Source organism: Dermacentor andersoni, chromosome 3 (genome assembly GCF_023375885.2).
Source record: "Dermacentor andersoni chromosome 3, qqDerAnde1_hic_scaffold, whole genome shotgun sequence".
Lineage (NCBI taxonomy): Eukaryota > Metazoa > Arthropoda > Arachnida > Ixodida > Ixodidae > Dermacentor > Dermacentor andersoni.
The window spans coordinates 122,280,526-122,352,614 of record NC_092816.1 but is presented as its reverse complement, the minus strand read 5'-3'; the positions used below and the strand labels follow the sequence as shown (position 1 = coordinate 122,352,614).

The 72,089-nt window shown below is 47.4% G+C and overlaps 1 pseudogene; it reads right to left on the bottom strand.

Moving 5' to 3' along the window:
• Nucleotides 1-38,347: 38,347 nt before the first annotated feature.
• On the bottom strand, nt 38,348-39,053 carry LOC126537576 (uncharacterized; annotated as a pseudogene).
• Between the last annotated feature and the right edge of the window lie 33,036 nt (nt 39,054-72,089).

Sequence of the window (72,089 nt, the reverse complement as noted above, 5' to 3'; positions counted from 1 at the left end):
CGATTTTAATCTCCTCATGCGCTTGACGCTTGCCCAAGACCTGAAGCACTCTGACCTTCACGTCATGCCATTCTGTGCCACTTAGATTTGGTTTTTGTGAAGCGATCGAAAGGGAATGGGTGATACCTGTGCGGTTGCCTGCCTGTCTTTTAGGAGACGTGGATTTAAGTGCCATGGTCTCTTTCCTTGCGATACTATGCTAGAATCGGCGAACTGAAGAATTAGGAAGCTGTGGTCGCTAAGAGCAGAAGGAATCAACCAAGAAGAATGCATACTGGACGCCAGTGACGACGAGATGTAAAAACGATTGATGCGGCTCTGCATGCCCCTCCCTGTCCAAGTCATTCTTTACTGTCCAGGGTTAAGCACGCGCCAAGCATAGACCAGTCCCAGCCCGTCGACGAGCTCTCGCAGTACAGCATTTCCACGCTTATCTTAAAATTCTGGAGTCCCTCTACGTGAGATGCGATCAACCTGTTCTAACACAGTTGAAGTCGCCTACAAGAATTAGTCGAGAGGGGCCTACCAAGTAGGGTTCTAATGTAGCGAAAAACACTGATCTCTAGACCTGGTTGGAACATAGGCATTAACAATTCGAATGCGACAATCAAGATCCACCGACGAGATACGGCCCTCGGCATCCCTGGCATGACGAATAACAAGGCCGTCGGAATTCGGCATCAAAAGGATAGCCGTACCCCGGCTGCCCGACCCGCCATAACTCCAGAAAGACCTGGTACGAAAAATCCTGTCGAAGTGGCTGATCAGGCCTAGCCAATGGATATGTTTCTTGGCGTTCGAGAATATCTACCGTTTTGGATTTAGCCAAGTTGACAACCTCGAGACAAACCTTGACAATTGAAAGTAGCTATAGTAAGAGAGGGAACCATATTAAGGGAGAGAAAATTTAGCAGAAATTAGTTAAATCAATAGAAACAAGAAAAAGCTAAAGCGCAGGTTAGTATTAGTTTATCACTGCCCGCAGAAGACATATAAGCTAGAACTACTTATGAGAGAGTCTCCGAACTTGGAGACCCCTCACTAGTAGAATCATAGGATCTGTGATAGTTGGGAGCAGTCGCACCGAACCCCTTCGCAGTGCCGACAAGGAGTGGAATCCTCCGTGTCCAAAGGGACCTCAGTATCAGAATCTGAAGGTTCCATGGCAGTGCGCTTAGATTGAGGAGCGCCAGGCTCCGAGCCCTGGGACCCACCGTCATCCGAGCTCGACGCACGCTCCGCGGCCGTCTCCCTGGAAGCAGAGCCACCGCGGTGACCGCGCTGTTTTTCACGCTCATTGCTTGACCGACGAACAGCGCCGGTCGTGGCAGTCAGCGGCTCCGACCCGCCAGACGCCGCTAAAACAGCCGCGGAGGCGGCAACGGCGTTCGCGTCAACCCCCCTCGCACGTTGCCGTCACAGACAGGAGAGCGACGTCGGAGGTCGCCGCGTTCGGTGGCGCCGACCACGCTCAATGAAGCCCGACTGTCCTCGTCCTCCGAGGCAGCTACCGGCGAAGCAACTGCGTCATCAACTGCAGGTTCCTGCTGGTCTGGCCTCGCGGTTATTGACGAGTAGGTGCGGACACTACACGCAGAGACCGCGTGGTCTCCGTCACATCGTAGACACGCCGCGTCGCAAGCGTAGTGGCCGAACTGCTCGCGGCGCGCGCACTTCGGCTTGTCGCACACGGTCGCGTGGTGACCTGCCAGGTTACACATACGGCAAAACCTAACGACTCCCTCGTACTCGCACTGGACGACACGCTCACCTACACGAAGAAGGTTAGGAACGGGCCGCGCCATCTCTATCCGAATGCGCCGGTTGCCTGTGCCAATGGCAGGGAACCCGGGCACGCACTCTTCGGAGTTCCCGTGGGCCTTTCCAAAGACCTCTAGCTCAAAACAAGAGCCTGGTCTGGAAGATCCGCAGGGTAGCCAAAAATCCTGACCAGCTTCACACGAACTCCTCGATATTCAAACCGAACCTCGACATCTCGATCCTTGAAGGCGGGATCAGCTGAGAAGCGATCAACCGCAGCCTTACTCTTAAACGTGACTTTGAAATGACCCGCGCCGAAATCCTGCACTGACTTTACATCGTTTAACTTGAAGCGCTGCACAAACACCTTACAAACGTCGACATTGGTGGCGCCTTTCGGAACACGACCAAAGAAGGTGAGCGGACAAAGCCGCGAAGGTGCCACCATCGTGGTGATAAACACGTGGCGCCTGCGCCTAGCCGAAGTTAAGCTAACACTACAGCAATGTAGGAATCTAAATACCTCAGCTAAACACTGGAAAAAAAGACAGGAAAAGAAAAAGCCACCAGGGCATCTCACCAAATTGAACAACGGGTTGGAGTCTTCAAGAATCCGCACCGTATCCTATCCAAACATTCCGGGAGGGGATCACGTAGAAGGGATCAGCAGTACTCGAACTCGCAAACGTCACATCACGCTGTTCAAGGCATCGAACAACATATCCATTCTTTCTAGAAAGCTGAACATTAAAAGCAATGAAAGCCTCAGTTACCAAATACGCATGTTGCTTAACACCATCGATGGAAACATTACTTTCATGTTACCGAGTTTTAGGTAATGGGCGGACTCATAGTGTGCTGACCCTCGAAGTTACACCTGCGGCACAAACGAACGAGTCCCTCGTACTCAAAATAAACAACCCGCTCACCTACGCCGCGTCATCTGCATACGAATGCACCGGTTCCCTGTACCAATGCCAGAATACCCCGGCACGCACTCTTCGGTGATCCTTTTGGATCCTGCCAAAGAACTTCAGCTCGCTGAGGAGAGCCTGGTCTGGAAGATCTGCGGGGTAGCCAAAAACTCTAGCCATCTTCGAGCGAACACCTTGGTATTCGAACATAACTTCATCATCACGAACTTTCTAAGCGGGTAAAACGCAATTGAAAAAAATTGTGTAAAAAATTAAAAATGGTACACTACGACATACACACAACGGTCACACAAGATAGCTCTCGGATTCTAACTTGACCATACGAGAAGACAATTCTGTACACCACGTGATCCGGCGAGGGCCAACGAGACCTGGTGAATGAACACCTATGGAATACTGCAAGCCTGCAGAAATCGCACAGATCAAGCAGGAGCGCCTCGCGGCATCTTTATATATGCCGGCTAGTACCTATCCAGGCGCAGTGAATACCTCTGATCTCCCGTCATATCTGGTTTCTAGCCAAACCAGGAACAGGATTGCGGGGAGGGGATTCTCATACGAAATCGCAGCAGGCACCTACATATGTTTTCGTATTTGAAAAGTAAACGTTATTTTAAATATGCAGTACAGAGAATCAGGTGACGCGGCAATGACTCCGGAATATTTTGACTACCAATGATTGTGTATGGTGCACCTAAATCTGAGTACACAGGCGCACTTTGCATTTTGCCTCCACTGAAATGCAGCCGCCTCCACCGGGATTGAACCCGCGAGGTCGAGCTCAGTAGTGCAACACCATAACCACTGCGTTAGCGCAGTGTTTCCACAAATTTTAAGCTGCAAAGCAACTTAGATGCTTTTGCACACTGAAACATTACACACCATCCAATGTACTTCCTGAGATCTATTTACACTGTACAGACATACCTACCAGGAGCCCATATGACAAGCTTGGATGCACCTCTTGAACTCTAAAACACATGCTATTGAAAGTCGCAAACGACCGCCAAACATTGTTGCAACCGTGGTTAGGGGCCCGGTAATGCAAGAGAGAGAGGGAGCCTGCGAACAGACGAGGGGGCCCCACTGCACCAAGTCCCAGCCGGCGCCTCCACCCAAGCTGATCCGTTCCACGGGATTTTCGGCGAACCACCTACTGAGTGCGAGACGCCGGTGCCCCCGACAGGGACGAAGGCGTCGGTGCGGCCAGCAGAGAACGTGGACATTGTGTTTCTTCTCTCTTTCCTTTCTCCGATCTGTCTTTTGTAGATAATCCAGTTTCGAAACGGATCCCAGTGAGTGAAGTCCTTTCGTTCGAGGCTCCTCCGTGCACGGCCGACACCGTCGACCTTTGTTAACGCGCAGCAAAAGTTAGCGGAGTCCTCCAAGAGCGAATTCAATTAGTCAGCCGAGCGGCGCGAGCATTCATTCACACATGCCATTCAGCAGAGCAGAGATGAACTCTAGGGGTGTGCCTATTTTCACAGAACACATACGAGGAGCTTGTACTGCAGGCATGGAGGGAACTGTCGTTCTCTAAGACACAAACAGGCCAGCTGTGACGTATAGCTGCTCACCACAGGCAAGAACGGACGGTTTAATCATGTGACACCGCATGTCATGACTTGTTAGTACCTGCATCAATTAGACACGACAGTACAACACTACTGCACCACGTCTCTCCTCCTAGCTGCACTACACATCAGGCTTGCATAAAGAGAAACACCACATTAGCTAAGAGTGACAAAGTATTTTATCAAAAAAAATGTGTTGTTAATCTAGCAGTAATAGATTTACGCAATACCACGTTTCCAACGAGCCCAACAAGCCACTCTTATAATAGGTCGGATATCACAAAGAAAATGAAGGTCACCTAATGTTTTTTTTTTTTTTGTTTCTTAATGTCGCGACGAAAACCGAACGCCGATGCTGTTACGTCACGGCTTCCACAGCATTCGTATTTGGGTGGCGCTCGATCACAAAAATTTCACAAAACTTGCTACATTTAGTGTAGCGGCCCGTTGGAAACACACTGTGGTCAACCTTTAACGACAAAGCAGTAACGAGGGGTCCTAGCAGACGCCCTCAACATCCGTGACGTCACGGCAACTGAAAGGTTGCTTTGCCACCCGTATTTCATGTGCAAACACCGACAATTATATACCAAGAAACGATGACTGCTATGACCTATGTTTTCTGTGTGATCGTTTCAGCTGGTGTAACGTTTTTCGTGCTCTTATGTTCGTATTTTCAGAAAGCGCGGGAAATAAAACGCATATATGCACAAGCCAATGGACTTACCTGCGACCCGACACATAGCAACGCAGAAATGACAATACGTCATAAAAAAGCCTCAGCCTTGTCTTCGTTGCGGCGGCGCCACTCTCTTTTCCACCTTGTTCAGTTCCTTGTGGAACTTATCTCTCAAGTACTGCCATTTTTCCTTGCATTCGGCACCTTCAAGGAGAGAAATGAGATGGGAAATGATCAAGGGATAGGAGCATACCACAGCCTTCAACCTGTGTTTCCGGTCATGTAGAAATGACGTAACTGTCGTGCAATGTCTGTCCGAGAGGAAATACGCCAAAAATAAACGTGCCGCTGCACGGTCATATGGAAAGTGCAGTTTACTCGATCACTGCGTCACATGGCAATAATCACGCGTGTACACGATTGCATGAACGTTCTGCGTGTCAACGACGGTTCTACTTGGCTACATGGCTACAGCATGCAATGTTGCGACATTTCACTCGTGCTGCCCATTAATACAGAAGCGCCACTGTCAAACGAATAATGTATGGAACTGTGCCACTACATGGCCGCCTTAGTTGGACAGCTCGTAGGCGCACTTTCAGACGGGCTTTTACCCTTCTACACAGTTTCGCTGATGGGCCCCGGTTATTCTGTTCTTATATGTGCAAATAAACGTCGTTATTATTTTGTACTCTAGCCTTGGCGGCAGCGCTGCGGCACGGCTACCATCGTACACAACAGCGAGTGACTGACTTAAGAAAGAGCGCGAATTTCAACGTATCAGATTTGTGCTGGGCGTGGACATGCCCGTACGTTTAAAAGCTGCCTCTTCGTTACTATTGCGTGCTGTCAGAGGAACTTATTACGACAACTGAGTGATCCATTCCACACCCAATTACGTCGCCCAATGCTAAAACAAATTCTGCGCGACGTACCACTTTTCAAGCACGCGCATTGAAAGGGCCTGTACATTAACATTCATTCATGTAAACATTCCTCCATTATATATTTATCTGAATTTCGTTTTTCATAATGTCAGGCCTAAACGTCCGGCTCTCACACACGTAAGCCTTGCGTGCATCGCTGCACGCAAGGCTCTCACGAATGCGCGCTCAAGAAAATTAAATCGCAGCAATAAATGAGCTCGACAAAAGGCATGCACATGCCTTCGTTATAACCCTGCACTTAATAAGTGGTCAGATTTCGGTGCTTACCCGTGAAGCCAAGGCTCTTTCCAATTTCGTCCCACGTGAGTGTCCGCTTCAGCTGGTCTTTATAATCAACATACACCATGTCGTACAAGTGAGGCTGCGACCGAACGAGCGAAATTGATTCCTGTACGACAAAGTTAGTCCAAGCTTGCGAGATTTGAGAAGTCTCCGGCTGTGTCGACATGTCGCTCTCTGAAAAGTACTTAAAAGCATCCATTCTCAGGCAAAGCAGGAAGGTTGCAGGAAGGTGTGCGACGCCTTCAAAGGAGTAACCATGACGTCGAGCAATCAACCTTTGCACGGCTACCCCGTCTCATGGCAGACACGCACGTCGCATGTAGAATATTTGTTTCTTTAATAATATATATTATTTATTCCTATGTGCCAATTTTTACGGATCTTTCGAAAATTTTGCAGGTTTAGCAGTGTGGCTAAAGTCAGTGTCATTCCTTTGTTTGCCTATTAGCGGCACGAACTCGGAGTGGTGCCCTCTCGCGAATGTCGTCACCGCCAGGACGCCCCTCGCTCGTGCTCCAGCTCGCGCGGCTGCCGCGCGCGCTCGTTCCCTTTGTGTACGCTTCGTGCATGGGTGGGTTGAGCCGTACTTATTGATGGATATGTCGGCTTGGATGGATGGATAGATGTTATGAGCATCCCCTTTGCAACGGGGCAGTGGGGCTTCTTTCTACTGCCATTCCTCAACCAGAATTCCTTCTTCAAAAGCGCGCTAGTCGAGAAAATTTGGGGCTTGAATATCGCAAGCTATGTAGCATTGAAGGGGTCTACTGGTTTTGCAATGCACACATGCGCCACGCCTGTCGATAAGTTTTGCGTAAAAAGAATGCCTGCCAATTCAACACGTGAAGTTGTGTATGATGGGGTTGGGATGTTGGGATGTCAACACAAAATTTAGGGTTGTGTTGACATCTGCCGAGAAGCTGGCTTACAAAACTTCATGCACTCATATGATTTGTGGTCCTTGGTGTTGCAGAAGCAGCACTTGACTGCCTTGTAGACAGCGCCTGGTTCAGCACGTGCAGGTGACTTGGCACCATGGCCAAACTGCTGAGCAAGAGCATCAACAATGATCTTTGCCAACTGGTCAAATCCTCGGCTCCTGTGCACATGTTACCCGTCGTCTACAAACATGGGGCGCCTCGGCTTCTTCGATGCACTGAGAAATCGATGCTGGAGGGAAAAAAAGCAGTGCAATTGGGACAAATGTTTATAATGTGTTATATCACTGCGATATGTACAGTCTGGAGCACAAACCTGGACATTGCAGGTGGTGCAAGTAGGTAACAAGCATTCGCATGTGAAAATGTTTGCAACACTTTGCTATATATACATTTGTGCGTTTTAAATACTGATATTTTAGTTTCTGGCCAGACTGTCAAATGTTGGCTCATAATGCAAAATAATTATTCTCATTGGATACCGATTCTTCTCCCTGTGTTTGCTTAAAGGCACATTCACCCCGAAAACGGAACGTCTAAGCGGCCAAGTGGATTTTCAACGCGGTGAGGCGGTGAGCGCATGAGCCTGTTCAGATCTGACGGCTTGTCTGGCTGCCCGCACCGCCGAGGAGGCGGAGCATCTAACGTTTTTGTGGCGCACGCCTCGCCATCTCGTGGCACTGGTCGTCTATCATCGCGGGCGCGCCAGCGACGTCACCGCGCCACCGTCGTCTGGTGTTCTGATTGGCTGTGGCAAAGCGGAAAGCTCCAGCGGGAGGGAAAAAATCGGTCCACGAAAGGTCGGACTCGCCGCCTCATTTTCCGCCTGCTTTTATCCGCCTGGCGAGGAGCTTTGCCTGCTTCGGTGTGAACGTGCCTTTAGAGTGAAGATCAACAGCTTACACTTGCACATCTTTTGCTTGATGGCTGCATTCAATTTGCTTGCTCCTCGTCTTTTAGATGTCTAGCCACCTCACATTTTAAAGCTCCACACATTTTAACGTGGCTGAACAAATAGTGCACAAATCAGAAACGCGAGTTTCTATGGCCTAGCCTTCTCACACTTGTTCGTGTCACCTGATCCATATCTCAAGAACTTTCGCCACTTGCAAGGATACCATCCAAAATTGACCTTGTCTATTTTTCGTATGGGGTGCCCAGTGATTATGAGGATGCTGACATCGAAGTATCTCAAGTGGTTCTCAAGCATTTTGGGTACTAACCACTACTAGAATTTTGGGTACTAATGCCGTTGGAAAAAGGGGGGTCCATACCTCGGGGTTCCAAATCCGCAGACACGGCATGCGCTTCATCGTAGCCGTCAATTTGCGGTTAAGCAAGTGACGCTTTTGCATTTTCTGCTCCGCATCAGCATCTTCTAGGCAGCCAGGGAGCACCTTGAAAACAAGCACGACGGGGGCCACGTCTCATTGAAGTTGAACAATCAAGGCTTAAATTTAAAAGAAAAGTATCAGCGCTTAATATTTAGAATTTTGTGATTTCAGTAGACTTACCTTGATGTCGCATATTTCTTGTGGATCCATGTTGCTTTCAAGGTCGTTCCCGCCAACACAAAGAACGGCGAAATCGACACGCTCGAAGCGCATCGTCGAGACCGCTCTCACCAGCCGCACTGCATTGTAGCCAGCAAAACTGAATGTGCAGGATTTAATTAGGCACAGGCGCGACCTATTTAAGAATTTAACCTGACTGTCGCCGACAATGACACCGTGCAAGGACGGCATGACTGAACACAATCCAGCGAGGGGTAACAAGACCACGTTAATGTCGACCTAGGGGAGCCGGGAGAAACCACAGGGATTTAGCAGCAGCACCAAGCAGTGTCTTTACCTAGGCCTACAAGTTCTTATGTGGGGGCAGGGAGTACACCACTGGCCCCACGTCATATCCGTTTTCGCTACAAACCGCGTGCAGCCGGCCTCCGGGAAGACGCTTCTCTTAAGAAATCCTCCTCCCCTTAAGAAGGCCCTCGGACGCAAAACACTCAGACGCCGGTTTATTCATCCAGAATGGCCCAAAAGCCGGTCTCCACTGCCATTTCCGTTTCCGTTTCCTGGGGCTCCTGGCCGCGTCCAAAGTTGCCTTGTGGACGCTGGTGGCGACGATATGTAGATTCGATGTTATAGTGATAAACTAAAAGGAAAAATAAGGAAGAAAATGAGAGGGGGAAAATATCAGAAAACATTTCTGGCTATGCCGGCCGCACATTCCAATAGATGCTGAATAATAAGAAACACGAAATGTCGCAGACCATGATGGCATCAGCATTGCACATTCCTCTTGGCATGTTTGTGTTCAAAATGTATGTGCGGTAAAAAAGTACTGCGCTGCAAACAATGTTTTATAAAGGCGCTGTATGCGGAACGTGGCACATGGCTCCCACCGCACAACGAAACATGAACGTGGGCCACACGTGCATTGCTTCGAACAGTGCTTCAATTCGCATTTACCTCATAAATTTGCTTTTCCCCCATAAAAAAATTACGCGCGTGCGCGCACACACGTTCGTGGGGCCACCCTGCGCACCGAACAATGCGCGCACGCTGATAGCGGCAGTGCCGATGTCGCACGTCGCGTTGACGCCTAGCTGCAGCGAATATAGATTGCAAGGCGGCTTTTCTTTATACGCTGACCTTTAAATAGTTAATACATCCTTAACAAGACAGTCAATAAAGGCACCGCACACGTGCATTCTGCACGCCATACCATGCACGCAGTTTAAACAAGAGATTTCGTTCGCCCGACATATGACGTACAGTTAGTGCAAGAAATGATATGCGAAGTATTCACTTACCTTGATGTTGTCCGCTATTTTGTCTGCCGCTTCAGGCGTTGCAACATTATTGCCGCCGACGTAGACGGCGATAAAATCCTGACCGGGTCTTAGCCGCTCTAGCACCTTGATGGAACGCGGTGCGCGAACGCCCCCAAAACTAAATGTGCACCTGGCACAACGTAGTGCCAAGTATAAACGCGACTCATTTACAAATTTGAGTTTGCTATCGCCAATGAGGCAGCCGCGGAGCAAGTCTCGATTAGCCATGGACGAAGAACACACGACGGTCATCATGCGCTCGCTGCAGTGGACGGCCACACCTCTACAGGACACCTTCTTGGATCTCGCTCTCTGTCGCGAACTGGCGGAGGCCACGTGAAACATCGTTCATGACGATGGCAATGATTGGGCAGTTCGCGTAATCAGTGAGCTGACTTTCCTGCAAACATTTTTTCAACAAGTACACTCGTTCACATACTATTCTCGTTGTAGGTGCCTAAAGCCCTGCACATTGCAGCGGCGGTACACGGACACCACAAAGGCTTTTCAAAAAAATTCTGTGGGAATGTGCCACCCTATTGTAAGATCCACATTGTGCAAAGGGAAATGGAGAAACGAAATAAAGGAAAGGCAGGGACAAGAGCTGAATGGAAAGAATAGTTTTTCTAGCATCTGGTCGAGGCTATTTGGTTGAAAAAATATCCCCCTTGCTCGCGAATGCGCAGTAACATTTTTGCAAAGTGTCCATTACTCGGGGATTGTGCTAATGCAGCTTGTGCAGCAACGGTGCCCGTTGCACCACACAGTTTGTTTAAAAGGCGCTAGAAAAGTGCACAATGTCCGACCATCTCGTACACTGCCGTGAACTGGTTCGGAGTGGTGCAGACGAATCAAACAGCCCTACACCCTAAGGTAAAAACAAAAAAATAAGCACACCGCCACTGCATGATATAAGCCACAAATTATTGGAAACCAAGAGATATATCCCTCCCACAGCGAAACATCTATCCAACGGCTCCGCTGCCACTTCCGCAGACCTTGACTTTTTTACAAAGCTTCATATCCAGTACACGCTGCAAAAATTTTCAAAAGCAAAGTGCCAAGCAAGAATGTGAAAGTTGCTCCTCGACATGGCAGAGTACAGCCAAGTGTATTCTCGAAACTAAACATTTCACTGTCGGAGCTGCAATATAAGGCATATTCTTCACTGACATTGCATTGTCATGTTGCTAAACATTGCCCTGAGCGAAATAAAAAAGTTCTTGGCATAGCAGTGCCTGGTACCAGGATTTGCATTTCGCAGCAACTGCGGTTTGTTCTTAAAAATGTCTTGTGTGGGTACCAGTTTCAGATACCCCTGGCAAACATTCGGGCTATGCAGCAATTTATCGCAGCACAAAAAAAACCAGAAGAAGAACCAGGTGGGCTGATACAACACGTGTTACGTGTGCTGCAGCATTTCTGCAGAAAAAAAAAAAAAAGGTGCGGCATGGGTTCCCCGTTCCTTTTTTTAATGTTTCGGCATGGTAAATAAATTAAACAGAGAAAGTCACCGATGTAAATAGCTTTCAGCAAAACAATGCACAGCCAGATAAGTTGAGACGGAGGTAGCTAAGGTGCAGCATGCTACATACCAGCTGCCAAGGTGTAGAGATGCCCTAAGGAGCAAGCGGCAACCACAACTGGCAGTTTCTTTGCTAGCCTTTGTCATGCAATATTCCATGCAATCGCAGGTACTCGTCACAATTATTACTTGGATAACTACCGTCGTCAAATAAAAATATGTAGCGGAGAGATCAAAAAGTGCAGGCAAGACGTCATTATCGTAGTGCAGACAATTTTAATGGTTTTCGCGAGGTGTGCAGTAGCCGCATCGCAATGGCAATGTCACAAGCAACAGAACACAAGGTCAGGGAACACGACTGTAGCAGGTTCATTCAGCTCCACAATATACGCTCGTTCTGCAGCCCAAAGTTCAGCTGGGCTACCCAAAGGAATCTAGGAAAAAAAGAAAGGCCTGTTGGTCCGCGAGGTGCAAGCACCACTGCCGTTTTTGTAAAGCGCCACAGCAGGTCCCCCATCCGTCACCTGGGGACCACGCTCTCTCGCCAGTGACTCTAGGCATGGTGCTGCCGAGAGTTCCACTGCAGTGGTCTGGTTTTACAGCCGTTTGATCGAAGGAAGTACATGCGAGTAAGACAGCACCAACACAATAGTTGTAAAGCTAATAATTGGTCAGCTGAGTAGCAACTCCAGGATTCCGTTTACTTAAGGCTCTAACATAAAGAAAGCAGAACACAAACAAGCAAGGAAAAATCAAACATACAACAAAATATTGCCAACACACATGAAACATTCGTGCAAGCTTCAGGCAATGGAGGAACTTCTTTTTTGCAGCATGAAATATTTCTGCAGCCTGACCCTGGAACAAAATATTTGCGACCGGGATGTACCAAAAGAATGGATGTACCCATGCAATGAGCCTGTGGATACACGGATGCTGGCAAAGGCAGTGGTCCGGTCAGGGGCTGCAGAACACAGACACCGTTGGGAATTCGGGGAGCGAGGAACCCAAGCTACGGGTGACAACAGCTATCGCATCCTAGTGTCGGGCTGCCACCATAGCGAGGGGAGCCTGTCGAGTTCCTGACCAGAAGACACACCGAGAGAGGCGAGCTATTTACACAGCAGTGGTGCGGCTCGGCAACTTTGTCGTGACATGACATGTTTGCGACTGGGCTGTGACAACACCAGTGCAACCACATGCAATGAGCCTGTGGATACACGGATGCTGGCAAAGGCAGTGAGCCAATGAGAGGCTGCAGAACACAGACAATAATGAGAATCGGAGGAGTAATCAGCCCGCGTAATAGCTGGTGGCAGTTATTAAATCCTAACGATTAGCTGCTACCATAACGGGGGATGACACTGAAAATCTTTAATGCCACACAGCATTGCTGAGCTAACATTTTCTCTGCTGGCTGCTGCAAGTCATTCTGGTTGTGCCGCCTCACCTAAATGTTAGCTACTTCAGCTATTGTGGTATAGTGCCTCTCTCTTGGTATGTTTCAAACAGGTGACCAAAACTGAGGAGTAGCGATTCACTCCTGGAGGGCACCATCATGTCTCTCTCTGGGTCAGCTGTGTTGCACAGACTACCAACAGGACGTGGACCTTGTCAGTAGGCAGTTCCGTCTGCCGCCGTCTCCTTATGGACCCTTGTGCGGCACCGTGGCCCCCACTGTGCTGTCTTTTTCTGGCGCTCGTGAGACGCGAGCGTTGTGCGCTGACCTGTAGGCGAATTTTTTACAGATAATTACTTGAATAAGTGCTTATTCATATGGGATGAAACCATAAGTAAATTACGTATATTTGTAAAGACGGGCTTACCGTTTGAGAAATGAGAGACGTTCATTCTTCCGTCCCTCACTGGTATGCTCCAACAACGAATCACGGTCATCGCCAAGGCCATGCACAATATCATCATCCGGACTTTAGGAACGCTTTACAGAATGCTGTTCACCAACTTCCAGATCACTTTGCTGCTCAGTGCAACCCTTCGTGATGTTGAGGATGCCTGCACAGCATGGTTGCAATGGCACAAAATTTGTTTTCCAAGTCGCGAAAATTCAAACAGCACGCTTAATATGGGTAATGAGAAATGCATCATGCAACAACCGTTTACCCGCTGCAGTCTCTTTGGCATATGCGGTTGCCTCTGCAACAGTTGCGACATCGGAAGCAGCAGTCCTGCAGTCATATTGAGCCCTCCTGAAGGAAAAGGCAAATTATGTACCAAGGAAGCAAAATATATGAGACAACGTGAATGGGCCATGATAACTGGCAATCTTATTGATACATAGTGGCTCACAATTAACATTGCATGAACCGCAAAAAGTGCACTCTTGAAGGAACGCTACAAGAGAAACACCACATCAGCTAAGAGTGGCAAAGTATTTTACAAAAAAAAAATGTGTTGTTACTCTCGCAGTAATAGTTACGCAAAACCACGTTTCCGACGAGCCCAACAAGCCACTTATAATAGGTTGGATATCCCAAAGAAAATGGAGGTCACCTAATGTTCTCTTTGAATTTCGCGCTGAAAACCGAACGCCGTTGCTGTTACATCACTGCTTCCGAAGCATTCGTATTTGGGTGGCGCTGGCTCAGTAAAATTTCACGAAATTTGCCATATTTAGTGTTTGGCCCCTTAGAAACACAGTGTGGTCGATCTGTAAAGATAAAGCTCTACCGATGGGTCCTAGCAGACGCCCTCAACATCCGTGACGTCACGGCAACTGAAAGGTTGCTTTAACACCCGTATTTCATGTGCAAACAGAATTATACACGAAGAAGCGACGACTACTATGTCCTGTGTTTTCTGTGTAATCGTTTCAGTTGGCGTAAGGTTTTTCGTGCTCTTATTTTATTTTCAGAAGGCGCAGGAAATAAAATGCATATATGCACATGGCGATGGACTTACCTGCGACCCGACACATAGCCGCGCAGAAATGACAATACGTCATAAAAAGCCACAGCCTTGTCTTCGTAGCTGCGGAGCCACTCTTAGTCTTTTCCACCTTGTTCAGTTCCTTGTGGTCCTTATCTCTCAAGTACTGCCATTTTTTTTTTTTTTTTGCATTCCGCAACTTCAAGGAGAGAAATAAGATGGGAAATAGTCAGGGGATAAGAGCATATCACAGCCTATGCAACAAGTGTTTCAGGTCATGTAGAAATGACGTGTCGTGCAATGTCTGCCCGAGAGGAAATACGCCAAAAGTAAACTGCCCTTTGCATGTGACCGTGCAGCGGCACCAGTTTCCTCGATCACTGTATCACATAGCAATAATCACGCGTGTACACGAGCACATGAACGTTCTGCGTGTCGACGACGGTTCAATTTTGCTACATGGCAGCAGCATGCAGTGTTGCGACATTTCACTCGAGCTGCCCATTAATACAGAAGCGCCACTGGCAAACAAATCATGTATGGAACTGTGCCACTGCATGGCCGCCTTGGTTGAAGGGCTCGTAGGCGCACTTGCAGACGGGCTTTCACCCTTCTACACAGTTTCGCTCGTGGTCCCCGGTTATTCTATTCTTATATGTGCAGATAAATGTTATTTGTACTCTAGCCTTGGCGGCAGTGCTGCGGCACGGCCACCATCGTACACAACAGCGAGTGACTGACGGAAGAAAGAGCGCGAACTTCAACGTATCAGATTTGCGCTGGGCGCGGACATGCCCGTACGTTTAAAAGCTGCCTCTTTGTTACTATTGCATGCTGCCAGGAACTTATTGCGACAACCGAATGATACACGCCGCCCACAATTACGTCGCCCACTGCGAAAACAAATTCTGCGCGACGTACCACTTTTCAAGCAAGCGCATTCAAAGCGCCAGTACATTAACATTCATTCACGTAAACATTCCTCTATTATAGATTTATCTGAATTTCATTTTTCGTAATGTCAGGCCTAAACGTCCGGCTCTCACACACGTGAGCCTTGCGTGCATCGCTGCACGCAAGGCTCTCACGAATGCGCGCTTAAGAAAATTAAATCGGAGTAATAAATGAGCTCGACAAAAGGCATGCACATGCCTTTGTTTAACACTGCACTTAATAAGTGGTCAGATTTCGATGCTTACCCGTGAAGCCAAGGCTCTTTCCAATGGCGTCCCACGTGAGTGTCTGCTTCAGCTGGTCTTTATAATCAACACTCATCATGTCGTACAAGTGAGGCTGCGACTGAACAAGCAAAATTAATTCCTCTATGACAAAGTTATTCCAAGCTTGCGAGATTTGAGAAGTCTCCGGCTGTGTCGACATGTCGCTCTCTGAAAAGTGCCTAAAAGCATCCATCTTCGGGCAAAGCAGGAAGGTTGCAGGAAGGTGTGCGACGCCTACAAAGTAGTAACCACGACGTCGAGCAATCAATCTTCGCACGGCTACCCCCTCTTATGGCAGACACGCACGTCGCATGTAGAATATTTGTTTTTTTTAAGTCTAAATTTATTATGCAGATATGTGCCAATTTTTACGCATCTCTCGGAAATTTTGCAGGCTTAGCAGCGTGGCTAAAGTCGCAGTGTCATTCCTTTGTTTCCCTATTAGCGGCAAGAACTTGTAGTGGTGCCCTCTCGCGAGTGTCGTCACGGCCAGGACGCCCCTCGCTCGTGCTCCAGCTCGCGTGGCTGCCGCGCGCGCTCGTTCCCTTCGTGTATACTTGGGGTATCGGTGGCTTGAGCCGTACTTAGTGATGGACATGTCGGCTTCTTTCTGCTGTTCCTTCTTCAAAAGCGCGCGAGTCGAGAAAATTTGCTGCTTGAATATCGCAAGCTATGTAGCGTTGAAGTTGTGTACTCGTATTGCAATGCACACATGCACCACGCCTGTCCATAAGTTTTGCGTAAAAAGAATGTCTGCAAATTCAACACGTGAAGTTGTGTATGATGCTTTTCTAAACACTTAACATTGCCACAGTACTTGGCTATGAGAGACATTGCATTTTACATGAAAAAAAATACTGGTATTTGGTGTCAGCATGTTATACGTGTTAGGAAGACACTGCCAATTGTGGAAGTTCCACTCTGCTGCGGCTAGGGCTGAAGGCGAGCTCCGGATCTAGCCTCACGCAGTTGCTTTGTAGTACTCCCCAACCCGTAGCGCTGGAATCGCGGCTACGTCGAGTTCGAACGAATAAGGCAACCAGCGGCGTCCCCCGCAGGGGCGTCTGCGTCAGCAGGCGTTTGGTGTGTTGCGACACCACGGACCCGAGCACACGAGGGTTGGACCCTCCCGCGTGTTGCCGTGCGCGGCTTAGCCGTGTCTGGGGAAAGGGGGATCCTGGAGGTTGAGCTGATGCCGGGTGTTTGGACCTTTAAGGCCCCCCGGTGGAGGCAACACACCTCTTTGGCCTCTGCTTCACATAGACGGCACCCCCGGACTGACCCACCCGGGGGAAATCGGTAGTTGCCTTTTCCTGTCTCTCTCTCCCTCCAGCTTTTGTCTTTCTCTCACTTTCCACCTTTCCTGTCTTCTCCTGGCTTCTTCTCACTTCCAATTTTCCAGGCAGCAAGGGTTAACCTTGTGTGAATAGCCAACCTAGGTTATTTCATATTTGGTTATAGTGGTAACGTACAGCTGGCGTTTGCAGGCCCTGTTTTTCAGGCCCTGCAGCGTCCCCTTGTAGGACTCCACGGTGGGTGGCTGGCGTTACTGCCGAAATCTCACATATATTTATGGATAGCTCCTTTCCTCCACTCCCTGATCGCCCTCAGAAAAGAGGGCGCACCGATGAAGTTTTTCAGTTTTTCGGACGCCAAGTCCACAACTTCCCACGTTTCCATGTAGTTCACTCGGAAAAACCCGGTAAACCAGTGCGCACTATTTCACCTTTCCTTGTATCAAAAACTCTGACTGATGTTTTTGGAGCCGGTTATAAGGCGACCAGAATGGCAAGCGGTGATCTCCTCCTGGAGCTCCGCGATAAGAAACAATACGAGAAACTGCCTAAGCTTCTGTCATTTGGGGATAACCAACTAACAGTAACCCCGCACCGTACTATGAACACCACCCGCGGCGTTGTGTCAGACGATGACTTGCTGGAGCTCACTGAGGCTGAACTCTTGGAGGGCTTCAGTGAACAGAATGTAATCAATGTGAAAAGAATTAAGATGAGGCGAGATGGCAAAGAAATCCCAACCAAGCACTTAATAATCACCTTCGGATCAAGTGTCCTGCCCGAGTCAATCGAGGCAGGGTACATCAAGCTCCGTGTTAGGCCGTATGTGACCAATCCGCTCAGATGTTACAAATGCCAACGTTTCGGCCACAGTTCGCAGAGCTGCCGAGGCCGTCAAACCTGTGCGAAGTGCAGTGCCCACGAACATACCTCTGAAGCTTGCGAGAACACTCTCCATTGTGTAAACTGTGAAGGTGAGCACGCCGCATACTCGCGGTCGTGCCCATCCTGGAAAAAAGAAAAGGAAATTGTAACAGTTAAAGTAAAAGAAAATATAAGTTTCAAGGAGGCACGCAGGCGGGTATCGTACCTGCCCAAGAAAACCTTTGCCGATGTGGCGCGTCAGGGGGCAGCGTCACAACGGCCTCCGGCGGCTGTCCGACCCACAGGCAGTGAGTCGGCAGTTACGCCATCTGCCCCGCGGCGGTTGCAGCTAGCGCTGCTCCGTCGACCCAGAATGAGGGACCATCGACCCCGAAGGTGGCCGCCGCCGAGGCTGTCCCAACCTCCCCGGCCCCTTCCAGCGCTGGCAACAGCCGGCGCAGCCAGATCCCTCAGGGAGCCCCATCGACCTCCGGGCTGGTGGGCGCAGGGGTCTTGCCCTCCAAGGCGGGACTCTCTCGGGAAACATCTCGCTCGCAAGAGCACGTGTCCGGCGCGTCACAAGAGGCAATGGACACTACACCCATCCTCAAGGCGCACCAAGCGCCTAAGGAGCGGCGAGGCTCCCTCGAACGCTCCAGAAAGAACAAAACCCCTATTACAGGGCCTCGAAAGGGCTCTGTAATCTAAGGCATCCCATCCGTTTCCGTAAACACAGCACCAATTTTATTTCAAATATGGATACCCAAATCATTCAATGGAACATCAGAGGTCTCCTTAAAAACCTTGATGATTTACAAGAACTCATCCACCAACACAATCCAAAAGTGCTGTGTTTACAGGAAACACACTTAAAACCAAAACACACAAACTTTCTACGACCGTATGTCACGTTTCGGAAAGATCGCGGTGATGCTATCGCATCGTCGGGCGGTGTTGCCATTTCTATCCATAAGAGCATTGCATGTCAACTTTTACAGCTACAAACGTCTCTCGAAGTAGTGGCGGTTCGAGCTGTACTCCTAAACAAACTCATCACCATTAGCTCTCTTTACATACCCCCACATTACAAATTAACGAAACATGAATTCCAATCCTTTATTGATCAATTGCCAGAACCTTACGTTGTACTTTGCGATTTCAATGCGCACAGCTCCCTGTGGGGCGACTCTCGTATAGATGCGCGAGGTCGCCTTGTTGAACAGTTCCTTTTTTCTTCTGGTGCGTGCCTGTTGAATAAGAAGGAACACACGTATTACTCTCTTGCAAACCGAACCTATTCCTCAATAGATCTTAGCATAGTCTCCCCGTCTGTACTGCCTGAACTCGAATGGGAAGTTGCCGACAACCCTTACGGTAGCGACCACTTCCCTATACTGCTAAGATCACATAAAGAAAACGAATATCCACCACACGCTCCTAGGTGGAAGATTGAGACAGCTGATTGGGAGAAATTTCGATCTCTAACTAGTATCTCATGGGCTGACCTGTCTTCGTTAGAAATTGACGCCGCAGTCAAGTTTTTTACAGCATTCATAATAGATGCCGCAACTAAATGTATATCACAAGTAAATGGCTTGGCATGCAAACGGCGTGTCCCGTGGTGGAACGAGGACTGTAGGATCGCCCGTAAGAAACAGAACAAAGCGTGGGGGTTGCTACGCGCCTCTCCCACTGCGGAAAATCTGTTTAACTATAAGAAAGTGAAATCGCAAGGCAGGCGAACACGCCGACAGGCTAGAAGAGAGAGTTGGCAGAAGTTTTTATCCGGTATCAATTCATATACAGATGAGGCCAAAGTTTGGAACAGGGTTAATAGGATAAAAGGGCGACAAACATATTCCCTTCCTTTGGTAAACACACAAGGTCAAACACTGAAAGATCAGGCAGACTCGCTTGGGGAACACTTTGAGAGCGTGTCGAGTTCAAACCATTATTCGCAATCCTTTTTGAAATACAAACAAATAGAAGAATGTAAGCCAATAATACGAAAATCCAGACAGAATGAACCCTATAACCGGCCTTTCAATATTGCTGAGTTGACAGCTGCCTTGAACACATGCAACAGCACTGCACCAGGACCTGATAGAGTCATGTATGACATGATCATAAATTTACATACTGACACCAAACTTACACTACTCACACTTTTCAACGCTATTTGGGCTACGGGATACCTCCCATTCACATGGAAAGAAGCGATTGTGGTTCCTGTTCTTAAACAGGGCAAGGACCCTTCCATGGCGGCAAGTTACCGTCCGATAGCCCTTACAAACTGTATTTGTAAGCTTTTTGAAAAAATGGTTAACCGCAGACTTGTACATTTCCTTGAACTCAGCAATATGCTCGATCCCTTTCAGTGTGGCTTTAGACAAGGGCGGTCCACAACCGATCACCTTGTGCGCATTGAGGGAAACATTCGCGACGCCTTTCTACATAAACAATATTTCCTATCCGTATTCCTCGACATGGAGAAGGCGTACGACACTGCGTGGCGTTATGGAATCTTGAGAGACTTGTCGGGAATTGGCATCCGTGGCAATATGCTCGTCCTAATAGAAAGCTATTTGTCCAACCGTACATTCCGTGTGAAAGTCGGCAATGTATTGTCGCGACCTTTTATACAGGAAACTGGTGTACCCCAAGGAGGTGTACTTAGCTGCACGCTCTTCATCTTAAAAATGAACACGCTTCGTGCTTCATTACCGCCAGCCATTTTTTATTCTGTTTACGTAGACGACATACAGATAGGTTTCAAATCCTGCAACCTTACAGTATGCGAGAGGCAAGTACAACAGGGCTTGAACAAAGTGTCCAAATGGGCAGATGAAAACGGATTTAAAGTGAACCCCAACAAAAGTTCCTGTGTGCTTTTCACTAGAAAGAGAGGGCTCATTGCAGAACCCAGTATCGAAATGTATGGTCAGCGAATCCCTGTGAACAAAGAACACAAGTTCTTGGGCATCATACTTGATTCTAAATTAACTTTTATTCCACACATAAAGAATCTGAAGGTCAAATGCTTAAAAACAATTAACTTACTGAAAGTGTTATCCCACACAACATGGGGCAGCGACAGGAAATGTTTAATGAATTTATACAAGAGTCTCATTAGATCTCGGCTGGACTACGGTGCCGTGATCTACCATTCTGCAGCCCCGAGCGCGCTAAAGATGCTAGACCCAGTCCACCATCTGGGTATCCGTTTAGCCACAGGAGCTTTCAGAACGAGTCCCGTACAAAGTTTATATGCAGAATCGAATGAGTGGTCACTTCATATCCAGAGAACATACATCAGCCAAACATATTTTTTGAAAGTGCACTCTAATCCTGAACATCCCTGTTTTAACACCATTAATGACATGACATATGCTACACTGTTTCGTAATCGTCCTTCCGTAAGACAGCCTTTCTCGATGCGTGTGAGGGAGCTTAGTGATGAAATGCATGTCCCACTACTTGAGCTCCGACTAATGCATCCAGCCAAGCTGCTACCACCTTGGGACTGGCAGCTGATACAATGTGAGATATCCTTCATGCAAGTTACAAAACACGCTCCAGAGATTCAAATCCAAATGCATTTCCGGGAACTCCAGCACAAATACTCCTGCACGGAGTTCTACACAGACGCATCAAAGTCACACGACGGGGTGTCCTATGCAGCCGTCGGTCCATCCTTCTCGGTATCCGACGTACTGCATCCGGAAACTAGTATCTTTACGGCTGAGGCTTACGCACTGCTGACGGTCGCAAAGCATATAAATAAATCAAAACTCCAGAAATCAGTTATATATACGGACTCCCTTAGTGTTATGAAGGCCTTGATGTCATTCTCTAACCACAAAAATCCGGTAATTAATGAACTCTATTCCGTTCTGTGTAAAGCGTATATAGGTAACCAGCATGTTATCATATGCTGGGTGCCAGGTCACAGGGGCATCGAAGGTAATGATCTGGCGGACCAGATGGTCACGTCAGTTACATCGCATTCTGCTAATCCCACCGCTGCAGTTCCTGTTACAGACCTGAAGCCCTTCTTACGTCGGAAACTACGGAACCACTGGCAGCGCCTATGGGACGCGGAAACAAATAATAAGCTCCACGTGATAAAGCCACAGTTAGGATTCTGGCCCTCTGTAACAAAAGCCCGCCGAACAGATGTCCTATTCTGTCGTCTCAGAATAGGACACACATTCAGCACTCATAATTTTCTGCTCACCGGAAATGACCCTCCAACCTGCGGTAGATGCGAGGAGAGGCTTACCGTCCTCCACGTCCTCCTGGAGTGTCGGAAAGCCGAATCTGAAAGAAAGAAACATTTTCCCTTAGCATACCGGCAGCACATTCCCCTTCACCCATTAATGTTACTCGGCCCAGAACCGCTATTTGACACCAATGCAGTCCTAAGTTATCTGAAAGATGTTGTATTGCATGTTGTTAGCCCCACATGTTCGTAGAGTCTCCTCTCTTCAGAGGATGGCGCTGTGATAATTCTTTCGTATAGCACGTGCCTCTAGGCCCTTGTGTTTCAAGGGCTCCGGCGAGGCAACAGTGCTCCAGCTACTTTTACCATCTCATATATTTTCAATTTTGTCATTCTTTTACGATGGATTTTAATGTTCATAGTATTCGTCATTAGTCATCGCCATAATTTTATATCACGTAGATTTTATGCACTTTACAGCAACTATTTTTAGGCCACTTTACAGCCAAGTCACATCTCCATAATACATCGCCAACATCACCACTTGTCATGGCGCTCTTTGGCCACACCTGGCCCTTGCGCCATTAAACACCACATATCATCATCAACCAGCGGCGTCAACTGTAATAACGCCTATTGCTACCAGCGATAAAGAACACTCGCAGAGGGGCGTCTTCTCTATAATAGTAATAAATAGGCTTGCCTCTTTGCCTGGGTGGCTCAGGGAAACGAGGTCATTCACGGGTTACGGCAGGTGATCTCGTCCCGGCGGTGCAGGTGTCCGGCGTCCGAAAGACAGACTACCCCGGTGGCGCACTTTTATGCCTTTTTACCTTCTGCGAGGTGCAGAAAAAGATTGATGTTAAGAACATTCTCAATCTGCCTCACTTACACAATGCTTTAATCAAAACTGAATAGCCTGCATAAATAGGGTTGTGGAAACCAGCTTTAATAGGCCTTAAATACACTGTTTCCTGACAATTTTATATCCCTTGTCAAGGAGTTTACTGACAGGGTACGCGAGGCGCAAGAGGTCGAACGCGGTGCGGAGGTTTTTCACTGCAAGCAGTCAGCACCGGCCCTGAACGGAAGACGCTGGTGATGTGCCTGACTGACTGGCAATGTTTCATTGTATATAATACGCTGGACAGGCGCCTGGCTGACCGGCAGTTCTCCGTTATCTCTAACTTATAACAGCTCCTTCCAGACATTCATATGTATGTGAGGCTACTACAGCCTATAACCAATAGACCGCTGCAAACAGTGACCGAATATTTGCTACCTACAGCAAATAAAGTGACTTATTACCGCTGAAAGTTCAGCTAGTCGTTAAAATGAACATGAAGCTTCTCTTTTCACTTTGGGATTTTTTTCTTGAGTCCACATATAATGCTTTATGCTTCGTTCAATCTTCAGTGTAAACTCAAGTCACGGTAATTCCGACACGGTAATTCGGGAACGTAATGTTTCTGTAAAGTACCCGACATGGAGTTATATAATATAACCGATGGAGTTTAATTTCCCAAAACAAAACATAGGCTGTCCGTGCAGTTACCGTTCATTTATAAGATGTTCTAAAATATTACCAGGTCAGCGTTCGTCTCCAACGGTGCGCTATCTGCTTCTTTGCCTTCTGCTGCTTTGTCTAATTCACTTTCACTGGAGCTGTCGAAGTCATCATTACTGCAGCGAGTCTGAAGGGTGCGTGTGTGTCCAAATGCAGTTCACATGAATGATGAGTATCCAAAGGAGGGACGCTTTCAGTCTGTGGAGTGTCAGGAAGGAGCGATGGCGCACATGCAAAAGCATTGCTTCCACCGTTCTCACGTGCCGTTTCTACATGGGAGCACGTTCGTAGATGTTCCGCAGAGTGTGCAGAGCGGTGCCCTGCAGATCGGGCATCACCGTCGGTAGCGGCTGATGTCTTTGCACGATGTTTCGCGCGAACCAGCACTTCTACTTTCGAATTCTAAAGAAACTCCTTATAGTTCCTTTTTGGCCGTTGAATCTTGTTCGGAACGTTATAGAAGCAAAGTATGCAGGCACACCTACAGTAGAACACAAACGAACCAAGGAGAAAGACATAAAGCCGCTGTCCTACGAATGTTGTACAACAAAGACAACACCGGCGAATGCTTACTACGACATATATCCATATACATATACGTTATATATCCGTGTAAACACAACTATTTCCCCGCAGGGGCGTCTGCGTCAGCAGGCGTTTGGTGTGTTGCGACACCACGGACCCGAGCACACGAGGGTTGGACCCTCCCGCGTGTAGCCGTGCGCGGCTTAGCCGTGTCTGGGGAAAAGGGGATCCTGGGGGTTGAGTCGATGCTGGGTGTTTGGACCTTTAAGGCCCCCCGGCGGAGGCAACACACCTCTTCGGCCTCGGCTTCACACAGACGGCACCTCCAGGCTGACCCACCTGGAGGACATCGGCAGTCGCCTTTTCCTGTCTCTCTCTTCCTACATACCAAACTACTATGGGAACACCCGCATTTCCCCGCCTACTTGATCGTCACCCTCAGAAGAGGGGACGCACCGAAGACTTAAGCACTTGTTTCAACCGCACGAAAGAGACCTACCCAAAATACCACGTAGTACACAGTGAGAATCCTGAAAAACAAGCTAGATTTATTTCACCATTCACAGTAGCAAAATCTTTGACCGAAGCCTTAGGGTCAGGTTATAAGGTAACAAAAATGGCTAGCGGTGACCTTCTCCTTGAGATCCCTCAGAAACATCAGTACGAGAAGCTTGGCAGTCTTGTGACATTTGGTAATATACCAATTTCTATTTCACAACACCGAACAATGAACAGCTCACGGGGAGTCGTGTCAGAGGCAGACCTCCTAGACTTGACAGAAACTGAACTCCTGGAAGGCTGGAAAGAACAAAATGTTACTGACGTAAAACGTATTAAAATTAGACGAGACAACAAGGAAATCCCCACTAAACATCTTATCCTAACATTTTCATCCAGCGTACTGCCAGAAACCATCGAAACAGGATACATCAGGTTAAATGTTCGACCATTTATCCCCAACCCTAGACGGTGTTTCCAATGTCAGAGGTTCGGCCATGGCTCGCAGAGCTGCCGTGGTCAAACAACTTGTGCAAAGTGTGGAGTCCAGGGCCACCCCTCCGACAACTGCAGCGGCACACCTCGCTGTGTGAACTGCAGTGGTGACCATCCAGCCTACTCACGCTCCTGTCCGAACTGGAAGAAAGAGAAAGAAATAATTACCCTCAAAGTCAAAGAAAACATTTCATTTAAGGAAGCCCGTAAAAGGTGCTCTCCATTCCACAACACACCTTATGCTGATGCGGCGCGTCGGGGGGCAGCGTCGCAGCGGCAATCGCCGAGTGCCCTGCCCGCGTGCAGCGAGCAGGCACCTTTGGCTCCTGCCCCCAGGGTGGAAGTAGGTAAGCCTACTCCATCCAACCAGCAACCAGCCCCGGCTACCCTTGGGTTGCCGGTCCCACAAGATTTATGTGCGGCAGCCTGCGCTGCACGCAGCGATCCCGCAGGACTGATAGTGGCCACGAAGGTAGGCGCAGCCGAGGCTGCCTCGACCTCCCCGGCTCCTCCCAGCGCTGGCAACAGCCGGCGCAGCCAAATCCCACAGGGAGCCCCATCGACCTCAGGGCTGGTGGGCGCAGGGGTCTTGCCTTCCGAGGTGAGACTCTCACGAAAAACTTCTGGCTCGCAAGAGCGCGTGTCCGGCGCCTCACAAGAGGCAATGGACACAACACCTATACCTACGGCGCAGCAAGCGCCTAAGGAGCGGCGAGGTTCCCTCGAGCGCTCCAGAAAAAACAAAACCCCGGTTACAGGGCCTCGAAAGAGCTCTGTAACCTAAGGCATCACTTCCGTTTCCGTACACACAGCACTAATTTACATTAAATATATTTACACAAATTATTCAATGGAACATCAGAGGTCTCCTTAGAAACCTTGATGATTTGCAAGAACTTATCCACAAACACAATCCAAAAGTGCTGTGTTTACAGGAAACACATTTAAAACCAAAATACACAAACTTTCTTCGACAGTATGTTACTTTTCGCAAAGATCGCGATGATGCCGTCGCATCATCGGGCGGTGTTGCCATTGTCATTCATAGAAGTATTGCATGTCAAGCTTTACAGCTACAAACGCCTCTTGAAGCAGTGGCGGTTCGAGTTATTCTGCTAAACAAACTTATCACTGTTTGCTCACTCTATATACCCCCACATTATAAACTAAGGAAACATGAATTTCAGTCCTTTATAGATGAATTGCCAGAACCCTATGTTGTTCTTGGCGATTTCAATGCGCACAGCTCACTGTGGGGCGACTCTCGTATAGATTCGCGAGGTCGCCTTGTTGAACAGTTCCTTTTTTCTTCTGGTGCGTGCCTGTTGAATAAGAAGGAACACACGTATTACTCTCTTGCAAACCGAACCTATTCCTCAATAGATCTTAGCATAGTCTCCCCGTCTGTACTGCCTGAACTCGAATGGGAAGTTGCCGACAACCCTTACGGTAGCGACCACTTCCCTATACTGCTAAGATCACATAAAGAAAACGAATATCCACCACACGCTCCTAGGTGGAAGATTGAGACAGCTGATTGGGAGAAATTTCGATCTCTAACTAGTATCTCATGGGCTGACCTGTCTTCGTTAGAAATTGACGCCGCAGTCAAGTTTTTTACAGCATTCATAATAGATGTCGCAGCTAAATGCATATCAGAAGTAAAAGGCTTGGCCTGCAAACGGCGTGTCCCATGGTGGAACGACGATTGTAGGATGGCTCGTAAAAAACAGAACAGGGCGTGGGGGTTGCTACGTGCTTCTCCCACTGCAGAGAATCTAGTCAACTTTAAAAAAGTAAAATCCGAAGGTAGGCGTACCCGCCGACAGGCCAGGCGTGAAAGTTGGCAGAAGTTTCTATCCCGCATCAACTCGTTTACTGATGAGGCCAAAGCCTGGAACAGGGTCAATAGGATAAGAGGGCGACAAGCATATTCACTCCCCTTGGTAAACACACAAGGCGATACCCTACAAGATCAGGCGAACTCACTTGGGGAGCACTTTGAGCTCGACACTCGCTCAATCAACTATTCCCAATCCTTTTTAAAACTTAAAGAAATAGAAGAACGTAAGCCAATCTTACGAAAATCCAGGCAAAATGAACCGTATGACCAGCCTTTCAGTATTGCCGAGTTGAGAGCTGCCTTGAACACCTGCAAAAGCACTGCACCGGGACCTGACAGAGTCATGTATGACATGATCAGAAACTTACATACTGACACTCAATTTACACTACTTACACTTTTCAACACTCTGTGGGCTGCGGGATACCTCCCATCTGCATGGAAAGAGGCGATTGTGGTTCCTGTCCTGAAGCAGGGAAAAGATCCCTCCTTGGCAGCAAGTTATCGTCCGATAGCTCTTACGAATTGTCTGTGTAAGCTCTTCGAAAAAATGATTAATCACAGACTCATACATTTCCTTGAATTCAACCATATACTCGATCCCTATCAGAGTGGCTTCAGACAAGGGCGGTCAACAACAGATCATCTTGTGCGCATTGAAGGATATATTCGCGATGCCTTTGTACACAAACAGTATTTCCTCTCCATATTCCTCGATATGGAGAAGGCATATGATACAACATGGCGCTACGGGATCTTGCGAGATTTGTCGGGAATGGGCATCTGTGGAAATATGTTGAAAATAATTGATAGTTATTTGTCCAATCGTACCTTCCGTGTAAAAGTCGGCAATGCACTGTCACGTCCCTTTACCCAGGAAACTGGTGTACCCCAGGGAGGCGTGCTCAGCTGCACTCTCTTTATCGTTAAGATGAACACACTACGTGCTTCGCTACCGCCTGCCATTTTCTACTCCGTATACGTAGACGATATACAAATAGGCTTCAAATCCTGCAACCTCACAGTATGCGAAAGACAGGTACAGCAGGGCTTAAACAAAGTGTCCAAATGGGCAGACCAAAACGGATTTAAGGTCAACCCCCACAAAAGTTCTTGTGTTCTCTATACAAGAAAGAGAGGCCTGGTCCCAGATCCTTCTGTAGAACTGGGCGGACAACAAATTCCTGTCAACAAAGAACACAAATTCCTTGGTGTTATTCTTGACTCCAGGCTCACTTTCATTCCTCACATAAAACATCTTAAAGAAAAATGTCTAAAAACCATGAACTTACTTAAAGTACTATCCCACACTACATGGGGTAGCGACAGGAGGTGCCTGTTGAATCTTTACAAGAGCCTAGTTCGATCACGGTTAGATTATGGTGCCGTAGTGTATCACTCTGCCGCACCGAGTGCGCTTAAGATGTTAGACCCCGTTCACCATATGGGTATCCGTCTGGCCACTGGCGCATTTAGGACAAGCCCTGTTGAAAGCATATATGTAGAGTCAGATGAGTGGCCACTCCATCTTCAGAGAACAAACATCAGCTTAACATATTTTCTCAAGGTTCGCTCTAATAAAGAACATCCGTGTTTCACAACCGTTAACGACTTGACGTGTGAAACACTTTTTCATAACCGACCCTCTATGAGACTTCCATTCTCACTGCGTGCAAGAGAACTTAGCACGGAAATGGATGTCCCAGTTCTGGAACAACGCCTAATGCCTCCAGCAAAGCTAGTACCGCCCTGGGAGTGGCAGCTGATAGAGTGTGACACATCCTTTGTAGAGGTCACTAAACATGCCCCAGAGACACATATCCAAATGCATTTCTTGGAGCTCCAGTACAAGTACTCGTGCACAGAATTTTACACAGACGCTTCTAAGTCGCATGCCGGGGTCTCCTACGCAGCCATTGGTCCATCCTTCTCGGAATCCGGTGTACTGCACCCTGAAACAAGTATATTTACGGCTGAGGCCCATGCACTATTATCGGCTGTGAAACATATAAGAAAATCAAATATTCAAAAAACAATTTTATTTACAGACTCCCTAAGCGTCGTGAAAGCCTTGAAGTCACACTGTAAACACAGAAACCCCGTAATTACTGAGCTCTATTCTATTCTCTGTAGAGCGTATATGTCTAAACAGCATGTCATTATATGCTGGGTGCCCGGACATAGGGGCATTGAGGGTAACGTTCTAGCGGACCAGATGGCCACATCCATTTCATTGCATGCAGTTAGTCCTACTGCTTCGGTCCCTGTCACAGACCTGAAACCTTTCTTAAGAAGAAAACTGCGAAACCACTGGCAACGTCTGTGGGACGCAGAAGTAAATAACAAACTGCACGTGATAAAACCACAGTTAGGTTCTTGGCCCCCCGTAACAAAATCACGGCGAACAGATGTCCTATTCTGTCGCCTGAGAATAGGACACACATTTGGCACGCATAACTTTCTACTCACTGAAAATGATCCTCCAACCTGCGGTAGATGCGGGGAGAGGCTGACCGTCCTCCACGTCCTCCTGGAGTGTCGGGCAGCCGAATCTGAAAGAAGAAAACATTTTTCCCTAGCATACCGGCAGCACATCCCCCTACATCCCGTAATGCTACTCGGTCCAGAACCTTTATTTGACACCAACACAGTCCTAAGTTTTCTGAAAGATGTTGTCTTGCATGTTTTTAGCCCCACGTGTTCGTAGCGGGTCCTCTCTTCAGAGGATGCCGCTGCGATAGCTCTTTAGTATAGCACATGCCTCTGGGCCCTTGTGTTTCAAGGGCTCCGGTGAGGCAGCAGTGCTCCAGGTAATTTTACTATCTCATATATCTTTTATTCTGCATCATTCTTTTACGATGGATTTTAATGTTCAAAGTATTCGTCATGAGTCATCGCCATAATATTATAGCACGTAGATTTTACACACTTTACAGCGACAATTTTTAGGCCAGTTTACAGCCAAGTCACATCTCCATAATACATCGTCAACATCACCACTTGTCATGGCGCTCTTTGGCCACACCTGGCCCTTGCGCCATTAAACACCACATATCATCAACACAACTATTTAATTGTTTAAGAAATATATAGGATCGACTCTCTCTGATTATGCTTGTGTGTGGCTATCTACCATGTTAGGGAGTCTCTACAGCATCGCCGTCGTTCGTCCAACAGGGTTTGGTATCGAGGTATGAAGTATCGAAGCAGGGCTATCGGTGACACAATGCAAATACTTCTCGCAAGCTTCAGACCTGTGTTCATGGGCACTGCATTTCGCACGTGTTTGGCAGCCTCGGCAGCTCTGCGAACTGTGGCCGAAACGCTGGCATTTGAAACATCGCAGGGGATTTGGTACGTCTGGCCTAACACGGAGCTTGATGTGCCCGGCCTCGATTGACTCGGGCAGGGCACTTGAACCAAAGGTAATTATTAGGTGCTTCGTATGAATCTCTTTGCCATCCCGCCTCATCTTAATTCTTCTGACATTGATCACATTCTGTTCACTGAAACCCTCCAGGAGATTCGCTTCAGTCAGCTCAAGCGAACTGCATTTTAAAAAGGGAGAATCACATGTATGTACTCTGAGATGTAGCATGCAGTAAACAACCCCAGGTTGCAGGCATAGTGTTGGCACGGATCAGCAAAGGTCTCTTCAATTTGGCAGCGCAGAAAGCGACTTCACTTGTGAAGAAAGCGCATCCAAATCGAGGAGACAAAGTTTCACAACTCTCTCAAAAGAAATGTAAACTTCTGTGAGTCAAATTGTAGTAAAACATAAGCGTAAATGCTCATGCATTTACACAAGTAAATGCATGATTGCTGATTGCACGGAAGTTGCAAAATGGTGGTTCATTCATTGCATACCTTTTCGACAGTCACTGCTGCTGTTGCAGCAGCTCTCCTCCATGAGGGCCCCGCAGGGGCGTCTGCGCAAGCAGGCGTTTGGTGCGTTGCGACACCACGTACCCGAGCACACGAGGGTTGGACCCTCCCGCGTGTAGCCGTGCGCGGCTTAGCCGTGTCTGGGGAAAAGGGGATCCTGGAGGTTGAGCCGATGCTGGGTGTTTGGACCTTTAAGGCCCCCCAGCGGAGGCAACACACCTCTTCGGCCTCGGCTTCACATAGACGGCACCTTCAGACTGACCCACCTGGAGGAAATCGGCAGTCGCCTTTTCCTGTCCTTTTCTCCAATCTTCGTCTTTCTCTCCCACTTTTCCATCTTTCCTGTCTTCTCTTCACTTCTTATTACTTCCGTATTTCCTGGTGGCAAGGGTTAACCGTGTGTTATATGTCCTGCCTTGGGTATATATATATTAGGTTATAGCGGCGATGCATGGCTGGCGTCTGCAGGTATTCTTCCAACCTTGTAGCGTCCCCTTGTTGGGCTCGGTGGTGGGTGGCCGCCATCGCCGCCGAACTTTCCTGCTCTATATGGCAAATAACTTTCCTCCGCTACCTGATCGCTCCCTGAAGAGGGGGCGCACCGATGAAACATTCACTTTCTTCATGCAGCCAAAACAATCCTTTCCAAAGTACCACGTTGTACATAGTCAGCACGATAAGAAAACAGTCAGAATGATCTCACCATTTGTTGTAGCGAAATCTCTCACTGAAGCAATTGGCGCAGGCTATAAAGTAACGAAGATGGGAAGTGGTGATCTTCTTCTCGAACTTCGTGACCAAGCGCAATATGACAAACTCTCGAAACTTGTTGCATTTGGGGAAATTCCAGTCTCAGTCGGCCCACACAGATCCATGAACACAGTGCGCGGGGTCGTCTCAGAAGATGACCTTCTCGAACTGAGTGAAAGCGAACTACTAGAAGGATGGCAAGAACAGAACGTTGTCAAAGTGCAAAGGATTAAAATAAGACGAGATGACAAAGAAATACCAACTAGGCATATAATCATAACTTTTGGAACCAGCATTCTCCCTGAATCAATAGAAACCGGCTACTGCAAGCTTCGTGTTAGACCGTACATCCCAAATCCGCGTCGATGCTTTAAGTGTCAGCGTTTTGGGCATGGGTCGCAAACCTGCAGAGGACGTGCTACTTGTGCTAAGTGTAGTTCTTCTGAACACGCTTCTGACATCTGCACTTCACCAAACCACTGTGCCAACTGTGAAGGAGATCACCCCGCCTACTCGCGATCGTGCCCCTCGTGGAAAAAGGAGAAACAAATAGTAGAACTGAAAGTCAAACTAAACCTATCTTTTCCAGAGGCACGTAAGCGTTTTTCACTCCAAAATCAGTCCAGTCCTTCCTACACCGATGTGGCGCGCCGGGGGGCAGCGCCACATCTTCTGGCGGCCGCGCAAGTCACACGGAGTGTGACGGTGGTTACGCCATCAGCCCCCCTGGCGGGAGCAGTCACTGCTCTTCCGCCCCCTACCACGAACGGCCAGCAGACTTCCGAGCCTGCCGGTCCCAGGGCCACTGCTCGTGCAGACAGGCCCGAAAAACCCCCGCGCGTGCCCGCTGAGCGGGCGTCATCCAGCGCCTCTGACGAGGCGATGGATGTAACAAAAACTTCTCCGGCGCCTCAGACGCCGAAGGAACGGCGTGGCTCCCTGGAGCGCGCCAAGAAAAAGGAAATACCCCGCATCAAGGGGCCTGGAACGGTCCCTTGAGCCAACCTAATATATCTTGACACACACCATAAAACACTTTCAATATGGCCACACAGGTAATGCATTGGAACGTGAGAGGTCTATTACACAATCTTGATGACATTAAGGAACTCCTTCGCAAGTTTAATCCAAGGGTGCTGTGTGTGCAAGAGACACACCTCAATCGTTCACATACTAACTTTCTAAAACAATATGCCATTTACCGCAAAGATCGCAGTGACGCTCTCGCCTCGTCAGGCGGTGTTGCTGTTATTGCAGATAAGGGTATCGCCTGTAAGCATTTACATCTGCAAACGCCCCTTGAGGCAGTGGCAATCAGAGCCGTGCTATTTGATAAGCTAGTTACTGTTTGCTCTCTCTACATTCCTCCGAGCCATCAACTTTCCAGAACAGAATTCGAGAGCTTTATCGCAGAACTCCCCGAACCTTACATTGTAGTAGGCGATTTAAATGCACACAACACCCTCTGGGGAGGTTCTCGTTCTGATACGAGAGGGCGCTTATTAGAAAACTTCCTTTTATCCTCCAATGCATGCATACTAAACAAGAAAGAACCCACATTCTACAGCGTGGCAAACAAAACGTTCTCATCCATTGACTTAAGCATAACATCAAGTACACTAGTGCCATACCTGGAGTGGAACGTGATCAAAAATCCATATGGGAGTGACCATTTCCCAATTGTCTTAAACTTAACAAAAAGCGATAAGTCTTCTCCACATCTGCCCCGTTGGAAGGTCGACTGTGCTGACTGGAAACGATACAGAGAGCTGACACATTTGACCTGGGATGACATCTGTACTCTCTCAATCGATGATAGAGTGTCATATTTGACGGCGTTTATAACAGATGCTGCATCAATATGCATCCCTCAAACGAATGCTTCACCCTCTAAACGACGTATTCCTTGGTGGAATGAGCAGTGCAAGGAAGCCCGCAAAAATCAAAATAAGGCTTGGAGTCGCCTTCGCAACTGCCCAACTAACGAGAACTTGATCAGCTTCAAGAAAACAAAATCAGAAGGTAGAAGAACGCGCCGCCTTGCCAAGAGGGAAAGCTGGCAGAAATACATCTTTAGTATTAATTCATATACAGACGAAAGAAAAGCCTGGAACAGAGTAAACAAAATAAAAGGCCGCGAAACTCATCCTCTACCATTAGTAAACACGCAAACAGATACTCTTGAGGACCAGGCTGACTGTCTAGGAGCACATTTCGAGCATATTTCCAGTACATCTCATTACCAGCGACTACATTACCATTACCATCTCAATACCAGCGACTAGCAGAACAGATGAAATTGGGCCGGAACAGCTCATCCAATGAAGCATACAATCGTCCATTTGGAATGGCTGAGTTCCAAGCCTCACTGAACTGCTGCAACAAGTCCGCTCCAGGAAGTGACAGAATAATGTATGAGATGATCAGACACTTACACCCTGAAACCCAAAAAACACTACTGTCGCTATTCAATTCCATGTTCTCTGCCGGATACATTCCTTCTATCTGGAAAGAAGCAATCGTAATCCCTATTCTCAAAGAGGGCAAGGACCCATCCTCACCCAACAGTTATAGACCTATAACTCTCACTAGTTGTCTATGCAAATTATTTGAGAAGATGATTAACCGTCGCCTCATCCATTTTCTTGAAAGCAACAAAATACTTGATCCCTTTCAGTGCGGTTTTAGGGAGTGTAGATCCACAACAGATCACCTTGTCCGCATCGAGACAAATATCCGTGATGCCTTTGTTCACAAACAGTTCTTCCTGTCAGTATTTTTAGATATGGAAAAGGCATACGACACAACCTGGCGCTTTGGAATCCTCCGTGACCTGTCTGAAATGGGAGTTCGAGGCAACTTGCTGAACGTGATTCAGAGTTACCTCTCCAATCGGACGTTCCGTGTTAGAGTTGGTAACGTTCTGTCTCGTCCATTTACGCAAGAGGCTGGTGTTCCACAAGGTGGTGTGCTGAGCTGCACTCTTTTTATTGTCAAAATGAACGCGATCCAGACTGCCATACCACATACTATGTTTTATTCCGTATATGTGGATGACATCCAGATAGGTTTCAAATCATGTAATCTAAGTATCTGCGAGCGACAAGTACAGCTTTGCATAAATAAATTATCTAAGTGGGCGGACCAAAATGGTTTCAAACTAAACCCACAAAAAATTACATCTGTAATATTTTCGAACAAGAGAGGCATAATGGCGGACCCCGCAATAGATCTAAATGGAGAACGGCTATCTGTGAGCCATGAACACAAATTTCTAGGAATCCTTTTAGATAGTAAGCTGACTTTTGTACCACACTTGAAGTATCTGAAATCAAAGTGCCTCAAGTCTATGAACCTGCTGAAGCTCTTGTCACGTACATCTTGGGGAAGCGACAGGCGGTGCCTTTTAAAGCTCTACAAAAGTCTAATATTAACACGCCTTGACTACGGAGCAATAGTCTATAATTCTGCCGGACCTAGTGCTCTAAAAATGTTTGATGCTATTCACCACTTAGGTATCCGCCTTGCTACAGGCGCCTTTAGGACTAGCCCTGTGCAAAGCCTCTACGTCGAATCAAACGAATGGTCATTGCACTACCAAAGGACATATTTAACTTTATCCTACGCCCTGAAAGTTAACTCAGATGTTAAACATCCTTGTCATTCCACCATATGCGACTTGTCCACTGCTAGGCTGTTTCGTAACCGCCCAGCCACTAGGCCTCCTCTGTCCCTCCGGCTGGAAGCACTCACAGAAAAAACAGGGGTCCCTCTTTTACACAATGTCCTAATGGCTCCTACACGGCTTCCACCGCCTTGGGAGTGGCAGACTATCCAATGCGACATCTCTTTCTTAGAAATATCGAAACGAGCCCCGGAGGCACACATATATTCGCATTTTCTGGAACTCGGGGAGAAGTACTCTTGTGATGAATTTTACACAGATGCTTCGAAGTCTCCAGCTGGTGTTGCTTACGCAGCTCTGGGACCCTCACTTTCAACATCTGGACCACTAAACCCATACACCAGTATCTTTACAGCGGAAGCATACGCCATTCTTAAGGCTATTCAACACATACGGCTCACAAATATCGCTAAGGCTATTGTCTTCACAGACTCATTAAGTGTAGTGAAAGCCCTAATTAGCTTACGAAAGCATAAGAACTCGGTTTTTAATGAGCTTTATAGCTTGTTATGCTCCGCATATATGTGCAACCAAGTGATTATACTATGCTGGGTACCTGGCCATAAAGGCATAAAAGGCAACGTAGCTGCTGACGAAAACGCTACGTCAGTGAGTTTTAGCAACACAGATGTAAATATCCCCATTCCTGCCAGCGACCTAAAGCCCTTTCTGCGCCGTAAATTGAGGAATCATTGGCAAGAAGAGTGGGATACACAAACATTGAATAAGTTGCACATTATAATACCAAAATTGCGGAATTGGATAAGTGACAAAACAGCACGGTACAAAGAAGTACTTCTTTGCCGATTAGGAATAGGACACACTTACAGTACTCACTCCTACCTCTTGACTGGCGGGGATCCTCCTACTTGTAGTAGGTGCGGCGATAGCCTGACTGTCGTCCATGTTCTTATCCAGTGCCCTGCAATAGAAATAGAGAGGAAAAAGTATTTCCCTTCTGCGTATCGGGAAAATATACCTCTCCATCCTGCATTTTTTCTTTGTGACGAACCATTTTTTAAACTGCAAATAGTCTTAGATTTTTTAGCCGAAACCGACACCCTGAAAATAATTTGGCCAGGAAATTTTAACACGTGATTACCAGCCCTGGCATTCGAGGGCCGTCTTGATGATTTAGTGTAACTGTTGTCTGGTCTTCTTATGCTTTTATCAAAACACAACTGCCATCGTCCACGTTCATAACTAATCAGTGTCATTATTTTACTGGCTATATATTTACGTCATTTACAGCGAAAGTTTTTAGGCCCTTCTACAGCCATGTCACACCTACCATAATAAATTCACTGTCCACGCCATTCAGAATAAATCCTTTATATTACCATTTGTCATGGCGCTCTTTGGCCATAACTGGCCCTTGCGCCATTAAAAAACCACATATCATCATCCTCCATGAGGGATGAGTCGTTTATAGGTAAACACCCAATAAATCTCTTAATTTCGTTGAAGTACGGCCACGTCGGTGGCGAAGACTCAGTTGTTAGGTCTCGTTCATGTTTTCTAAAACAAAGATCACAGTCGATTTCAGTTGTGAAGCACCAAAAGCAAGGACATTACAATGAGCAGCGTAGAAATACATAAAAAAAACTATGCAAAGCTTATCAGAATTTTATTGCTGCCTGAAAGCAAGTTCACCTGTGTGACAAACTAAACGAATACTTTTGACCACGGCAGCTTTTTTGGTAATGAATCAAAATAAATAAGTCGGGCCAATTAAATGCTAGGCGGAAACATCCCTAGCTATTGTTTGCACAGGTAACAACGTGCCTTTTCATTGACGGCACAATTTTTCACCTCACAAGGCTTCAATCTTTTTTTTTTCGTGTAGACCAAAGCGTATTTAAGGTTATGGTTCCCAAGACATCAGACACGTGGAAATTGTAAACCTCGAGTACACCCGGCTGACCTAAAGAGAAGCACCACGAGACATGGTACGAAGCCGCTGCCTTCGCGGCGGCATTGCGGCCGTACACTTCATATGCGAACATAGCTGTTCTGACACTACTGCACGTTGTCTGTCGTCGGCACGCTTTCGCTCACAGCTGATTCAATAACACAACATGGCTCTACCATACACCACGCAGGTCACCGATCTCCAAACTTTGACTTTAGCGATAATATATCAGGTTCTCTGTCAAGCACAAACACACGCTAAACATACAAGCACAGTGCTCGCGACCACCCAAAGCGAGAACAACAATAAACCGACGTCTTACCTGTATGTCTGAGTAAAGTTATCTATTTTTACTGTGGACTTGTGCCCGCGTGCGGGGAAGGCCCATGCTGCGGAGGCTTTCGGAAATCTTGTCGTACACCCTGCCGTTGTGTTTGTGACCTCGTAAAGCGTCCAGGTGGTCCTCCCACGGCTTTATAAGCGTCCAGGTTGCCTTTTCAGGCCACTGGAGCGTGGTTTCTTCTGGGTATTTCCTGCGGGCGCAGATTGTGCAGTCTCCATCTCGCGACGTGAACACACCACATGCGCGCAGCAAACGACGACGACACTGCCGGAATTCAACATGGCGGCACTAGCGACGTTATGCGAGCGTTTCAGAGTATAGCTAGAGGAAATCTTCACTATTCGACAAATTGTATTACCGCTAACAATTAAAACATTTTCGCAAGGTAAAAAAAATACCTATCGGCACCGAAGTTGTGTGGCAGGTTTTCTTCTATTGACGAGTTGTGCACGCTGTGTGCAAGAGTAACCCCTTTTCCGCTCTAAAAGTAGTTGCGCGATCTCCTTTCCCGAAAATCTTTGCCGTAAAGGAGATACTCCTTTGTCGTGTGTCACTGCACTTGAACGCCTTTCCTGTATATGTCCCCTTACCTAAAGGACTTTACAGTGCCAGTGTGTCAGGGGTTTAATAAGAGTACATTGTAGAGGAAGATGCTAGGTGCTTAGATAAATTATGAAAGCTGTAGATCTAAAAATGCTGGGAGAACCTTGTTTCCGCATGGCCTCCATTAGAGATGGATGCGTTTCCTGTACACAAGTTCTTGCTTCTTTTTGTGTATGTTCGGTTTATTGCTTGTCAGCCAGCATTTACTCGGCATATTCCACAAATTTTAAGTTGTTAGTGCACCTTATGTTTGTGTTGGTCTCTAGCAGAAAGGTGTTCAAGTTCGTAGCCCAGCATATGCTCGCTGCCACGGGATAGTACCCTGTAGGTTCATAAAATATTCGCAGAACATGTCCCTTACACAAGCTGCAGACCACTGTGGTTGTGGCCTACAGGTAAGGGAAGCATTGCTTGATCACCACTCGCATGCTGCTGGCCACTGGTTGCCTCGTCCTTGTGGCTGCGGGATTGGTAGACCGGATCCTCCCACAGGAAATTATGGAAGACACAGCAGGCCATCATCACGTAGTCGAAATTTTCAGGTAGTAGGTTGATGGGAGGACGGAATACCCTAAATCTTGACACCATGATGCCAAATGTGTTCTCGACACACCTCCTGAAATGAAAAAAAAAACACGTTAACTTTCATTTTAAATTTGTCGCTACAGTGTAAAGCAGCTGCCTAGAACATTTACCTTGCCCTGCTGAGCCGGTAGTTAACTATCCTTTTCTCCTCAATCAGATGCCTCCCCGAATAAGGCCGGAAGAAGTCTTGCCGTAGTTGGAAGGCCTCGTCTCCCACAAAAACATGAGGAGCTAATGTGCTTGTGTTGGGCAAAGCCTGTTATAGGAGGGACGCCAAAGGTGCCGTTTTCAAGGCACTTTCCAAGTCTTGAAGCACTCAGTGTGCCTCCGTCACTCTGCCTGCCATATGCACCGACATCGACAGCAACAAACTTCAAGTCGCTGTCAGCCACGGTCATCAGCGCTATAAAGTAAGCGCCCTGTAAAGATAATGCGCCACAATGTAAACACCTCATCGTGCATAGACTCTAAGCTATTTATTTAATCACATTATTTGATGAGTTCGCTATATGTGCCCAGAGGTACTTATTTGTAGCACCGGGCCATCACTACCAATATAAACTAAATATACAACTAGAATGAGAGCGTCAATAATTTATTAACAATCACATGTGTCAGTCATTAGTAGAAAGAGAAAGGATAAAGAATACATTGTACTGGGCGTAGTGTCGCTATTTAACAGGTCTGCATCATAAGTGCACGTTATGCAGATAACCATATCGATTATAATAATAGCATGTATATATAATAATCACAAGTAAACAGCCAATAATGGCAATACCATACCTTGTAGTTGTAATACAGGCTGCCCGAGTGTGGTGGCGCCTGTATTTGCAAGTGTTTGCCATCACCTGCGCCGAGCAATTGGGGAAGTTGCATCTTTCACTGAAGCCTGCAGCAGTGCTTCTCCAATGAATGAATGAATGATGTTTAATGGCGCAAGAGCCAAGTATGACCAAAGACCGCCATGTCCGTGGTATTGAGTTTGCAGCGTAATTATGAGTTCTATGAAGTTGGTGTGACGTGGCTGTAAAGGGGCCTTACAAATACTCGCTCTAAAGTGCGTAAAATCTGTATAATAAGAATATGGCGATGACGTATGACATTAAGATGCACTTCCAGAAAATGATACGATGAGTAAAATATATCAGGTTATGAGATTGGCTACAGCACTACTGCCTCCTTAGAGCTCTTGAAACACAAGGGCCTGGAGGCATGTGCTATGCAAAGCAATTATCGCAACGGCATCCTCTGGAACGAGGATGCTCTACGAATTTAATTGGCTTATAACATGTAGGACAACATTTAAGAAGTTGAGGACTGCCTTCGTCTTAAAAAGCGGTTCCTTACCAAGAAACATAGCCGGGTGTAGAAGGATGTAATAATGGTATGCTACGGAAAATGTTTTTCTCTCAGTTTCGGCTTCCCGACACTCCATGAGCACATGGAAGACGGCCAGCCTCTCACCGCATCTACCACAGGTTGGAGGTTCACTTCCAGTAAGTAGAAAATGATGGGTCGCAAATGTATGTCCTATTCTGAGGCGACAGAATAGGACATCTGTTCGCCGAGATTTTGTTGGGGAGGACCAAAAACGTAACTGAGGCTTTATAACGTGCAGTTTGCTATTTGTTTATGCGTTGCACATGTGTTGCCAGTGTTGTCGCAGTTTCTTAAAGGCTTCAGATCTGTGACAGGGAAAGCAGCCGTAGGAAAAGTGGTTAGTGGTGTGAGTGATGTGGCCATATCGTTAGCTAGTACATTACCCTCGATGCCTTTATGGCCAGGTACCCGGCATATTATTACATGTCTACATGATAAATAAATGCTGCATAACAGTGAGTAAAGTTCAATGAAAACCGGATTTGTAAGCTTTTGTAAAGAGTTCAGCGCTTTTACAAGACTTAAGGAGTCTGAATACTAATGCTCTGTCAAGTTTTAATTTGTATGTTTTACTGCAGACAGTACTGCATAGGCTTCTGCAGTGAAGATACTCGTTAACGGGTTCAATACATCAGATTTCAAAAAAGAGGGACCAATAGCAGCATAACATACACCAGCATGTGATTTTGACGCATCTGTGTAGAATTCTGAGCACGAGAACTTCGATTGAAGTTCACGGAAATGCATAACGATTTCGAGGTCAGGTGCGTGCTTTCTGACCTCTACAAAGGACACGTCACAGTATATCACCTGCCACTCCCAAGGCGGTAATGGTTTAGCTGGAGGCATTAGGCGATGTTCGAGAACTGGGACATGCATTTCTTGGCTAAGTTCTCCTGCACTGAGTGACAAAGGAAGTCTCATGGAGGGTCAGTTACGAAAAAGTGTTTCGCAGGTGAAGTCGTTTACAGTTGTGAAACGCGGATGTTCTTTATTAGAGCGAACTTTCAGAAAATATGTGAAGCTTATGTATATTCGCTGAAAATGGAGCGACTACTCATCTGACTACATATAGACTTTCGATAGGGCTTGTTCTAAATGCGCCAGTGGCCAGACATACGCAGATGATGAACGGGGTCTAGCATCTTAAGCACGCTCGTTGCGGTAGTGATACCACGGTACCATAATCGAACCGTGATCGGACTCGGCTCCTGTAAATATTCAATAAACACTGTGTTGCTACCCCACGTTGTGTGGGATAGGATATTAAGTAAGTTCATTGTTCTAAGGCAGTTTTCGTTAAGATATTTTATGTGAGGAATGAAAGTAAGCCTGGAGTGAAGAATAACACCTAGAAATTTCTGCTCTTTGTTGAAGGGAATTTGTTGTCCACCCAGTTCTACATAGGGATCAGGGACCAGGCCTCTTTCTTGTAAAGAGAACACAAGAACTTTTTTTGGGATTGATTTTAAATGCATTCTGGTCTGCCCACTTGGACCCCTTGTTTAAGCCCTGCTGTACCTGTCTTTCGTACACGGTAAGGTTGCACGATTTGTACCCTATTTGTATATCGTCCACGTAGACGGAATAAAAAATGGCCGGTGGTAGAGAAGCACGAAGTGTACATCTTAGCGATAAAGAGTGTGCAACTGAGGACGCCTCCCTGGGGTACACTAGTTTCTTCTATAGAAGGTCGCGATAATACGTTGCCGATTTTCACGCGGAAGATACGATTCTACAAATAGCTTTCATATTAGGTTTGGCATACTACCATGAATGCCCATTCCTGACAAGTCTCGCAAGATCCCGTAACGCCATGTTGTCATATGCCTTCTCCATATCGAGTAATATCGAGAGGAAATACTGTGGCGAGAAGACATAATAGGGCTCCCTGCGGGATTTCGCTGCGCCGGCTGTTGCCAGCGCTGGAAGGGGCCGGGGAGGTTGGGGCAGCTTTGGCTGCGCCCACCTTTGGGGTCGATGGTCCCTTCTGCTGGGTTGGCGGAGCAGCGCTAGCGGCAATCGCCGCGGGGGCAGACGGCATAACTGCGACTCACTGCTTGTGGATCGGACAGCCGCCGCCTTTGTGTCGCTGCCCTCTGGCGCGTCACATCGGCAAAAGTTTTCTTGGGCAGGTATGATGAAACCCGCCTGCGTGCCTCCTTGAATGATGTATTCTGTGTTACTTTGATCTTTACAATTTCTTTTTCTTTTTTCCAGGATGGGCACGACCGTGAGTACGCGGCGTGCTCACCGTGACAATTCACACAGTGGAGATTGTTTTCGCACGATTCAGCGGAGTGCTCCTGAGCACTGCATTTTGCACAAGTTTGGCGGCCGCGGCAGTTCGATGAGCTGTGGCCAAATCGCTGGCATTTAAAATATCTCAGAGGGTTGTAGACATGTGGTCTGACCCGGATCTTCATATATTCTGTCTCAATACTCTCAGGGAGCACACTTGAACCAAAGGTAAGAATTAGATGTTTTGTTTTAGTCTCTTTTCCATCGCGCCTTAGCAGAATTCTCTTAACATTGATTACGTTTTGATTGCTCCAGCCTTCTAATAGTTCAACGTCCGTAAGCTTCATCAGATCATCATCATACATGCGCGCAGAGCTGTTTCTTGTGGATGTAGCGATTTGGGACGTTCCTCACTTACATTTTCCCGCGGTCCTTTTAAATATGTATCAACGGGGCTCTACTAATTCTTTTCCCGTGATTGTTGCGATGGCCTGACAAAGTGTGTGGTCACGTGGGAAGGGGACACTACCACATTTTGACATTCCAGCGTAGCACCATAGCGGACAACCGAGCAGCCGGTGCGAGTGCCCAAACGTCGCAGTGCCCTTTAGGTGACTGCGCTTCCCCGTCATACGCCACAACCAGTGGCGTAGCCAGAAATTTTGTTCGGGGGGGGCTCACGTTGCAGCTCGGCCTCCTCCTTAAGAGGAAACATTAGGTCGGATGCTCCTGTCTAAATACACGTAGAAGGAGAATTCGTTTTTCTCGGCAACCACTGCACCAAATTTGACGAGGTTTGTTGGATTTAAAAGAACAACTTAAATTCTAGTGAACGTTTGTTTCGAATTTTCGATTTAGGTCGTCAATATTTTATTGAAAGTGGCAAAAATCGAAAATTTTCAGAAAAGGAGACAATTAAGTTTACAACTCTGTAAATCAGCAATGAAAATTGACATCACAATTCTGTGAATCGCACATAATAGTACATCTATAGCGGACAATATTGATATGTTACACATGAGTCTAGAAAAATTAAGTATTATGGAAGTACGGCTTTTGCAGAACCCTTGTACATAACATTACTAATCCACGTAAGATACAAATTGACATATCGAATTTGTCCGCTTTGAATGGTGTAATGGATGCCGTTTACAGAACCGCGATATCTGTTCTTGATGCAGAGCGATTAATTTGTAAACTTCGTGCTTCTATTTTTTTCGAACTTTCAAATTTTTCTATACGTTTTAAACAAAGTTCAGGCCCTAAATTGAAATTCCGCTTCCAACAGACACTAGAATTTAACTTACTCTCTCAAATGCAACAAATTTCGTTAAAAGCGATTCAGGAGTTATCACAGAAAAGCGTTTCTGCGTTTTACATGTATCTGAATAGGCCGCGTCGGAGTAGGGCCCGAGCTAAAGCTTCCTCTCAAACAATCTGCCTAGGGATCAAATACATGAATAATAACTACATTGCCATTGCCAAAGATGCTGCAAACGAATTCTTGAACGCTAAGCACTGTCAATACAAGTAAAATATGTATTTTTTCCATAAAAGAATATACTCGTATGTGCCAAAAATTGTGCCCCACATAACTGATGTCAATGCTTTCATGTGTTTTGTCTATTTAATAAGGAAAGAAAATATCACACGAACTTTAGAACTACATCAGTTCGAAGCCAGCAAAGCAGTGCATTCCGCTATGAAAAATGTAAAGGCCATAAAATGAACAAGTTGAGAACAAATATATTAATGACACTTTGTCATTCAAGATTTTGTTCCAGCGTATTACGCAGCAGCAGCTGTCACCGGACGTGTATCGTAATTGCACCGAAATTATAGTCGCAACAGAGCACGTATAAAAAGCAGGAGTTCTGCAGAATATACGAGGGCGAGTCAAATGAAAGTGAGCCAATGCGAATATATGACAAACGGGGTACTATAATTAAAGGTAGCCCCCATGAGCATTTAGACATTTGTCCCATTGACTAACGAGTCGCGCAATTCCCGTCTCATAAAGCTCCTTGGGTTGCGCCTTCAAAACCTCTGCAACTGACTTTCACTTCATCGTCCAAGACGAATCTGGTTCCCTTGAGCTGTTTTTTCGTTTGCCCCAAAATGGGGAAGTTGCAAGGCAACAGGTCTTAGCTGTGTGGCAGATGTTGCAGCGTTTCCCGCTTGAACTTTGCCAGTTTTGTATTAACCCCATCAGCAACGTGGGGACGGGCATTGTCATGGAACAAGATGACCTCATTCGTCAATTTTCCACGTAGCTTGTTCTTGATTGGGGCACACTGCCGATCCCGCGTTTCGCAATATCGGAAACAATTGATAGTCTCTCAAGATTTAGCAAATTCTATGAGTAATGGCCCCTGACGATCAAAAAATAAAAGTCAACAACACCTTTCCGGCAGAAATGACGGCCTTTGCTTTCTTCGGGGGTGGCGAGTTCGATTGTTTCCATTGTAAGCTTTGCCGTCGTGTTTCAGACTCTTAGTAGTGGCATGATGGTTCGTCTCCAATCACAATTGCAGACAAGAAATCGTCACCCTTATTGTGATAGCGGATCAGATGAGTAAAAGCAACGCTGATCTTCTCCGTATTCTGGCGGTAGTTCAAAATCTTGCGCATCCACTGCGCGCACAAGAGCCGATAACCGAGATGTTCATGAATTATGGCGTGAACCAAACCGTGACTGATATTCACACGCTTAGCAGTTCATCGATGCTTATCCTCCGTTCTTGTCTCATCAGCTCATCAACCTTTGCAATTTTGTTAGGGGTGATTGCACGATGGCTTTGGCCCGGTCTGGGATCGTCCTTGCAACTTTCAGGTCCTTTTTTGAACCGTTTGTTCCAACGCTCCACAGTGGCCAATGACATGCAATGTTCCATGTACACGGCAGAGATACGGCGACTAATTTCTTTTTGAGAAACACCTTCAGCTGTCAAAACCCTCACGGCACCACGCTGCTCAACTTCTGGAATGTCCATTACGGCACGCAACCATGTACAACCCAGTGTATGAGAGCATTAAAGAACATATATCCTCACACCAGCATGTCACTTTTGTAAATGAGAGATCCCTGCGTGCTACGCGCAGGCCTTGCAGATAATCAACAGAACCATAATTGCGCGCGGTGGGTAGGCTCACTTTCATTTGACTCGCCCTCGTACATTAGAAATGCGAAGATACAATGGAATATACAAATGGGAAGAAAGAGCTTGATAAAGGGCAAAAAAGTGCCACTGGAAACAAAGTTCACTGCACGTATGCACAAAACCTCGCAACAAGATATTTAAGCATACGTATAAATAAGTCTCTAATAAATCTACGTATCTAAGAAAAAGTCACGGCATATAATGCGTCAAACAAGGCAAATAAACATGTTGCGCAATCACAGATTCACAGAATCCTAGATCCTGGCCCCATTCCATCCACTCCATCCGATGTATCGCGCGCGACGGAAGGCGGCGCGCTTGCTCCTCACTTTTCTCCCTTGCGCACACAAGACAGCCACCATCGTCGGCTCACCCATTCCCCCCCCCCCCCACGCTTTCACTTGCACATACAGCATGCGGCGCGGGGTCACGATGTTACCGCACTTGGACTTTATGCGGAACATGAGGACGACGGCGACGGCAGGAGTGCGCCTAGAGTGTCCATATAATTGCTATCGCAATAATTAGTAAGAGTATCCGGCAACTGAAGCGTCCCATGGCCCATTTCTTTCCGCAAAAGAAGTAACAAAATAGAACTTCCACGATGCGACAATTCGCTGCACCGCAACAATGCTTCTTTTTTCCTTTTGTGAGGCGGGGGCACCGTAATAAAAAAAACGCAAAGTATGTTGGTCACAATCGAATGCTTACTTTGGGCAACTAATATGGCTATTAAAGGAATGTCAAAGAAAACACGAGACGCTTGGTCCACCAAGAACCATGCGCATACTGCTCGGTATCCTACACCGGCGAGACAAGACTTTCTGGAGAGGTTGCGCTCAAGCGAACGCGGTGCAATCCGCCGAGCCCCCACAGTGATGGCGGCTAGCGACCATTGTTTCTTTTTCTCGTCTGCTAACCACATAGCATCCAAAACTCTGCCAGGCGAAAATGCACTCGGCCACAGAAAACCGAACGCGCACCGAAGTGCGCTGCTTGATGGACGGGGCAACACGAGAAAAACGCATGCGCTCTGGCTGGCTCTGGCAGCGCGCGGGTAGGGGAGCGAGAACAAAAAAATTGAAGAGGCTCAACGTGTCCTCGCGATTAAGTAAAAGTAGAAACAATAAATAAGAACGTAGTTACCTTTGCTGGCTTTAGTGTCTTCACTGGATGCTTTGGCGCAGGTGAAAAAAAAAATGTTGATATTTTTTTATGTGACATGACGGCACGAATGAACCACCACAACGCTTCGTCTCATCAGGCCTCGCTGCGGGCTTTGTCAAGTTGTCTGATAGTGTGCTAATTTGGCTTGTCTCGTTGTATGGCCCGATGTACGACTTTGGAAAAGTCAATGCACCTTTGGCGTCAAATATTTATGGGAGCATTAAACTTACAATGTTCCGCAATTGAAAATCCAAAGCGCACGTTTCGAAATGTCAATGCACCTTTCACATAAAGAGTTTATGAGAACTTTATACCCATAAAGTTTCGCAATTGATATCCACGCGCTCCGTAAATTCCATGATAGAGTGTAGATTCCGCGACCTCCGCGAGATGCCGCGGCGAGCCCGTTCGCCATCAAAACGTCCTTGAAACTTTGTGCTCGGATGGGGCTACTTGTGTTATGTGACTCCCGGTGCATGGGCGTTGCCGCGAAATTCAGCCCGAGTTCGCAATTTTCGCGGTGAAATGGCTTTTCGAGCGTGAAAAAGACGCTCTAGACAAAATCCAGAATGATTTCCGGCGCCGGGGGTTGCTTTGGTAGGCGGTGCATGGACAGCACGAAAAAAATTCGGGGGGGGCTGAAGCCCCATAAGCCCCCCCCCTGGCTACGCCCCTGGCCACAACAGAGTAGAAACGAAGCCGAAAATGACTAGCAAGTATGTACTAAATTAAAGCAAGCACTGCGAGGCTTGAGAATTTTTCTTGTGGTTTAGATGTACCGGGCCTTCATTTACAGCAAAAGCAATGATGATGATATGTAGTGTTTTGTGGCGCAAGGGCCAGGTTTGGCCAAAGAGCGCCATGACAAGTGGTAATGTTAATGTATTATGGAAGATGTGACTTGGCTGTAAAGTGGCCTAAAAATAGTCGCAGTAAAGTGCGTAAAATCTACGTGCTATAAAATTATGGCGATGACTAATGACGAATACTATGAACATTAAAATCCATCGTAGAGGAATGATGCAAAATATAAAATATATCAGATGGTAAAATTACTTTGAGCACTGCTGCCTCGCCAGAGCCCTTGAAACAAGGGTCTAGAGGCGCGTGCTATACCAAAGAGCTATCGCAGCGGCATCCTCTCAAGAGAAGACTCGCTACGAACATGTGGGGCTAAAAACATGCAGGACAACATCTTTCAGGAAACTTAGGACTGCGTTGCTGTCAAATAAAGGTTCTGGGCCGAGTAGCATTACGGGATGTAGGGGGATGTGCTGCCGGTAAGCTATGAAAAAATGTTTCCTTCTTTCAGATTCCGCTTCCCGACACTCCAGTAGGACGTGGAGGACGGTCAGCCTCTCCCCGCATCTACCACATGTTGGAGGTTCGTTTCCCGTGAGTAAAAAGTTATGTGTGCCAAAAGTATGTCCTATTCTTAGACGGCAGAATAGGACATCTGTGCGACGGGATTTTGTTACAGGAGGCCAGAAACCTAATTGTGGCTTTATTACATGCAGTTTATTATTTCTTTCTTCGTCCCACATGCGTTGCTAGTGGTTTCGTAGTTTCCTTCTTAAGAAAGGCTTCAGGTCTGTTACAGAGCAGGAAACAGTAGGATTAACTGCATGAAATGAAGTTGATGTGGCCATCTGGTCGGCTAGAACGTTTCCCTCGATGCCCCTATGTCCAGGCACCCAGCATATAATCACATGCTGCTTAGATATATATGCTTTACATAGTGCGGAGTAGAGTTCATTAAATACTGGATTTTGGTGATTACAGAAAGACATCAAGGCCTTCACAACACTGAGGGAGTCCGTATATATATCTGATTTCTGGAGTTGTGACTTATTTATATGCTTCACAGCAGACAGTAATGCGTAGGCCTCGGCCGTAAATATACTTGTTTCCGGATGTAGTACATCGGATTCTGAGAAGGATGGGCCGACGGCAGCATACGACACCCCGGCATTAGACTTTGAAGCGTCTGTGTAGAACTCTGCGCAGGAGTGCTTGTCCCCGCAGGGGCGTCTGCGTCAGCAGGCGTTTGGTGTGTTGCGACACCACGTACCCGAGCACACGAGGGTTGGACCCTCCCGCGTGTAGCCGTGCGCGGCTTAGCCGTGTCCGGGGAAAAGGGGATCCTGGGGGTTGAGCCAATGCCGGGTGTTTGGACCTTTACGGCCCCTCGGCGGCGGCAACACACCCCTTTGGCCTCGGCTTCACGTAGACGGCACCCCCGGACTGACCCACCCGGGGGAAATCTGTAGTTGCCTTTTCCTGTCTCTCTCTCCCTCCAATCTTCGTCTTTCTCTTACTTTTCATCTTTCCTGTCTTCTTCTAGCTTCCGCTTACTTCCAATTTTTCCAGGCAGCAAAGGTTAACCTTGTGTGAATAGCCAACCTAGGTTATTTTATATTTGGTTATAGTGGTAATGTACAGCTGGCGCTTGCAGGCCGTGTCTCACACGCCCTGCAGCGCCCCCTTGTAGGACTCCACGGTGGGTGGCTGGCGTTACTGCCGAAATTACAATCTCCTATGGCTACTTCCTTTCCCCTACTACCTGATCGCTCCCTGAAGAGGGGGCGCACCGATGATGTCTTAGAATTTTTCACCCGTCAAAAAGAAACTTTTCCACGCTTCCACGTAGTCCACTCCGAAACACCAAACAAACCCGTACGAACAATCTCACCATTTCTCGTGTCCAAGTCTCTCACCCAAGTTTTTGGTACAGGTTACAAAGCATCCAGAATGGCAAGCGGTGATCTCCTCTTGGAGCTCCGAAACAAGAAGCAATATGAGAACCTACCGAACCTAGTATCATTTGGCGACGCCAAAGTGACAGTAACTCCGCATCGTACTATGAATACCACCCGTGGCGTAGTCTCCGATGATGATCTCTTGGAGCTGACTGAGGCTGAGCTCTTGGAGGGCTTCAGTGAGCAGAACGTCGTCAACGTTAAGCGAATTAAAATGAGGCGTGACAACAAGGAAATACAGACCAAACATCTGATACTAACTTTTGGCACAAGTGTCCTGCCCGAGTCCATCGAGGCCGGGTATATCAAGCTCCGTGTTCGGCCATATATCCCTAATCCCCTGCGTTGCTTCAAATGTCAGCGTTTCGGTCACAGCTCTCAGAGCTGCCGAGGCCGCCAAACCTGCGCTAAATGCAGTGCTAATGAGCACACTTCTGAATCTTGTGAAAACTCTCTCCGCTGCGTAAACTGTGAAGGCGAGCACGCTGCATACTCGCGGTCGTGCCCATCTTGGAGGAAAGAGAAGGAAATAGTTACGATTAAAGTAAAAGAAAACATAAGTTTCAAAGAGGCACGCAGGCGGGTATCTTTCCTGCCAAAGAACACTTTTGCCGAAGTGGCGCGTCAGGGGGCAGCGCCACAACGGTCTCCGGCGGCTGTCCGTCCCACACCCAGTGAGCCGGGAGTGACGCCATCCGCCCCCCTGGCGGATGCAGCTAGTGCTGCTCCGTCAACCCAGAATGAGGGATCATCGACCCCGAAGGTGGGCGCAGCCGAGGCTGCCCCAGCCTCCGAGGCCCCTTCCAGCGCTGGCAACGGCCAGCGCAGCCAAATCCCTCAGGGAGCCCCATCGACCTCCGGGCTGGTGGGCGCAGGGGTCTTGCCCTCCAAGGCGGGACTCCCTCTGAAAACCTCTCGCTCGCAAGAGCGCTTGTCCGGCGCCCCACACGAGGCAATGGACACTACACCTGTCCCCAAGGCGCACCAAACGCCTAAGGAGCGTCGAGAATCGCTCGAACGCTTCAGAAAGAACAAAACACCTATTACAGGGCCTCGAAAGGACTCTGTAATATAAGGCATCCACTCCGTTTCCGTAAACACAGCACCAATTTACCTTAAACATGGATACACAAATCATTCAGTGGAACATCAGAGGTCTCCTTAGAAACCTTGATGATTTGCAAGAACTCATCCACAAACATAATCCAAAAGTGCTGTGTTTACAGGAAACACACTTAAAATCTAAACACACAAACTTTCTCCGTACGTATGTTAAGTTTCGCAAAGATCGCGATGATGCAGTCGCATCATCGGGTGGTGTTGCGATTCTTACTCATAGAAGTATTGCGTGTCAACCTTTACAGCTACAAACGCCCCTTGAAGCAGTGGCGGTCCGAGTTGTAATACTAAACAAACTCATCACCATTTGCTCCCTTTACATACCCCCGCATTACCAACTGAACAAACATGAATTTCGCTCTTTGATCGATCAATTGCCAGAACCTTATGCTGTTCTTGGCGATTTCAATGCCCACAGCTCCCTGTGGGGCGACTCTCGTATAGATGCGCGAGGTCGCCTTGTTGAACAGTTGCTTTTTTCTTCTGGAGCGTGCCTTCTCAATAAGAAAGAACCCACATATTACTCTCTTGCAAACCGATCCTTTTCGTCAATAGATCTTAGTATAGTCTCCCCGTCTCTACTGCTTGAACTTGAATGGGAAGTTGCCAACAATCCTTACGGCAGCGACCACTTCCCTATACTGCTAAGATCACCTAAAGAAAACGAATATCCACCACACGCTCCTAGGTGGAAGATTGAGACAGCTGATTGGGAGAAATTTCGATCTTACTAGTATCTCATGGGCTGACATGTCTTCGTTAGAAATTGATGCTGCAGTGGACTTTTTCACAGCCTTCATAATAGATGCCGCATATAAATGCATATCACAAGTAAATGGCTTGGCATGTAAACGGCGTGTCCCGTGGTGGAACGACGATTGTAGGATCGCTCGAAAGAAACAAAACAAAGCGTGGGGGTTGCTACGCGCCTCCCCCACTGCGGAGAATCTCATCAATTTTAAAAAAGTAAAATCACAAGGCAGGCGAACCCGCCGACAGGCCAGAAGAGACAGTTGGCAGAAGTTTTTATCGGGTATAAACACGTATACAGATGAGGCCAAAGTCTGGAACAGGGTAAATAGCATAAGAGGGCGACAAACATACTCCCTCCCTTTGGTAAACACACAAGGCGATACACTGCAAGACCAGGCTGATGCTCTCGGTGAACACTTCGAGCACGTGTCTCGCTCCAGTCACTATTCAGAGAACTTCCTTAAATATAAAGAAATAGAAGAACTCAAGCCTCTGAATCGGAAATGCACGCCAAACGATCCATATAATCGCCCTTTTACCATTGCCGAACTTAAAGCCTCCTTGTCAGTATGTCGGAGCTCTGCACCGGGCCCCGATAGAATCATGTATGATATGCTTAAACATCTGCACTCCGACGCAGAAATCACGCTACTTACACTTTTCAATGCTATCTGGGCTGCTGGTTATCTCCCATCGAAGTGGAAGGAGGCTATTGTGATCCCTATATTGAAGCATGGTAAAGACACGTCATTGCTCACTAGCTACCGTCCCATAGCGCTTACAAGCTGCCTCTGTAAGCTTTTCGAAAAAATGATCAATCGGCGTCTGATACATCTCCTAGAGTCTAGTAAAATGCTTGACCCATTTCAATGCGGTTTTAGGGAAGGGCGATCTACAACCGACCATCTCGTGCGCATCGAAGCGAGCATTCGCGATGCCTTCATACACAAACAATCTTATCTGTATTTCTGGATATGGAAAAAGCATACGACACAACCTGGCGGTACGGAATCCTGCGCGACCTTTCGGTGCTGGGCATCCGCGGCAATATGTTAACTATCATAGAGAGCTACCTAGAGAACCGTACATTTCGGGTGAAAATAGGTCCTGCACTGTCGCGTACATTCATACAGGAAACTGGGGTACCCCAGGGTGGCGTACTCAGCTGCACGCTCTTTGTCGTAAAGATGAACACGCTTCGGGCATCATTACCACCAGCAATTTTTTACTCCGTCTATGTAGACGATATACAAATAGGCTTCAAATCCTGCAACCTCACAGTCTGCGAGAGACAGGTACAGCAGGCCTTAAACAAGGTGTCCATGTGGGCAGACCAAAATGGATTTAAAATCAACCCCCAGAAAAGTTCCTGCGTTCTCTTCACAAGAAGAAGAGGCCTAGTCCCAGATCCTTTTCTAGAGCTGGGCGGACAACAAATTCCTTTTAACAAAGAGCACAAATTTCTAGGTGTTATACTTGACTCCAAACTTACCTTCATTCCACACCTAAAATATCTAAAAACAAAATGTCTAAAAACAATGAACCTACTTAAAATCCTATCCCACATAACATGGGGTAGCGACAGGAAATGCCTGTTGAATCTTTACAGGAGCCTAGTTCGATCACGAATAGACTATGGTGCCGTAGTATATCACTCTGCCGCCCCGAGTGCACTAAAGATGTTAGACCCCGTTCACCATCTGGGAATCCGCCTGGCCACTGGCGCATTTAGAACAAGCCCTGTTGAAAGTCTGTATGTCGAGTCCGATGAGTGGTCACTCCATTTTCGGAGAACATACATCAGCTTTAACTACTTCCTGAAAGTGCGCTCTAATAAGGAACATCCGTGTTTCACAACCGTTAACGAATCGTCGTGCGAAACACTTTTTCGTAATAGACCCTCTTTGAGATTACCTTTCTCAATACGTGTAAGAGAACTTGGCGAAGAAATGGACGTCCCATTTCTCGAACATCGCCTAATGCCTGCTGTTAAGCTAATACCGCCCTGGCAGTGGCAGGTGATAGAATGTGACGTATCGTTTCTAAAGGTCACAAAGCACGCTCCTGAGCTTGAAATTATGAATTTCCGGGAGCTTCCATTGAAGTACTCCTGCTCCGAGTTTTACACAGACGCATCAAAATCACATGCTGGCGTATCCTACGCTGCTGTTGGGCCCTCTTTTACTGAATCTGACGTGTTGAACCCCATAACAAGTATCTTCACTGCAGAAGTCTACGCAGTACTGTGTGCAGTAAAACATATAAAGAAACTGAAACTGGACAAAGCCATCATATTCACAGACTCGTTAAGCCTTGTAAAAGCACTCATTTCTTCTCAAAAGCATACTAATCCTGTCTTCAATGAACTCTACTCACTCTTATGTAACATCTACTTATCACATAGGCATGTAGTAATATGCTGGGTTCCTGGCCATAGAGGAATCGAGGGAAATGTGCTTGCCGACGAGATCGCCAAATCAATAGCATCGCAAGGTATTCGTTCTGCTGCTGTCCCTGCCACAGACATGAAGCCTTTTCTAAGACACAAACTCCGAAGCCACTGGCAACGCTTGTGGGATACAGAAACAAGTAATAAGCTTCACCTAGTTAAGCCGAAGCTAGGTCCCTGGCACCCAACTACGAAAATACGAAAAACAGATGTCCTATTCACTAGACTGAGAATAGGACACACATTTGGCACTCACAACTTTCTCTTGTCCGGTAATGAGCCTCCAACCTGCGGCAGATGTGGCGGTCGGCTGACCGTCCTCCATGTCTTGCTGGAGTGCCGGGAAGCCGAAAGAGACAGGAGGAAACATTTCTCGTTTGCGTACCGCCATTGTATTCCCCTGCATCCGGCTATGTTTCTTGGTGAAGAACCGCTTTTTAAGACCACAGCAGTCCTCGCTTTCTTAAGATGTTGTACTACATGTTATAAGCCCATTCATTTCGTAGCGCGTCCTCTTTCCGTAGGATATCGCTAGGATAGATTCTCTGTATAGCACATGCCTCTCGGCCCTTGCGTTTCAAGGGCTCTGGCGAGGCAGTAGTGCTTTTAGACAATTTTAGCATCTCGCATATTTTATATAATGCATCATTATTTCTTAATGCATTTTAGTGATCATAGTACACGTCATTAATCATTGCCATAATTTTATTACGTGTAATTTTTATGCAATTTGCACCAACTCTTTTAGGCCCCTTTACAGCCACGTCTCATTAAATTCACAAAACCCATCAGACCACGACATATTCAATACCACTAGCATGGCGCTCTTTGGCCACACCTGGCCCTTGCGCCATTAAACCACAAACATCATCAAACATCATCAGGAGTGCTTGTGCTGGAGTTCTAGGAAATGAGTTCGTATTTCGATCTCTGGTGCGTGTTTTGTTACTTTTAAAAAGGATATGTCACATTCTATGACCTGCCACACCCAAGGCGGTAACAACTTGGTTGGATGCATTAGGCGAAGCTCGAGGAGTGGGACACGCATTTCATCAGTAAGCTCCCTCACTCGAAGCGAGAAAGGCTTTCTTACAGAGGGGCGATTATGGAAAAGTGTAGTGCAGGTCATATCGTTAACAGTGTTGAAACATGGATGTTGATTATTAGAGTGCACTTTAAGGAAGTATGTGAAGCTGATGTAAGATCTTTGCAGATGAGTGGCCAATGATTCGATTCTACATACAAGCTTTGAATGGGGCTAGTTCTGAATGCGCCTGTGGCCAGACGGATACCCAGGTGGTGGATGGGATCCAGCATCTTTAGTGCACTCGGGGCGGCAGAGCTGTACACTATGGCGCCATAGTCTAACCGAGATTGAATAAGGCTCTTATAAATATTCATTATACATTTCCTGTCGCTACTCCATGTTGTGTGTGATAGCGTCTTTAGTAAGTTCATAGTTTTTAGGCATTTAGTTTTGAGATATTTTATGTGCGAGATGAAAGTAAGCTTAGAGTCAAGTATTACACCTACAAATTTCTGTTCTTTGTTGACAGGTATTTGTTGTCCACCCAGTTCCATGCACGGGTCTGGAACCAGGCCTCTCTTTCTTGTAAAGAGAACACATGAACTTTTGTGGGGGTTGACTTTAAATCCATTTTCGTCTGCCCACTTTGATATCTTGTTCAAACTCTGCTGTACTTGTCTTTCGCACACTGCAAGGTTACATGATTTAAAACCTATTTGTATGTCATCTACGTACACGCAATAGAATATAGCTGGTGGTAATGAGGCGCGGAGCGTGTTCATTTTAACTATAAAGAGCGTGCAGCAGAGCACACCTCCCTGGGGTACACCAGTCTCCTGTATAAATGGACGTGATAGTACATTCCCGACTTTCACGCGGAAGGTACGCTTGGACAGGTAACTTTCGATCAGTTTTAGCATATTGCCATGGATGCCCATTCTCGACAAGTCTCGCAAGATTCCGTACCGCCACGTTGTGTCGTACGCCTTCTCCATATCCAGAAATACCGATAGGAAAAACTGTTTGTGGACGAAAGCGTCGCGAATATATCCTTCAATACGTACAAGATGATCGGTTGTGGACCGCCCTTCTCTAAAGCCACACTGACAGGGATCTAGCACTTTCTTCAGTTCAAGGAAGTGAATTAGTCGTCGATTAATCATCTTTTCAAATACCTTACAAAGGCAGCTTGTGAGGGCTACGGGTCGGTAACTTGCCACTGAGGAAGGGTCTTTGCCTTGTTTCAAAACAGGGACAACAATGGCTTGTTTCCATGCGGTTGGAAGGTACCCCACAGCCCAAATAGTGTTAAAAAGTGCAAGTATTGTAACTTGCGTGTCACTGTGTACGTTTTCAATCATTTCATACATTATTCTGTCCGATCCTGGCGCAGAGCTCTTGCATGCGTTCAAGGCAGCTCTCAACTCTGCAATACTAAAAGGGCGGTTGTATGGTTCGTTCTGACGACATTTTCTCATTAGAGGCTTACATTCTTCTATTTGGTTGTGTTTGAGAAAGGATTGTGAATAATTTGTTGAACTTAACACGTTCTCAAAATGCTCCCCAAGTGAGTCTGCCTGGTCTTGTAGTGTATCGCCCTGTGTGTTTACCAGGGGGAGTGAATATGTTTGGCGCCCTCTAATCCTATTAACTCTGTTCCAGGCTTTGGCCTCATCCCTAAACGAGTTAATGCTCGATAAAAACTTGTGCCAGCTTTCTCTTCTGGCCTGTCGGCGGGTTCGCCTGCCTTCGGATTTTACTTTTTTAAAGTGGATAAGATTTTCTGCAGTGGGAGAAGCGCGTAGCAAAGCCCACGCTTTGTTCTGTTTTTTACGTGCGATCCTACAATCGTCGGTCCACCACGGGACACGCCGTTTGCACGACAGGCCATTTACTTGTGATATGCATTTAGATGCGGCATCCCCGCAGGGGCGTCTGCGTCAGCAGGCGTTTGGTGTGTTGCGACACCACGGACCCGAGCACACGAGGGTTGGACCCTCCCGCGTGTAGCCGTGCGCGGCTTAGCCGTGTCCGGGGAAAAGGGGATCCTGGGGGTTGAGCCAATGCCGGGTGTTTGGACCTTTACGGCCCCCCGGCGGAGGCAACACACCTCTTCGGCCTCGGCTTCACATAGACGGCACCTCCAGACTGACCCACCTGGAGGACATCGGCAGTCGCCTTTTCCTGTCTCTCCCTCCTCGAATCTTCGTCTTTATCTCTCACTTTTTGACCTTTCCTGTCTCCTTCTCTCTTCTTTTTACTTCCTTTCTCCTGGCGGCAAGGGTTAACCTTGTGTAGCTAGCCAGCCTTGGTTATGCTGTATTTGGTTATAGCAGCGATGTACGGCTGGCGTTGGCAGGGTTTCTATCGCAGGAGCTCCTGTCACGTCCCCCTGTTGGGCTCCATGGTGGGTGGTCGGCATCGCGGCCGAAAACCCAACTGTACTTATGGAAAATGCTTTTCCTAAACTCCCTGATCGCCCTCAGAAACGAGGGCGCACCGAAGAGGTCTTTCAGTTTTTCGGACGCCAAGTCGAAAATTTTCCTCGTTTTCATGTCATCCACGCAGAAAAACCAGCTAAACAAGTACGAACAATCTCCCCGTTCCTTGTATCAAAGTCTCTTACCGAAGTTTTTGGCCCAGGATATAAGGTGTCGAGGATGGCTAGCGGTGACCTCCTCTTGGAGCTCCGCGACCAGAAGCAATTTGAGAAGCTGCCACAGCTAGTATCATTTGGGGAGACCCAAGTAGTAGTAACCCCACACCGCACGATGAATACCTCCCGCGGCGTTGTCTCGGACGATGATATGCTGGAGCTCACTGAGGCCGAGCTCTTGGAAGGTTTCAGTGAACAAAATGTTATAAATGTCAAAAGAATTAAGATGAGGCGAGATGGTAAAGAACTTGCGACCAAACACCTAGTACTGACTTTCAATTCAAGTGTCCTGCCCGAGTCAATTGAGGCCGGGTACATCAAGCTCCGTGTAAGACCGTACGTGCCAAACCCCCTCCGATGTTTCAAGTGTTTCTTTCCACTGTGTAAATTGTGATGGCGAGCATGCCGCATACTCGCGGTCATGCCCGTCTTGGAAGAAAGAAAAAGAAATAGTAACAATCAAAGTAAAAGAGAATATCTCATTCAAGGAGGCACGCAGGCGGGTTACATACCTTCCTAAGGCCAGCTTTGCCGAAGTGGCGCGTCAGGGGGCAGCGTCACAACGGCCTCCGGCGGCTGTCCGACCCACAGTCAGTGAGTCGCCAGTCACGCCATCTGCCCCCACGGTGGTTGCAGCTAGCGCTGCTCCGCCAACAGAGAAGACGGAGCCATCGACCCCGAAGGTGGGCGCAGCCGAGGCTGCCCCAACCTCCGAGGCCCCCTCCAGCGCTGGCAACGGCCAGCGCAGCCAAATCCCTCAGGGAGGCCCATCGACCTCCGGGCTGGTGGGCGCAGGGGTCTTGCCCTCCAAGGCGGGACTCCCTCTGAAAACCTCTCGCTCGCAAGAGCGCTTGTCCGGCGTCTCACACGAGGCAATGGACACTACACCTGTCCCCAAGGCGCACCAAACGCCTAAGGAGCGTCGAGAATCGCTCGAACGCTTCAAAAAGCACAAAACACCTATTACAGGGCCTCGAAAGGGCTCTGTAATATAAGGCACCCACCCCGTTTCCGTAAACACAGCACCAATTTACCTTAAACATGGATACACAAATCATTCAATGGAACATCAGAGGTCTCCTTAGAAACCTTGATTTGCAAGAACTCATCCACAAACATAATCCAAAAGTGCTGTGTTTACAGGAAACACACTTAAAATCTAAACACACAAACTTTCTCCGTACGTATGTTACGTTTCGCAAAGATCGCGATGATGCCGTCGCATCATCGGGTGGTGTTGCGATTCTTACTCATAGAAGTATTGCGTGTCAACCTCTACAGCTACAAACGCCCCTTGAAGCAGTGGCGGTTCGAGTTGTCCTACTAAACAAACTCATCACCATTTGCTCCCTTTACATACCCCCGCATTACCAACTGAACAGACATGAATTTCACTCCTTGATCGATCAATTGCCAGAACCTTATGCTCTTCTTGGAGATTTCAATGCGCAGAGCTCCCTGTGGGGCGACTCTCGTATAGATGCGCGAGGTCGCCTTGTTGAGCAGTTCCTTTTTTCTTCTGGAGCGTGCCTTCTCAATAAGAAAGAACCCACATATTACTCTCTTGCAAACCGACCCTTTTCGTCAATAGATCTTAGTATAGTCTCCCCGTCTGTACTGCCTGAACTTGAATGGGAAGTTACCGACAACCCTTACGGTAGCGACCACTTCCCTCTACTGCTAAGATCATATAAAGAAAACGAATATCCACCATACGCTCCTAGGTGGAAGATTGAGACAGCTGATTGGGAGAAATTTCGATCTCTAACTAGTATCTCATGGGCTGACCTGTCTTCGTTAGGAATTGACGCTGCAGTCGAGTTTTTTACAGCATTCATATTAGATGTCGCATTTAAATGCATATCAGAAGTAAAAGGCTTGGCCTGCAAACGACGTGTCCCATGGTGGAACGACGATTGTAGGATCGCTCGTAAAAAACAGAACAGGGCGTGGGGGTTGCTACGCGCTTCTCCCACTGCAGAGAATCTAGTCAACTTTAAAAAAGTAAAATCCGAAGGCAGGCGAACCCGCCGACAGGCCAGACGAGAAAGTTGGCAGATGTTTCTATCGAGTATTAACTCGTTCAGGGATGAGGCGAAAGCCTGGAACAGGGTCAATAGGATAAGAGGGCGACAAGCACATGCACTCCCTTTGGTAAACACAGAAGGCGATACCCTACAAGATCAGGCGGACTCACTTGGGGAGCACTTTGAGAGCGTGTCAAGTGCCAACCATTACTCGCAATCCTTTCTCAAATATAAACAAATAGAAGAATGTAAGCCACTCATGAGAAAATGTCAACAGAATGAACCATACAACTGTCCTTTTAGCATTGCCGAGTTGAGAGCTGCCTTGAGTGCATGCAAGAGCTCTGCACCGGGATCTGACAGGATCATGTATGAAATGATCAAAAACTTACATAAAGACACCCAAGTTACACTAGTCACACTTTTCAACACCATTTGGGCTGCGGGATACCTCCCGACTGCATGGAAAGAAGCTATAGTGATCCCGGTTTTGAAACAAGGCAAAGATCCTTCCTCAGTGGCAAGTTACCGCCCGATAGCCCTGACCAGTTGCCTTTGTAAGGTATTTGAAAAAATGATCAATCGCCGTCTCGTGCATCTCCTAGAGTCCAGGAAAATGCTTGACCCATTTCAGTGTGGTTTTCGGGAAGGGCGATCTACAACCGATCATCTTGTGCGCATCGAAGCGAGCATTCGCGATGCATTCGTGCACAAGCAATCTTTCTTATCTGTATTTCTGGATATGGAAAAAGCGTACGACACAACCTGGCGGTACGGAATCCTGCGCGATCTTTCCGCGCTAGGTATCCGCGGCAATGTGTTAAATATTATAGAGAGCTACCTAGAGAACCGTACATTTCGAGTGAAAATAGGTCCTGCACTGTCGCGTACATTCATACAGGAAACTGGGGTACCCCAGGGTGGCGTACTCAGCTGCACGCTCTTTGTCGTCAAAATGAACACGCTTCGTGCATCTTTACCACCAGCTATTTTCTACTCAGTCTACGTAGACGATATACAGATAGGATTCAAATCCTGCAATCTCACTGTCTGCGAGAGACAGGTACAGCATGGTTTGAACAAGGTGTCACAGTGGGCAGAGAAAAACGGATTTAAAATCAATCCTCAAAAGAGTTCTTGTGTGCTGTTCACAAGGAAGAGAGGCCTAGTTCCGGATCCTTGCTTACAAATGTGTGGACAACAGATACCACTAAACAAAGAGCACAAATTTCTAGGTGTCATACTTGACTACAAACTCACTTTCGTCCCCCACATTAAACATCTTAAAGAAAAGTGTCTAAAAACAATGAACATAATCAAACTTCTATCCCAGACTACGTGGGGTAGTGACAGAAAGTGCTTAATGAACCTCTATAAAAGCCTCATTCGATCACGACTAGACTATGGTGCCGTGATTTATCACTCTGCCGCCCCAAGTGCGCTAAAAATGCTAGACCCTATTCACCATCTAGGTATCCGCTTAGCCACGGGCGCTTTTAGGACAAGTCCCATTGAAAGTCTGTATGTAGAATCAAATGAGTGGTCACTCCATTTTCAAAGAACATACATCAGCCAAAGTTATTTCCTAAAAGTCCACTCTAACCCTCAACATCCATGTTTCAATACCGTTAACGATATGACATATGCTACACTCTTTCATAATCGTCCCTCAGTAAGACAGCCTTTCTCGCTACGTGTGAGGGAGCTTAGTGATCAAATGCATGTCCCACTCCTCGAGCTCTGCCTAATGCCTCCAGCCAAGCTGCTACTTCCTTGGGAGTGGCAGCTCGTACAATGCGATATATCTTTCATGCAAGTTACGAAACACGCTTCAGACATTGAAATCCAAATGCATTTCCGGGAACTCCAACACAAACACTCCTGCACGGAGTTCTACACAGACGCATCGAAGTCACACGACGGGGTGTCCTACGCAGCCGTCGGGCCATCCTTCTCGGAAACCGATGTACTGCATGCGGAAACTAGTATCTTTACGGCTGAGGCCTACGCACTATTGTCGGCTGTGAAGCATATCAGGAAATCAAAACTCCAGAAAGCAGTCATATATACGGATTCCCTTAGTGTTGTGAAGGCCTTGATGGCATTCTCTAACCACAAAAATCCGGTAATTAACGAACTCTATTCTGCTCTGTGTAAAGCGTATGTAGGTAATCAGCATGTCATCATATACTGGGTGCCAGGTCATAGGGGCATCGAAGGTAACGTTCTGGCGGACCAGATGGCCACGTCAGTTGCATCATATTCTGCTAATCCCACCGCTGCAGTTCCTGTCACAGACCTGAAGCCCTTCTTACGGAGGAAACTACGGAACCAGTGGCAACGCCTATGGGACGCGGAAACAAATAATAAGCTCCACGTGATAAAGCCGCAGTTAGGATTCTGGCCTTCCGTAACAAAATCACGCCGGACAGATGTCCTATTCTGTCGTCTAAGAATAGGACACACTTTTGGCACACATAACTTTTTACTCACCGGAAACGAGCCTCCAACCTGTGGTAGATGCGGGGAGAGGCTGACCGTCCACCACGTCCTTCTGGAGTGTCGGGCAGCCGAATCTGAAAGAAACATTTTCCCTTAGCATACCGCCAGAACATCCCCCTTCATCCAGTAATGTTACTCGGCCCAGAACCGCTGTTTGACTCCAGTGCAGTCCTGGGCTTCCTGAAAGATGTTCTCTTGCATGTTCTTAGCCCCACATGTTCGTAGCGGGTCCTCTCTTCAGAGGATACAGCTGTGATAGCTCTCTCGTATAGCACGCGCCTCTAGGCCTTTGTGTTTCAAGGGCTCTGGCGAGGCAGCAGTGCTCCAAATAATTTTACTATCTTATACATTTTCCATTTTGCATCATTCTCCTACGATGGATTTTAATGGTCATAGTTTTCTTCATTAATCATTGCCATAATTTTATAGCACGTAGATTTTACGCACTTTACAGCGACTATTTTTAGGCCACTTTACAGCCAAGTCACATCTTCCATAATACATCAACATTAACACTTGTCATGGCGCTCTTTGGCCAAACCTGGCCCTTGCGCCACTAAACACAACACATCATCATCATATATGCGGCATCTATTATAAAGGCTGTAAAATACTCCACAGCTGCATCGATTTCTAACGAGGAGATGTCATGCCATGAGATACCAGTAAGAGTTCGAAATTTGTCCCAATCAGCTGTCTCAATCTTCCACCGAGGTGCCTGTGGTGGATATTCGTTTTCTTGAGGTGTTCGTATTAGTATGGGGAAGTGATCGCTTCCGTAAGGGTTCTTTGTAACTTCCCATTCGAGTTCGGGCAGAATAGAAGGAGAGACTATGCTGAGATCGATTGAAGAAAAGGTTCTGTTTGCTAGAGAGTAATATGTGGGTTTCTTCTTATTCAGAAGGCACGCACCACAAGAAAAAAGGAACTGTTCAACAAGACCACCTCGCGTATCTATACGAGAGTCGCCCCACAGGGAGTTGTGCGCATTGAAATCCCCAAGTACAACGTAAGGTTCTGGCAATTCGTCTATGAAGGACTGAAATTCATGTTTGCTTAGTTTGTAGTGTGGGGGTATATAAATCGAACAAATGGTGACGAGTTTATTTAAAAGAACAGCTCGAACCGCCACTGCTTCAAGGGGCGTTTCTAGCTGTAAACGCTGACAGGAAGTATTTTTATGAATAAAAATGGCAACACCGCCTGATGATACAACAGCATCATCGCGATCTTTACGGAACTTGACATACTGTCGGAGAAAGTTCGTGTGTTGTCGTTTTAAATGTGTTTCCTGTAGACACAGCACTTTTGGATTGTGTTTTTGGATAAGCTCTTGCACGTCATCAAGGTTCCTAAAAAGACCTCTGACGTTCCATTGAATAATTTGTGTCGCCATTTTGAAAGTAAATAAGTGCTGTGTGTATGGAAACGGAGGTGATGCCTTAGGTTACAGAGCTCTTTCGAGGCCCTGTAACGGGGGTTCTGCTCTTTCTGGAGCGTTCGAGCGAGCCTCGCCGCTCCTTAGGCGCTTGGTGCGCCTTGAGGATAGGTGTAGTGTCCATTGCCTCTTGTGAGGCGCCGGACACGTGCTCTTGCGAGCGAGAATTTACCAGACCCCTGCAAGACCCCTGCACCCACCAGCCCGGAGGTCGATGGGGCTCCCAGAGGGATTTGGCTGCGCTGGCCGTTGCCAGCGCTGGAAGGTTCCTCGGAAGCTGGGGCAGCCTCGACTGCGTCCACCTTCGGGGTCGATGGCCCCGTCTGCTGGGTAGACGGAGCAGCGCTAGCTGCAACCGTGGCGGGGGCAGATGGCGTAACTGCCGACTCACGGCTTGTGGGTCGGACAGCCGCCGGAGGCCGTTGTGACGCTGCCCCCTGACGCGCCACTTCGGCAAAGCTGGCCTCAAAGAGGCACGCAACCCGCCTGCGTGCCTCTTTGAATTATATGTTTTCTTTTACTTTGATTGTTACTATTTCTTTTTCTTTTTTCCAAGACGGGCATGACCGCGAGTATGCGGCATACTCGCCATCACAGTTCACGCAGTGTGGAGCGTTTTCGCACGTTTCAGAGGCATGGTCACGGGAACTACATTTTGCACATGTCTGGCGGCCTCGGCAGTTCTGTGAGCTGTGGCCGAATCGCTGGCACTTAAAGCATCGTAGGGGATTTGGAATGTACGGTCTCACTCGGATTTTCACATAGCCTGTCTCGATAGTGTCTGGTAGGTTGCTTGAGCCAAATGTAAGTATTAGGTGCATGGTATTGATTTCTTTTCCGTCACGTCTTATTTTAATTCTCTTAACATTGATCACGTTCTGATCATTCCAACCCTCTAGAAGTTCAGCTTCAGACAATTCAAGCAGATCAGCATCCGATACAACGCCACGGGTAGTATTCATGGTACGGTGTGGGGTCACTGTGACTGGAACACCCCCAAAGGATACAAGTTTGGACAATTTTTCATATTGTTTCTGATCGCGGAGCTCTAGGAGAAGATCACCGCTAGCCATTTTCGATGCTTTGTATCCGGGACCAAAAACTTCTGTCAGAGATTTTGAGACAACGAAAGGTGAGATCATTCTTACAGTCTTCTCAGGCTTATCAGAGTGGATGACATGAAAGCGGGGAAAGTTCTGTGTACGATTGCCAAAAAACTTAAAGACATCTTCGGTGCGCCCTCGTTTCTGAGGGCGATCAGGAAGTTTGGGGAAACCAGTTTCCATGAAGATATATAAAAATTCGGCAACAGCGCCGACCACCCACCACGGAGCCCAACGCGGGGACGCGGCAGAGCTTGCATACAAGTCTGCACGACGCCAGTCGTACGCCGCCACTATAACCAAATATGGTGTACCCAAGGTTGGATAGCCACACAGGGTTAACCCTCGCCACCAAGAAGAAGGAAGTAAATAGAAGAGAGAAGGAGACAGGAAAGGTGGAAAGGGAAAGACGAAGGTTGTAGGAAGGGAGAGACAGGAAAAGGCGACTGCCGATTTCCTCCAGGTGGGTCAGTCTGGAGGTGCCGTCTATGTGAAGCAGAGGCCAAAGAGGCGTGTTGCCTCCGCCGGGGGGCCTTAAAGGTCCAAACACCCGGCATCGGCTCAACCTCCAGGATCCCCCTTTCCCCAGACACGGCTAAGCCGCGCACGGCTACACGCGGGAGGGTCCAACCCTCGGGTACGTGGTGTCGCAACACACCAAACGCCTGCTGACGCAGACGCCCCTGCGGGGACAGCAAAAGCAAGACTTGAAAAATTATCCAAAAAGATGTGCTGACTTGAAATCTGTTTCTCTGGCTCACACAATGCAGAGCTGTCAATTAGCAATATAAGAGGCTATTAAGTTTAACCTCAAATAATGTTGCAAATACTGACTGAGCCGCATGTACGATGTATAAATGCACCTTTTATGCCTTAACATGTACGGCAACTGCATGTTCAATGTACGTACCTTGATGCATACAGGTTGCAGGGTACTCCACAAGAGTCTGCACGTGGCGTGCACAATGAAGGTCACGGTGGAAATACCCTCCCGGAACTCCAAGGCAATATCCTGCATAAACATCCCCGATGCCAAATACCTAGAAAGAAATTTTCGTAATACTTACTGCAACATAACGACACAGTGAGTTGTGAAGGAGTGCATGGTGTACTGGTACAGGCGAATCTCCGACATGGCGAAGTCGCACCTGACACAAAAACACGTTCTTAATATCCAACATTTGTAATAATTGTATACATACCAAATGTTTAATTCGATATATCCGATATTTGTTATATTGACCTTTGACTGTATTCAACGCAGCGAACCCAAGTATTGCGACATCATATGAAGGAAACCACAGGTGTACCTCTACATCAATAGGTCACAGCCAATACAGCAACGATTTACAAGTTAGATGTACGCTGCAGATCGCCGTCTATCTGAAGCCGAGGCCGAAAAGGTGCGTTGCCTCCGACATAGAAGGAGCAACTGTAGCGCAACGGCAAACACAGCTACGAATTTTTCAATTTAACATGGTGGCGCCATCATTAAGATGCCTATTAACAAATAATGAATGAAAACAAATATATTATCCACTCGAATAAAATTGCATTCCGGGGGCTTTACCTGCCAAATCCACAAACTGATGATAAGGCCTGTCGTAGCCCGGATTAGTCTTGCCCACTTTGGGTTCCAATGCACGGTAAACGGGTATTTGTGAATTTCGCGGCATCGAAATGCGGCCGCTACGGCCGGGATTCGATATTCGTTCACATAAATACCTGATAGTGATGTCGAGTCTGGCCCGCGATGGGATTGGCTCTCCAATGAAGTGTAGCCTAGTGAGGAATTCTTCCAAGAGAACGTGAACTTGTTCGAATTTTTCTGCTGTCCATTCTGTAGAATTTTCTAAAATATTCTGGGTGGCCGGAAATCAGAAAGGGCATCTGAATGAAAGAAACAAGACAAGACGATATATGTATGCATGAATATTTGACTCCGGCAAACTGAACGAGCGCTAGCAACTTACCACTGTGTGAAACTCGGACTCCTGCCTTCAATTCACCCAGATTGACCGTGTCCACCAGCGCCTCGACGAGACGTGTCGCAACAAGAGCTCTTTTTTTCAAGGAGTGTCATTTCCAGAAGGAGGAAATGGAAGAGATGCGACGAAGGTCCATGCAAGGACATCTCTACGTCGTTGAACACATCTGCCTGTTTGTGCTCCTTGCAGAGAGCGTCATCAGTAGAAATTTCTTCCTCCCAAGCAGCACGCGCTCTTCCTGTAGCAGAAGTGCTATAAAAGCCGTTGCGTTGGCTGCCATCTCGATCGGAATCTATGCGCAAGCTCGCGCGGAGAGAAGCAAATGACAGCGTAGATGTTCAACGGAAAGTGTGTTGCGGGTGGCAAAATATACCTAGGTTAAGGGAAAGGGGTGAACAGAGGAGTGGTTCTAGGGAAAAGGGAAAGTTGATATTTTCTGCAGCCCTTGCGGTAGCATGGCCGGTGCTGCTATGTGCACAAAAAGAGAGGGAGAGAGTGTTCTTGTTTGAAAGCAGATAATTCTGTGCAAGGGAAGGGGGAAGGGAGAAAAAGGCCGGAGAAAAAAATTATGGCGATGCCTAATGATCAGTACCCTGACCCTTACACTGCATTGCGCAAGAATAATATGCCTCACCACTGCCTCAACAGAGCCCTTGAAACAGAGGAGCCTGGAGGCACGTGCTATACAGTACAACTATCCCAACGGCATCCTCTAAAGAGAGGAAGCGCTACGAACGTGTAGTACTAATAACATGTAAGACCACATCTCTGAGGAAGCCTAGGACTGTGCCAGTGGTCTCGCAGCCTCCTTCGCAAGAAAGGCCTCAGACCTGTGATAGGCACCTCAGCGGTAGGGTCAACAGCTTGCGAGGCGATTGACGTGGCTCTCGTCCGCCAGAGCGTTACGCTCGGTGCTCCTTGTTTCCGGATGCAGTACATCGGATTCTGACGATGGGCCGATAGCAACATAGGACACCCCGGCATTTGACTTCGAAGCGTCTGTGTAGAACTCTACGCAGGAGTGTTGTGATGGAGTTCTAGGAAATGCGTTCGGATTTCGATCTCTGGTGCGTGTTTTGTTACTTCTAAAAAGGATATGTCACATTCTACGACCTACCACTCCCAAGGTGGTAACAACTTGGTTGGATGCATTAGGCGAAGCTCGAGGAGTGGGACATGCATTTCATGACTAAGCTCCATCACAGGAAGCGAGAAAGGCCGTCTTACGGAGGGACGATTACGAAAAAGTGTAGCATATGTCATATCGTTAACGGTATTAAAACACGGATATTGAGGATTAGAGTGGACTTTCAGAAAATATGTTTGGCTGATCTATGTCCTCTGCAGATAAAGTGGCCACTCATTTGATTCTGCATATAAACTTTGTATGGGACTTGTTCTGAAAGCGCTAGTGGCCAGTCTGATTCCTAGATGGTGGACTGGGTCTAGCATATTTAGCACGCTCGGGGCGGCCGAGTGATATATCACGGCACCATAGTCTAATCGTGATCAAATGAGGCTTTTATAGAGTTTCATTAAACACTTCCTGTCACTCCCCCATGTAGTTTGGCATAGAAGTTTCATTATGTTCGTTTTTAGACACTTTTCTTTAAGATGTTTAATGTGGGGGACGAAAGTGAGTCTGTAGTCAAGTATAACACCTAGAAATTTGTGCTCTTTGTTTACAGGTATTTGTTGTCCACCCAGTTCTAAGCAAGGATCTGGGATCAGTCCTCTCTTGTAAAAAGAACGCAAGATTTGTTAGGATGGATCTTAAATCCATTCTTGTCTGCTCACATTGACACTTTGTTCAGGCCATGCTGTACCTGTCTCTCGCACACTGCGAGGTTACAGGATTTGAAAGCTATTTGTATGTCGTCCACGTAGACAGAATAAAAGGTTGCCGGTGGTAATGAAGCGCGAAGCGTGTTCATCTTCACGATGAAGAGTGTGCAGCTGAGCACACCTCCTTGGGGTACACCCGCTTCTTGCGTAAAAGGACCCCAAAGTACATTACCGACTTTACCTGGAAGGTACGACTGGACAGATAGCTTTCTATTAGGTTTAGCATATTACCATAGATGCCCATTTCTGACAAGTCTCTTAAGATTCGGTAACGCCACGTTGTATCGTACGCCTTCTCCATATCGAGGAATATGGATAAGAAAAACTGTTTGTGTACAAATGCGTCCCGGATATTTGCTTCTACACGCACAAGATGGTCAGTTGTGGAGCGCCCTTCTCCGAAGGCGCACTAATAGGGATCAAGGATTTTGCTCAGTTCAAGGAAATGAATGAGTCGTCGATGAATCATTTTTTCAAATACCTTACAAAGGCAACTTGTCAGGGCTATCGGGCGGTAACTTGCCACTGAGGAAGGATCTTTGCCTTGTTTCAAAACCGGGATAACAATGACTTCTTTCCATGCAGTCGGAAGGTATCCTGCAGCCCAAATGGCGTTGAAAATTGTGACTAGTGTAACTTTGGTGTCCTTGTGTAAGTTTTTTATCATTTCATACATGATTCTGTCAGATCCCGGTGCAGAGCTCTTGCATACGCTCAAGGCAGCTCTCAACTCGGCAATACTAAAAGGACAGTTGTACGGTTCATTCTGTCGACATTTTCTTATGAGTGGCTTGCATTATTCTATTTGTTTATATTTCAGGAAGGATTGCGAGTAATGGTTGGCACTTGACACGCTCTCAAAGTGCTCCCCAAGTGAGTCCACCAGATCTTCTAGGGTATCGCCTTGTGTGTTTACCAAATGGAGTGAATATGCTTGTCGCCCTCTTATCCTATTAACCCTGTTCCAGGCTTTGGCCTCATCAGTGAACAAGTTGATACGCCATAGAAACTTCTGCCAACTTTCTCGTCTGGCCTGTCGCCGCGTTCGCCTGCCTTGGGATTTTACTTTTTTGAAGTTGCTAAGATTCTCCGCAGTGGGAGAAGCGCGTACGTCTGTTTTGTTTTTTCCGAGTGATCCTACAATCGTCGTTCCATCAAGGGACACGCCGTTTGCACGCAAGCCATTTACTTCTGATATGCATTTAGATGCGACATCTATTATGGAGGCTGTAAAGAACTCCACTGCAGCATCAATTCCTAACGAAGACATGTCAGCCCATGAGATACTAGTAAGAAATCGAAATTTCTCCCAATCAGCTGTCTCAATATTCCACCTAGGAGCGTGTGGTGGATATTCGTTTTTAGGTGATCTTAGCAGTATAGGGAAGTGGTCGCTGCCTAAGCGTTGTCGGTAACTTCCCATTAGAGTTCAGGCAGTATAGATGGGGAGACTATGCTAAGGTCTATTGAAGAATAGGTTCTGTTTGCAAGAGAGTAATATGTGTGTTCCTTCTTATTCAACAGGCACGCACCAGAAGAAAAGAAAGGAACTGTTCAACGAGACGACCTCGCGCATCGATACGAGAGTCTCCCCGCAGGTAGTTATGTGGATTGAAATCGCCAAGAACAACATACGGTTCTGGCAATTCATCTATAAAGGACTGAAATTCATGTTTGCTTAGCTTATAATGTGGGGGTATATAAAGTGAGCAAATAGTGATAAGTTTGTGGAGCAGAATAACTCTAACCGCCACTGCCTCAAGGGCCATTCGTAGCTGTAAACGTTGACACGCTGTGCTTTATTCAATTACAATTGCAACACCGCCCGATGATGCGACAGCATCATCGCGATCTTTCCGAAACGTAACATATTGTCGAAGAAAGTTTGTGTATTTTGATTTTAAGTGTGTTTCCTGTAAACACAGCACTTTTGGATTGTGTGTGTGGATGAGTTCTTGCACATCATCAAGATTCCTAAGAAGACCTCTGACATTCCAATGAATGATTTGTGTATCCATATTTAAAGAAATATAGGTGCTGTGTTTACGGAAACGGAAGGGATGCCTTACATTACAGAGCCCTTTCGAGGCCCTCTAATAGATGTTTTGTTCTTTCTGAAGCGTTCGAGCGAGTCTCGACGCTCCTTAGGCGTTTGGTGCGCCTTGGGGACAGGTGTAGTGTCCATTGCCTCCTGTGAGACGCCGGACAAGCGCTCTTGCGAGCGAGAAGTTTTCAGGGGGAGTCCCGCCTTGGAAGGCAAGACCCCTGCGCCCACCAGCCCGGAGGTCGATGGGGCTCCCTGAGGGATTTGGCTGCGCTGGCCGTTGCCAGCGCTGGAAGGGGTCTCGGAGGTTGGGGCAGCTTCGGCTGCGCCCACCTTCGGGGTCGATGGCCCCGTCTGTTGGGTTGGCGGAGCAGCGCTAGCTGCAACCGCCGCGGGGGCAGATGGCGTAGCTGCCGACTCAGTGCTTGTGGGTCGGACAGCCGCCGGAGGCCGTTGTGACGCTGCCCCCTGACGCGCCACATCGGCAAAGGTTTTCTTGGGCAGGTACGATACCCGCCTGCGTGCCTCCTTGAAACTTATATTTTCATTTACTTTAACTGTTACAATTTCCTTTTTTTCCAGGATGGGCACGACCGCGAGCACGCGGCGTGTTCCCCATCACAGTTTACACAGTGGAGAGCGTTCTCACATGCTTCAGATATGTGTTCGTGGGCACTGCATTTCGCACATGTTTGGCGGCCTCGGCAGCTCTGCGAACTGTGGCCGAAGCGCTGGCATTTGAAACATCGGAGTGGATTGGGCACGTACGGCCTGACACGGAGCTTGATGTACCCGGCCTCGATTGACTCGGGCAAGACACTTGAACCAAAGGTGATTATTAGGTGCTTGGTTTGGATCTCTTTACCATCTCGCGTCATCTTTATTCTACTGACAATGATAACATTTTGCTCACTGAAGCCCTCCAGGAGTTCCGCTTCAGTCAGCTCAAGCAAATCAGTATCCGACACAAGACCACGGGTGGTGTTTAGTGTACGGTACGGCGTTACCGTTATGTGGATCTCCCCAAATGACACTAGTTTCTGTAGATTCTCATATTGTTTCAGATCGCGGAGCTCCAAGAGGAGGTCACCGCTTGCCATCCTCGACACCTTGTAACCTGTACCAAAAACATCAGTCAAGGACTTTGAGACAAGGAATGGTGAAATAGTTCGGACTGCTTAGTTTGGCTTTTCAGAGTGAATAACGTGGAAGCTGGGGAAATGCTGGATTTGGTGTCCAAAAAAATTGAAGACATCTTCGGTGCGCCCTCGTTTCTGAGGGCGATCAACAAGGGGGGGAAAGAAGTTTCCATGCGAATATGTATACATTCGGCAACAGCGTCGACCGCCCACCACGGAGCCCAACGAGGGGACGCGGCAGAGCTTGCATACAAGTCTGCACGACGCCAGTCGTACGCCATCACTATAACCGAATATGGTGCACCCAAGCTTGGATAGCCACACAGGGTTAACCCTTGCCGCCAAGGAGGAAGGAAGTAAATAGAAGAGAGAAGGAGACAGGAAAGGACTAAAGTTGGAAGGGAAAGACGAAGGTTTCAGGAGAGAGAGAGACAGGAAAAGGCGACTGCCGATTCCCCCCGGGTGGGTCAGTCCGGGGGTGCCGTCTGCGTGAAGCAGAGGCCAAAGAGGTGTGTTGCCTCCGCCGGGGGGCCTTAAAGGTCCGAACACCCGGTATCGGCTCAACCCCCAGGATCCCGCTTTCCCCGGACACGGCAAAGCCGCGCACGGCTACACGCGGGAGGGTCCAACCCT